Source organism: Sinohyriopsis cumingii, chromosome 9 (assembly GCF_028554795.1).
Source record: "Sinohyriopsis cumingii isolate HCF-2022 chromosome 9, ASM2855479v2, whole genome shotgun sequence".
NCBI classification, from domain to species: domain Eukaryota; kingdom Metazoa; phylum Mollusca; class Bivalvia; order Unionida; family Unionidae; genus Sinohyriopsis; species Sinohyriopsis cumingii.
In genome coordinates this window covers 46989012-47061100 of record NC_142969.1, presented here as the reverse complement: position 1 = coordinate 47061100, position 72089 = coordinate 46989012, and the positions used below count along the sequence as shown (strand labels likewise).

General features: G+C 36.0%; 1 protein-coding gene and 1 long non-coding RNA gene across 4 annotated transcripts; one reads left to right on the top strand and one right to left on the bottom strand.

Moving 5' to 3' along the window:
• The first annotated feature begins 22644 nt into the window (after nt 1–22644).
• Nucleotides 22645–23250, top strand: LOC149791748 (uncharacterized). The gene has a single exon (XM_089969469.1). The coding sequence runs from the start codon at nt 22645–22647 to the stop codon at nt 23248–23250; it is 606 nt and encodes a 201-aa protein (XP_089825595.1).
• Nucleotides 23251–37130: 13880 nt separating this feature from the next.
• On the bottom strand, nt 37131–49159 carry LOC149791747 (uncharacterized). 3 transcript variants are annotated; one of them, XR_016423203.1, is made up of 3 exons: nt 47749–49159; nt 45435–45537; nt 37131–37416 (listed from the first exon to the last, which is right to left on the bottom strand). It is a non-coding gene; the product is annotated as an uncharacterized LOC149791747 (long non-coding RNA). The 3 variants fall into 3 exon arrangements; XR_016423201.1 differs by lacking the exon at nt 47749–49159 and adding an exon at nt 45850–46146; XR_016423200.1 differs by lacking the exon at nt 37131–37416 and adding an exon at nt 44011–44234.
• Between the last annotated feature and the right edge of the window lie 22930 nt (nt 49160–72089).

The following is a 72089-nucleotide window of genomic DNA, read 5'->3' as shown; positions in this document are numbered from 1 at the left end:
GCCGCCATTGTCTGGTGTTTTGTGAAGTAGAAAAGGAATAGCACTTGCAGCGAAACAAATGTGTCCTACCACAGTAAAACATTTTATTGCAATTTTGATATCGCCTGTCTCACCTTCACAAAAATATAAGAAGTATGGCTTCATCCAATTATATTTCATAGGAAAGAAGACTAATGTCTTAGTTATTTAATTGGTGCGTGACTCATAAACTGTATTCGTGCCAGGAGTTGACGGTGATTTTCCATTTCCTCCGAAGCTGTCTCGAAATTGGCCACGCTAATTATTTTATCCTCCATAGTACAGTTTACTAATGGTACTAAACTAATATGTGCCTATGCAAGCTGTTTGTATTGAAATTAACTAGGTGTCAAACGTTGCATTTAATAATTTGTTTAAATAACGACATATATTTGGAGTCGTGCTTTTCATACTTTCGGCCACTATTCCATCCAGACCACCAGAATTTCATGATTGTATGGATCGGATACGTTTGCAAACTTCCGTTTCGGGGATTATAGTTTCAAAAATATCACCAGAGGCTTCAGTTTTTAAATTAAAATTTAAATTAAAACAGTGGTCAATTTCGGAGTCACTACGGTACAGTAACGATCTGAAAGACACACGGTACTAATTATATGGAAGAACTGTGAACCAGTCTAGAAATTTGTGAGCAAATAATAGAGTGTTTACGGGTTTGGTGGTCCATAATTGGTTAATAACGAAAATTAAAATTTTAGTAAAAAATTCTTTTGAGAGCTTATCCTATATGTAATTTTTTAAAAATATAGACAAATTTATACTGGTGCAATTTTAGTATTTTTACGGCTTGACTCAGGACTACTCAATAATGAAAGTAGCACCTGATTCGTTTGGTGCAGAATTAATAACGTGTTTCATGCACATGTAGATAAACAAGCTTAAATAAGCTTGCACCAAGGTTAGATGTTCATGAAGAATTATAGGTCTCATCATCAGCACCCAGAAAGTTTAAGTTATTGAATTTTGAATATGATAGTGTTTCCATATGTTTACTATTGGAGTCGAATTAGTACCGTGAGTCCTGAAGTACTCATATCATTGATGACGTGACTGAATACGTTGTGCGCACGTGTTTGTTTGATCAGCTTCCAAAACTTTGAGACATCTGACCCTAATATTTTGACATTTGACTATATATATATATATATATATATATATATATATATATATATATATATATATATATATATATATATATATATATATATATAGTCAAATATATATATATATATATATATATATATATATATATATATATATATATATATATATATATATATATATATATATATATATATAAACTCAGATTTGTTTATTTAACTTGTAGATATAATCTCCGATTCATTTCTCGCGAATTCGCCTGCTGAGAATGATACAGCTGTCATCATGCTCAATAATACGGACTGTTTGTTAGATACGCCTCGCTAAGACAGAAGCGTGTTAATAGAAATATTATTGCTACATAAATACTTGTGTATTTGTGTGTGTCTTAGGTAAGCCTTCTTTTCAAAAGTCAAGCGAAGAACTAATGGCTAAGGAAAAGTTGTTATCAAATAACTTTAAAAAGAAAACTGTTTGACTAAAATTGTATGTATGTATGTATGTATGCATGCATGCATGCATGTATGTATGTATGTATGTATGTATGTATGTATGTATGTATGTATGTATGTATGTATGTATGTATGTATGTATGTATGTTTCTTACTTAATGGCTGGGTTACTAATCGTACAGAGGCCCCGAGTGGCCGAGTGGTCTAAAACACTCACCGTTGCAGATCACTGGCATCTCACTTCTGTCTGCGTGGGTTCGAATCTCAGACTCGGCCATTGTGGGTACGTGAGAAAGCTTGCCAGTAGCTTCTCGTGGGTCGGTGGTTCTTTCCTGGGTTCTTCCTCCACCATTAATACTGGCCGCCATGTATAGCCTATCGTATGCTGAGAAATGGCGTTAAACCCTACAACAACAACAACAGTAACAACAACAATAACAACTAATCGTGCACTTAAGACATATGCTTGAGGGCCTGGTCAAGACTGCAGTAGTCACTTGTCTGTTTGTACGTGTGTATTGAAAATCGCCTCAAATGATGCACAAAAACTTTAAATGAAACATTTATGCTTTGTTTTAAGATTTATAGAATAAAATCAAGAGAATGTATCAATTAATTAAAAACAATTATAGAACAACACCAAGAAGCGCTGCTTCACTAGCTATATCCAGGATAAACAAATAGCAAAAATCATCTAATGCACATTTATATTAAATCTTAAATATTATAATGACATTCATTAAGATATCAAAGTATATGTGTGTTTGAGAATTCAAGACCGTAAAATTAATGGGTTACCCTAGTTATATGAACTTTTAATATTATTTATATCTGTATCAGTTTATATATGTATCCATACATTATTCCATAATATACTGTACTTCATGTCCTTTCCTTATTTTAATTTTCAGAGATGGAAATGAGATTGTTGATATAAACGTTCAAATGAGTATAGCTCAACAAAATAGACCGTTGATAAAAAAGACCTTAAGCTTCAGTTACATGTAGAACTGATTCTTTGGTACGAAAGAGATATAATCTTGCGCAATACGCAAGAGCCCGTTGGAACTACTTGTTAAATAAAAGTGGTAAGTTACTCAGACCAGACTTATTCTAACCTTAAATGCAGTCACTAAACAAGATACACAAGAAAGGTGCAACGCAGCCAAAACTCACCAAGCTTTTTAAACAGTATTTCCTCAGTATATGTGATGATTCATAATGTCAGAACAGAAGTTAAGAATAACGTTATCATAACAAGCAAGACGAAATATGTCATCATTTAAAGTCTTATTGATTCTTTATAAAATTCGAGACTGTGGATTCTGCTTGCGAACCTTTTAGTGCGTGTTTAAAAATGAATTTGTTGAGGGTAATTCTTACGTGATTGATGTAAATATTAACTCTGTATTTTCAGGAGTGGCAACACGAGGTTTCACGTACGAGATTCAATATATGTTATCGATGTGGTCAAACGTGTCGCCAACCTTTGATTTGTAGCGCATTAGTGAAGCAGACTAGTACCGGTATGTCAGATATTTACTGTAAAGATTGTGCTGTGCTATGTGTATCTGAACCCAAAGTTAGTTCTACAAGTGATTGCTATAAATGAACCGATCAATACCGTAATCATCACATACAATTTGGATAGTAGAGTTTATTAATGACAAAAGCACATAAAGTAATCTATCCATTTTAAATTATTTTCTTATTAGTGCGTAAGAAAATATCAAAGTCTTCAACCGAAGCAAAATTGTCAAGATTAAATATGAACATGTAAGAAACTTCTTAACGTGTATACAAGGTCCAGTGTAGATCTTAGTGTATTTTAGTCACTCATGGTGTCACTGGAAATAATACGCGTCTATCTATTCTTTGGTGAAGACACACTCCTGCTGAGTTGGCTGAGAGAGCAACTAAGTTTATCCTCTTTGTGGACGATGGTAGCTGCGAATGATCACTATTGTGACAAAACTAGACAGAATTCATAGCCAGGAATTGATTGCCATTCTTTTGGAGGATAGATGAACGTTGAGGAGCGCTGAACAAACGTTTTGAAATATTTACATTTTGCTCAAGTTTGATGTGAAACAGTGATTTAATAAGTTTGATTGTTTATGTCCTGATATTTGATTTTGGAGATTTCGCCATTTAACTTCTGGATGAGGCGTTTCCGATCACTATAAACATACATGGTAAATATTAGATACTCATATATATCAGTGATATGTACATGCAGATGTATATAGCTTACAGTACAGTAGTTTCCATTTTCTTTACTTTGCAGGTATTATGTATGGTGAGTTATTACGGGATTTCTTTTTAACTTATTGAAAATATATAATGTGTTAGTTTTCTGAGTAGAAATTCAGCTTAGGAGCAATTACCTAAACTTGAATTCAGATTATAACACTGATATTGCTTCTATTATAAATGCTATGAAATTTACACTTGACGAATAAGTAATTAGAGTTATACCCTTATCATTGGATGACCATCGTTTCATTCATAATGCCATAAAACGTATTAGTCCCTAAGGGTGTATTTTGTTATAGAACTGTCCATGATTGGGATTTGCCACTTTTATTGAGAGGAACTAGTCTTTCATCTAAGCAGGGCATGTATCTTTGTAAGGTCAGCTTCATGTTTTAGTGAAGATCTACAGTTGTCAAACTGAATGTCATTTATTATTGAAACACCATATCTTGTGCGTAGATAGCGATCGATTGCTACAACGATACTTCATAGTTATGATGGTTCAAATTCATCGTTCCTAACATATAAGATGAAATGGGCAATGCGTTTGTTTAACTCTGATCGAGAAACGAACTATGGGAATCTTGGTTCCCTTCACTCTGGAATACGTCCTGAACGTCTTCAAGTCGCTTTCATTTATTTCTTCTTGCAAGTAGTTGATATTTCATTAAGACATCAACAACATCATCATTCACTCTCTTACAATTTCACTTTGGCAAAAATGTGTTATCTAGATATTATGAAAATTTGTTTGTGTACACTTGCACCATTAATTGTTACATCTGACTGTAGTGGTTCTACTGAAATTTCGTCAATGCTCAAAGGGATGTATATTCTGAACAAAAAAGCAGTTCCAGTGAATTAATACATTATTTTATTAGAAAATTCAGTAATTCATTGCCTAGTGTATCTATCTATCTAATATATATATAGTCAGTCTGATGTTTGGTAATTATAACATATTAGCGTTTCGTGATATGTGGTGATTTGGTGATTAGAAGATAATTACTGTTATCTTTGCGTGTTTAACATATATGCATACCTAGAAATAGAAGCTTTCATGGTCCGTCAAATCACGCGCTCGCAGTGTTTTATTTTCTCTGCATGAGTCCTTTTATGTGCAACATTATGTAACGATCATGAATCAGTCAGGAAGGAATAAATACGTATGTACATATTCAGAAGATTCAGAGGACAATTTTTATTCTTTTGCGAAAAATACTGTCTGTGTATTGTCACAGCTGATTCACAAACTGAAAGCAAGACAATTATTTATATTCAGAAGAAATAAACAAACATAATTATGTCAACTCTTTTTTGGCACTCACTTCTCTATAAGCTGGTACCACTGATAATTGTTGCTCACTAGGGCAGTAGGGAATACGGCGTAGGCTCATCAGCATCTAAAAAATATTTCTTTATATTAGAATATCTCACTTCAGCGAATGTGCTTGTCTTAGAATTGTGATGGTATCAGCGCATGTCTACTCTTCTTGTCATAAATATAGTTACAGTTTAAATAAAACTAATCCAAATATTTAAATATACTAGCATCGGAAATGTTCTTGTGTGTATTACTCTTGTATAATGTCATAGTATATAAAATTAGTTGAGCAGTTAGATCTGTTAAATCTAAATTATCACTATTTCAGCAGTTACAACGATGGGAAGTTCGATGCATCTTTGAATATTATGAGATATGGTGATTAACAAATACAAGCAGTCGTGTACCTTGTCTTTGTTTACTTAAATATTTGAGGTTCTCTGAATAGATGGATACGGTCATATTTACGACTTATCATATGGATAGATATTTAGAAGAGAACGACCCAGATGTGATAGTGGTCTGTAATAAGAAGGCCTGTAGATTAGATAAGACTCAATAAGGTTATTGCGTATCAGCAATACTGTCATACTATGTGGGTGTTATATATATATATATATATATATATATATATATATATATATATATATATATATATATATATATATATATATATATATATATATATATATATACATGCAAGGAGGTTTCAATCTATGTAATATATCTTATCATAAGACCTTCAATCCATGTCATACATCTGGGAATAAGGCCTCCACGCCCTGTGATGCATCTGGTTATAAAGCCTTCAAGTCTTGTAATACATCTGATCATAAGGCTTTCAAGCCATGTCATACATCTATTTATAAACCTTTCAAGCCCAGACATACATCTGGTTATTAGGCATTCAAGCTCTGCAATACATCTGATCATTAGGCCTTCAAGTAATGTAATATATATGGTTATGAGGCCTTCAAGCTCTATAATACATCTTGTTTTAAAGCCCTAAAACCATGGAATACATTTGATAATAAAGCATTCAAGCCTAGTAATGAATAATGGTTTAAGGCCTTCAATCCCTTCCATACATCTTGTATAAGGTCTTCAAGCTCTGTAATACGTCTGATCATAAGGCCTTCAAGCTGTGTCATACATCTTGTTCTAAGGTCTTCAAGCCATGTAATATTTCTGATCATAAGGCCTTGAAGTCATGTCATACATCTGATTATAAGGTCTTCAAGCTATGTAATACATCTAATCATATGGCCTTCAAGGTCTGCATGCATTTGGTTATAAAGCATTCAATACATGTAATACATCTGATCATATTGCCTTCAATACATGTCATAGTCTGAAAATAAGGCCTTTGCGCCCTGCGACATATTTGGTTACATCCGATCATAGGGCCTTCAATCAATGAAATACATGTGGATCATATTGCCTTCAATACATGTCATGGTCTGAAAATAAGGCCTTCGCGCCCTGTCACATATCTGGTTACATCTGATCATAGGGCCTTCAATCAATGAAATACATCTGGTTATGAGGCCTTCAAGCCCTATTATACATCTTATAATAAAGCCTTCAAACCCTGTAATAATCTGATCATAAGGCGGTCAATCCTAGTAATGAATAATGGTCAGGATCTAACATCATCTGGATACTCCATCAAATATTTCCCTCATCACTTCCGTGGAGGTCGAATTGTTAGTTTTATCGCTAAGAACTCCATAATTCACCATCGTAATTACACTACAAGTTTCAGTTTTTCCGAACAAAAATCCGGTGCAAACTCACAATGTAACAAAGACCTGTCCATTTTTATGCTCTATCACCCTCCTCCTACTCGGAAAAACAAGATGACTGAATCTCTTTTTGGGAGAGTTGCATAACCTCCTGAATTTGGAAAGTTGATAAGTGGCAAATTTATTATTCTTGGAGATTTCAACTTCCACTTTGACTGCCCTGGAAACGATTAGAATTTCAACCCCACACTGTCAGGTAACCATCCCACTTTAGACTAGATTCTGCATAGAAATAATCATATTCTACAGGCTTCACTGGTGTCCCCTGAACTCGCATCAGATCATCTCTCTGTTATATGCCATCTCAACTTATCCGTCCCAAACCCTTAATTTACTGTATGCTACTTAGGGAATTGTCCGCATGATAAATATAACCCACCCAATGCATGAACGCAAAGAAAGACGATATGTTAACAATTGGAAACATATATCACTCCTAAATAATTATTATATGAGCTATTGCAAATACGATAATAAAAGTTTTTCCGTCACTAATGAGTGATATGCAAAAAGGATTTATGAAAGGTAATGGCACTAAAAAATACCAGGATATTATATGAACTCATGGATACAATAGAGAATGAACACATATATTAGTAACTATAATTATATTGCGCCTTGGTATTCATGACCGGTTTTTGACGTTTTAGCAATACATTTCAAGACAAATATAGATGCACGGGAACTCATCATGTCATTGAGTATAAATTGGGTCAGTATGCCGAAGACGCTTTTATTCGATCTCATCATTCCCTTAAAGTAACTATGAATGTCTTGCAAGGATTTTATGCATGCTGAAATGTAGCATAACATAAACAATGACTATTTCGATTAGAAATAATAAATGTGTCAATGAACGAAAATGGAACGATATTGTTTTTTGTCTAACTTTACACTCACTGTCATCAACACTTCTGCAGGCTTAAAACAAATGGTGGAAATTGATTATAGGGAGAGTCTAACGAATGCAAAAGGAATATTGGCAAACTAGACTCAAAGACATATTTCAAGTTGTAGGAAAAATAATTGTTGTAAAACTCTTTTTCTACCCATATTCATTCATCTTTTTCTGCACTTAGAAATCCATATTCAAACATTCAAACAGATCTAAATCGTAACTTATTTACATAGACATTATTAAACGTGATATACTAATGCTCCAGGTGAATTACGGACGATAAACTCTGATACACATTTTTTCATTTACTAGGCACAATAATGAACTTGCAAAAGCGAAACTCACTGACGATTGTTGATAGATTTGTGGAAAAGGCAAGGGCAACGCACTGCTAAGCACGAAACGTGGAAACAATTTTAATAGCGATATAAGCAGTGAGGAGTGGTCTGAGATTATAACAGGGTGAAATTATGTATTAAGGATACAACGTTGATCTTAGGTCATTTTAAATTAATTCACAGAGTAATTGTCACTAACAATGTTGTGAAAACAATACAACATATAAGACGACGTTAATTTCACTTTCTGTAAGAATGAGAATAAAAGTGGTAAAACATCTGTTCCATTCTTGCAATATTACTTCAATGTCTTTTTACCGTTTTGCTAAACTTTGTGTACCTTGTTGCCCTCAGTATTGTAAATCTGTCCATACAAGAAACATATTTTTGAAGTGAACAACATGACATTTTGTTCAAATATCCTGCTTATTTAGGGCTAAATGTTATATTTACACGTGCAGATCCAACAGGCAAGATCATTACAAATAGTTGGAGCGCATAGGAACATTGAAATATATACTGCTAAGTTAAATAAAAAGAGGAACAAGTTCTTCATAAATATACCTCAGTCATATGGATATGCAATTTAGTAAACTGGATCAAACACTGTAACATCGTGATGTATATGCCAAATATACTTGTCAAGTCTATCTAATTTGGGTGTCTTTTCACTTTTAGTGCATTTTAATTTTTTCTATACCTTATCTGATAAACATAAATGCTTATTTGTAAGGTTACCCTAGGGTGGAGTTACTCGATCAAGTGGCCAACTGTTTACGGTGATAATTAAAAGGAAAGAACTTCAAACCTTTTAAAGAAAGTAATTCGGAACAACTATTGTGAAATAACAATGTCTGTCACCTGGACGATGTATATATTTGTCAGTTTAATTTGTGTGTGTTTGCATTTCTGTGCATTTCTGTGCATTATATTTATTGTTCTTTGCTGATCTGATAACACGAAATGATTATTTGTAAGGTGGCCTTAGGATGGTGTTTTCCGACCCAGTGACCAACCGATCAAGTGCACAACACCTAAAAGATAAAGAAATTGAAAAACAAACCAAAAAGAAACTAATGCAAGATATCTTAGCAAAATAAACAACTGCGTCACCTCCTACAGCAGTACAAGTAGACATTGCTTGCCTTTACATCACTGCTTCTTAAGTGCTTAAATTTCATATTGCCTCACTCATCTATGACATCAATAAATCTTTCTCATCCGGGGAATCGACATCATGTTTCAAAACGGCCACTGTAAAGACTCATGAAAATAAATAACTCTTGATCATAAAGATTTGAAGAACTACAGCGGCCCTGTTTCTAACTTCCAATAGATGTTAAAAACCCTATTAAAAGTTGTTCTATCGTACCTCAGTCTCATCTCAAAACAGTCATTTTAGAAATATACAGGCTGCATATCACCCTCGCCAATTAACGAAACTGCAATTCTAAGAGTATGTACCTACCACTATGCTTTGGATAGTGGAAAGGTTACAGCCCCACCCTTCTTGACTTGAATGCGGTATTTGACACAACATACCATGATATCATACTTCAACGTCGCCAGCATTTATTTGGTTTTCGTCATACAGACTTGCTATGGTTAATGCATTACGTAGTCAACGGACACATACTGTGTACGTAAGTGGAAAATATTCCAGGCAAGTTGATCTATGCTTTGGTGTTACACAAGGCTCCGTTAGTGGTTCCTTTCCTTTCACTAGATACACTCAGCCACCCTCAAGTGTCATTGATCGACACCCTGTTGTACGCTGCCTTCAAAGGCGTGGGGATCTGCATTTCATATTTAAAGTCATGGATGACATTAACAAGCTACAGATGAATGATGATAAAAGTGAAGCCATCCAGATCACTTTCTCATTCACATCCTTAACCACAAACAATAAGTATCAGCAATAGCAACATTGAATTCAGACAGTTAGGGTGAAACCTAGGTGTCACTCTCGACAGCGCTTTTCTTTTACATCAACATGCCATGTACATATGCAAGACTGAATATCGGGAGCTGAGATCCACTAGCTCCATTCGCAATTCTCTTTCGGTTGATGGCACTACAGCACCTGCGTATTTCTTAGTACTTTCATGAAGAATGTAATCCACTACTATTTGGTTGGTCTCAGTATCTACTATACAAACTTCACAAAGTTCAAGACACGATTACACGGATCATCCTTAGAGTATGAATGAACTGGGCACATCTCATGGTCTGCAACATTCACATAGTACCTGTTGGATCCAGAACCATGCACAAATCTGTTCACCATGCTATATTTTGTTGACTGTCTCCAGTCCAATATACCTCTCTAACCTCAACCAGATGTACACCCCATCTTGAAACGTCCCATTCCGGCACACGTATTCTCAATATCCCCACTGTTAAACCTTAGTAATACGGACAACGTTTGTTTCCGTACTAGGTACCAGCTCCTGGAACGAATTGCCCATTAATCTTAGACCCAAGGACATTGTCAACTCATCCAAGAGTGCTCTTTAAACGCATCTATTTCGACTACAATAAGAGACATAAAGACTTAAGCATGTGTATTTCTTTATTATTGTCAGCATGTTTTTATTTCATAATTTCATGGTGTTTACTTTTATAATCTAGTCGTAGTGTATGTTTAATGTATTATCTAATATTGTAATGAGCTTAGAGTTTCTAAAGATTAGGCGATGTAAGAAGTCCACATTATCATTATTTTAAGATATACTCAAGAATATGCACAAAATGTGCATTTTCAGAGAAATCTTCTCTGAGCGCTGCCCAGAAGAAAATATAATTATAAAATGCACATCAGGGCAAAAATGCCGCCTGAAGTCAACGACTGACACAAACATTCTAATGGTGTTGTACACGCACCATTGTATGAAAGTGCTTTATTTACCGATATTTATCTAGCTAACCAACTTACTTTCGACCAAATTTTTCTCACAAAGTAGGTCATTCGAATAAAAATAGTAAACAATTTCACAAATATTATCATGGAAGTAAAACAGTTAGATAAGGGCTTACGCTTGATTAGACGGTCAGAATTGGGGCCTAAGGTGCAGGAAGGTTTGGGAACTAGTTAGAGACAGTTCGCTCTTGCAGTTTTCTCTGAGTTGACTTCCATTTCTGTGTGAAAATTAAATGGAAGTTTGTGAATTCTCGAAAACGAAACGATATGTTAGACTTGTACCAAAGCATATATTAGGTTTGAAACATGTAAACGAAAGAGAAGCACGAAGTGAACAGATTACAGGATTGGTAAATGTTAAGGTTTGCATTAATTTAAACTGCAAAACGTTTCTAAAATTCATTTAAAGGCAAAGCAGGCGATCAACCTTCTTATCTGTTTGTGTTCACTGCTAATGGTACCGCTCCAGTGGCCTAGTGGTCAGAGCGTTCGCCTCGAATGCCGGAGGTCGCGGGTTGGAACCCCGGCCTAGTCATTCAAAATACTTATAAAAACGGTACTAGCAGCTGCCTAACTTGGCGCCCATCATTAGGAGGTTAGCGTTAAGACCGGTCGACCTAGTGTCAGGATAATGTAACTGGGTTGGACATGATGCTACATGTCTGCGACATGATGCCCTAGTGCTAGACATCAGTATAATGTGCCATACTGCAGACATTTTAGTGATATGACTTAAAATTGTGAAAGCTACGTTTAAAATAAAATGGACTGCTAGTGTTCCATCATACTAATAATATATGGTCATGGGAGGCAAGGCACATTTATGTTCATGTTTGTGGGGATGATTATGTTTAAGTCGGTTTTGTATTTATGTCTTTTTCCATTTCTCATTATCAAAAAATAAATCCATAAGTATATAGACACAAATGGATATTGTCATCATTGCTAATTTCACATTAAGCCACTTTGAAATCGACATTTCGTGTTTGTCCATAAGAACCGAATACATACATTAGATAGATAGATAGATAGATAGATAGATAGATAGATACATAGATACATACATACATACATAGATACATACATACATAATACATACATACATACATACATACATACATACATACATACATACATACATACATACATACATACATACATACATACATACATGGGGCCCCGAGTGGCCGAGTGGTCTAAAGCGCTGTCCGTTACGGATCACTGCCATCTCACCTCTGTCTGCGTAGGTTCGAGTCTCGGATTCGGCCAATGTGGGTATGTGAGAAAGCTTGCCAGTAGCTTCTCGAGGGTCGGTGGTTCTTTCCGTGGATTTCTCGGGTTCTTCCTCCACCGTTAATACTGGCCGCCATGTATAGCCTATCGTGTGCTGAAAAATGGCGTTAAACCCTACAACCCTACAACAACATACATACATACATACATACATACATACATACATACAAACATACATATATACAGAAATGAATACATACATAGTTTATAATTTTGACAATGTCACTAAATACTGGTTATTTAAAGAATACAACAAGACATAGAACCAACATTAATAACAACATAAATAGACACGGAAACAATGTATGTTTTATTGTGATGAATCAAAACCTTACACAAAGAGCACAGATGTTATTTTGTCAAGAAGACTGACTGTCTTCCCAGAGAAAAATCCCTGTAATAGAAATTTGTGAACATATATATTCTGCAGACTTAACTTTTGCCCAAACCATATCACCTGAATGACAAAGAAAAATGGCGCTACCGATTCCTATGCTATCATGGAGACTATTATCGTCATTTCTCACGCCAGCGTAGATCAAAATCTTCCACAGTCCATTCAAGACAAGGAACGCATGGATCCAGTTCCAAGTGAAAGAAGAAATAGTAACGGTGAAGAATATAACCCAGATACAGGACACTGATACATTCCTGATGACATGTCAAAACCTCCATCATCGTTGAAACGGACCTTATCAAATCTAATTACCTGACCTGATTGTACTCTCACTCCGTGTTGATTCTGGACAGCGCTAATTAAATAAATAAATAAATAAATAATAAACAAAGAAATTGATAGATGACTAACTGACTAAGTAACTACTATTACTACTAATAATAAAAATAACAATGAAAATAATTAATCATGGAACTATCAGCAGAATAACACTATGGTTCCTTTACAGTATCTGCAAAATAAATGAAAATTATCGTGTATATAATATGTTTTAGGACATAGAGAAAAGGTTAAATAGTGCGGTAAATGACTCATGTAGCACTTGAGAACAATATATATATATATATATATATATATATATATATATATATATATATATATATATATATATATATATATATATATATATATATAAAATATATAATCGTCCATGTGTGATAAAAGTTCTTCGATGCAAAACATTTAAATTGCATGAGACGAGCATGCTCTGATTTGTGTAGCCTTTCCTCTAAGATTTTAATACGGTAAGAATGTTTATTTGTTACTTCCTTCGCAACTAACAACGTTTCCTCCAGTAGTTTTATGCGCATGCAGTCTTTATCATATGACTTTAATTTGTTTTCCAGCATCCCGATGCGTTTCATTGATTCTTCCAATTTCTTGAATATCGACTCTCGATGAGAAAACATCCCTTCATGAATTTCCTCTAGTGCTTCAAAATATTTTTTTTTTTGCATTGGTATATTCGTTTATATTTGCTGAACTCCGGTCATTCTCATTTACTATTTCTTATAAAATTCCAAAATTCTGTGCATTGGTTGCAAAGCAGAAACTAAAATATACATGTATAAAATGAAAGCAATACATCCTACATACAAACGCAAATTGATTGGAAGCCAAAGTAAGTGTATTATAAATGTAAGGATAAACTTTATGACCTAATGTGTGGATATAATCTCTGATGAAGTCCTCGATACCACGACCGTTGTGATGACAGTCCAGATGTGATCACGATCGACAACACGTCGGGCACATTATATAGGCTTCGTTAGGGCAGAATCGTGTCAACAATCCTGTCATACTAAACAAATACTTGTGTGGGTGGTAGATAAGACCACATTCCTAAGCCAAGTGGAGAACAAATGTCTAAAGTTAATTAGAAATCATAAAACGTGAAAAAAGAGAAGAAATAGTCTGATTAAAAGTGCGCGTGTATGTATGTATGTATGCTGTTGTTGTTGTTGTTGTTATTATTGTTGTAGGGTTTAAGGCCATTTTTCAGCACACGATAGGCTATACATGGCGGCCAGTATTAATGGTGGAGGAAGAACCCGGGAAAACTCCAGAAAGAACCACCGACCCACGAGAAGCCTCTGGCAAGCTTTCTCACATACCCACATTGGCTGAATCCGTAACGGGGAACGCTTTAGACCACTCGGCATGTATGTATGTATGCATGTATGTATGTTGTTGTTGTTGTAGGGTTTAACGCCATTTTTCAGCACACGATAGGCTATGCGTGGCGGCCAGTATTAATGGTGGAGGAAGAACCCGGGAAAACCCCGGGAAGAACAACCGACCCACGAGAAGCTACTGGCATGCTTTCTCACATATCCACATTTGCCGAATCCTGGACTCGAACCCACGCAAACAGAGGTGAGATGGCAGTGGTCCGTAACGGAGAGCGCTTTAGACCACTCGGCCACTCGGGGTCCCATGTATGTATGTATGTGTGTATGTATGTGTGTGTGTGTGTGTGTGTGTGTGTGTGTGTGTGTGTGTGTGTGTGTGTGTATATATGTATGTATGTATGTTTTTATGTATGTATATATGTACGTATATATGTAGGTAGGGAGGTATATAGGTAGGTAGGTAGGAAGGTAGGTAGGCAGGTATGTGCGTATATATGTGTTTGTAGGTATGTATGTATGTAATAAGTCATGTATGTGTATGAGTGTACGCATGTAGGTAGGTAAGGAAAGACGTATGTATGTATGTATGTATGTATAACAATTATATCAGTATTATCAGACTTGCTCCTGTAGATTCCATGGATAAGACTTCCTGTTTCGTTTCGTGTAGATTTTTTGTTCTCTCTCTAGACCCATCTCCTTCCTCTCTCCCTCCCTCTGTCTGTACGTCTGTCTGTCTCTGTCTGTCTCTCTCTATATATATTTGCTGTGCGTAAGAAAGTTGTTATAATGTGATCTATAGATATGCTTACACTCATATCACTGGCAACTGGCATCATTGCCTGCTTAGGCCTTCAAGACCCCAGTTTATGTTTCAGTTGGTGCGTTTAGATTACGGCCTCAAGCAGAGGGACCCAGTTTGACCCAGTTTCGTGCAAATAGCAACTGAACCACTAAATTTATGAGACTTACTGACAAACAAGAATTTGTTAGTCAATAATAAGATTGATCTTTAGCTGTTGAAACAGCACAGCTGATAGTATAACAACCACAGTTAGAACCGAATACGACGTATAATTTGGAGTTGCTAACCGAGTACGCAAAACTTTTCATGAACTCAATAAGGCCGCCGATGAATTTTGTAGAAAACCGTGATTGTCAGTGTCAAACGTGTTGACATGTACAAGGATCATTGTGATATTGTCTGTGTCAAAGCGTCAGTTACAACCGTGGTTGCAGTTCGCGTTGGAATTGTCACTAGTACACTGTAGATCATATCATGGTCGGTAAGTGCTGCTGGAAAACTTAATATTAACGCGACTTTACATCAGAATAACCAAACGCGCAGTAGTGTCATTGGCGGAGTAAAGCAGTCTAACAAGAATCCAAAAATATATTCATCCAGACTTGATGATTCCCCACTAACAGCAGATAAATTTGGTATTTTAATGGCCTACACGACAATTTCGATCAAGTCAGAAAGCAAATTAAAACCAAAGCAGTATACATGTAGCAACTATGTCAAATTGAACAGAATGTGCTACAATAATGACTAGAAAAATCACTTAAGATATGCTTGCCAAACTTGATCGTGTAATTGACAATGCAACCCAAATGACAACCACGATGGTGTTTGCGAGTACAACACCGCCCTAGTTTTAATTAGTGTTTCTTAATACAAGTATAGCTGGACCAGCGCGTACGTTAGAATTGGCACTTGGTTAATGACGTGTTTTGTACAGTTGGCCAAACATTCTTTCCTTTTTCGATGTCTTCGTGAGCAGAATTTACTGAAATTTTCATGCAAAAACGGACGAAACTCCCCCTTATTATGTTGTCGGAATATCCGATGCCACATGTGAAATCACTGCGATCAAGCACGAATTGCTGAGCCGGATTAAAACTATAATCGGAAGTGAATCTGGCATAGTCATTACCGTTCTTAATACAACATTGTGATAGAATAGCAAATGCAGATTATCTCTTCAACATGGGCCCATTGTCTATCAAGTCTGTGATGGATTGACCTGAGCTGGTTAACATCGTACCTGAAAATCTGCCTTAATTTAAAACACGTATCAAGTACCGGATATAAGGTAAGGAGAGAAATGAAGCGACGAGACTTGCTTATCTATTTGAACATCTGATGAGTGACCTGTTAGACGCATTATTTTTTCATGCAGGTACATATATCGCAGACATATAAATGTATCATAAACGCATTTATCTGCGGTTATTCAAATATATGAAATCTGTCCTATATAATTCTCAATCAGAAAATTGTTTTATTATATTCATCATTTTAATAGAAACTGAGTGTACATTCATTCTTACAAATTATTTTAAATGAGGATTAAACAACGGTACAACAATTTAGGAAAATGTATTTAATACACTGTCTGTCATTCTTTCTCTCTCTCTCTGAGGATGTGTATGTAAACATTCTTTGCATTGTGATAATTCATTCGTCTCTTCAGTCACTTATGTATCAATGTATATACGAGCATTATGTATTGCACTTACTGCGTTATCTTAAATATATAAAAAAAATCCTACATTCTGTTCTGTTCTTTCATCCGTTCTGTTCGGTATACATTTGCGTATACTGACTCTCGCAATAACTGTATGTTTGAATAATTTATTGAAACGTTTCGAAGGATGAGTTTACTTTGTTTATGCAGTACTGGACCAGAAACTGACAATAAATACTTGATTGAAAACTGAAACTTAAGGACGATGTCATGTTAAAGATACAAGGCGGAACAGCGGACGGATAACAAAATACGCTACGATTTGAAGGAAGAACGCTGTACAAATTATTCAAAGAATCGAAGGCATGGTCTCTCTCTATCTTTGTTGTTGTCACCATCTTTCCTATTATTTCCCTAGTAATATGTTTATCTCTCTCTCTCTCTCTGGAATTTTTGTTTTCCCCAAGTTGTATTATCTACTACGAGTAATTGAGTATTGTAAATGACAGCTGAATCTGCAGCGAATCCATTCTGCATTTACACATATTTTTGTTGAAAAGTTCCAGCACAACGTCAAAGACGAAATCATTTTGATCGTAATATGCCATATATGGTTTAAGCAAATGTTACAAATGTATAATCCGTTTCTACTCAGACGGCATCAGCGTAGTTAAGAAAATCTCAAATCAAATACCGTGTTTCAAAATTTCAATACAGGGTACTTTCAAAATGCACCATCAGTATATAGCGCAAGTTTCAATTGCACCTCCATTAGAACATAACGCGTCGAAATGGCTTTTGCAAGAAAGCGTTCTCGTACCGAAATGTGATTATATCCATTTATATGGTTGAATTTCATACTTAAATGTGCCCTTCAATTTAATAAAAAGGAAATTAATTCAATAATTTTAAAATGTTCGTTAATGGGCTTTGGTTCACAATGGAGATCGTTCTTGATGTCCAAAAAAGGGAAACTTAGTTGCTTTTAACTGCTATCCAATATGATAGATGAGAGTATGACTTTCTTAATAGCTTGAATGTTACAGACAGATATGAGTGCAATAGGAATTTACGACTATGAAGTGAATGTTACAATTATCATTTATTTGCTATACGTTTAGCCAACATCCCCAATCACTGTCAGAGGACTGTTAGCATATTTCGAAGACTTTGTTGTATTTAAGTTATGATCGCTCTTCCTTCTATCCAGACTCAGTTTCTATGTGGTTTTATTATAGAAGAGATGTTTGCTTGTTATTCAAATGTATCATTAGTTTAGTTATAAACATTTTTGGCACGATCAAGGGAGTTTTTAATTTTTTATATTTGTTTGCTTTCTCTTGCGGCAATGCTTTAGACCTCATAAATTGTTACGTACATTTATTTTCCTCTTTCAGGTAAAGCATTCACTCATAAGGTCGTAATTAATAATGAACAGACAGTCACATTTGATGATTGTATTGATTATAATGGCAACATGGAAATATGCAGCAACGAGAGGAGGCTCAGTCCGATGATAACTTACAATAAACATTCAGAATTAGTACTAAGTTCATATACCTCTGATGAGAAGTTAAGGATTAATTTTGTATTAACATGCATGCCCGTTCACTGTCATTTTAGTCTTTTTGATCAGCTCAGAAAATATTGTAGTGTATATACGATTTGAAAGGCTATAAACTAAGTCTTGTATTGTCACAATATATACCAGATTATATTTATTATTTCATATAAAGCATTGAATTGTGCAATAATTGACTGTAAGCTACTTTCTATTTACTTGCCAAGTTAGCTGAATGCTAAATTCTAAAACCAATGCTTATATTTATGTAACCTTGGTCCAGGTGCATACATAACACTGACGTATTAGTCAGACATAAAACTTAATCACTCTCTCAATAAACCAGCTTTATGTTGTGTCTAAAATGATTTAAATAAAGATGACAGGAGGCCATGTAATGCATGGCCTGGATTGCTGTTGCCATTAAACAATGTGGCTCTTTTGCAGAAAAGATGCCAAAAACACTACACGAGTCATACGTGCAGAAAAGAAACCATTATGTCTATCTTTAGTCAGTGGTTTCTGTGATACAAAGAACATAGCTCATGTTAAATTTCTCAAATTCAAGCAATGCATAGAAGTATACTTTAAACGGGAAACAGCAGCAAGTGAAAACAAGAAACTCGTATATGCATATAGCTAATCTGTTTTATCGTTTCTAGTTTTGTCTATATCTTGGAGGTCAGTTGTATACGGTTATATCTGCTGCTTAATGGGAGGAAAATAACCAGTGAATGTTTTGCCGAAATTTCAAGTTTCCATTGTGTCAGCATCTAAAAAGTTCACGTGTTTAGATTATGAAGTGTTGCAAGTTTGAAATGCAAGTGAATTCTGAATAATATGTAACAACTATATATATCTTTGATTCAGCAAGTAGTGGATGCTGAATACGTTTCCTACCAGGCTGCATTGACTGTCGGAGTGGCCAATTTCTCTTGATGTATTGGGAATCTCTCGCACGACTATCCCATTCACTGAGAAAACAGCAGTACTTTGTGTATTTAGTCTGCAGGCAAAGCAAGAGAGCGAGAACCTTCAAATCTGATTCAGCTTATGAGTCTGATGCATCAGGAACCACAGTCCTTCTGTGTGAGATAATGGGCGTATTGCTGATTACATTTTTGGATAATGCACATTCCAGTGTTTCTTTTTTCACACCATTCCCATCTGGAGGCACCATGTAGCAGTAATAAATGTTGATATGATACGTTGGCTCTCACCAAATCATTGGCACTGCAAAAGGCATCTAATTCATATTTACTGTTCAACCACTGGCGACGATTTGTTGCACAAGTGTTGCATCATATGTGGGACACACCTCTTGTCCTGTTCTCCAATTTTTCAGCCAGATAGAGGTGATAGGCTTTTGTAGCCATAGTGGTTATACTGCACTTTTGTAATGCAAAAGTCACTTCACCACAAACATGGCAAACATAACTTGCATTGTTCACAGAAATACCAGCCATCTCTGCTCACTTTGGCTAAGCAGAAATGTATACCTTTGCAAAATCAAACATTGACAAATAAGAGAGCAATACACTGTATGATTTCTAGAGATGATATAGGGCAATGTGTTCAACAGAGTGGTGTGAGATTAGTTATGATTGCATAATCCATGACTTCTATGAATACCATGATGCTATTCATATCATGTATCATACAATACCAGCTTCTGATTACATCATTCATTGTTTTGCCTAAAAAGCAAGTACTGTCCAAACCCAGTCATAAATTGATTCATAGATCCAGCAAAGTTGTATTTTAGTCATTTCTGGTTTAAACTGAGATGCCTTCACTTTATAACTCACTTATCCTCACTTATCCTCCGCCATTCCCATGTCAAGAGTCGTATATACTGACCCAATATATCTTTACAACTCGAGCCAATTAACAATTTTAAGCATCATTTTCAATCTCAGTGACCCAGAATAAGTAAAGCTTGACAGCATTTTTTCGGAAGAAATTTGGCTTTAGAACAGTGTTATCAATCATAATAGAAAATAACTTCGTTGAACAAGCCTAGGAGATAATTAATTGATTATGAAATGCCATATTTGATTGTGCACGAAGGGAGAATACTCGGAAGCACTTCGTGCAGACTAGCTCCCTCCACTTGCTGTTTTGGAGAAGAAAACCAAGGATTCTCTATTTTATTTAATAAAATACTGTTAGATTGGATATACATACATGGCATGGATCAAGATATGAAACCGCAATATACCCATATACTGGTGGAAAAGTTCATTCTCGCATTTGGACTGACTTTGCTTTCTACAAAGCAAAGATGAGACCAATGATGAAAAAATATTATATACTGTATGTCTAAGGTCATATTAAAACTCTGCAGATTGAAGTATGCAAACTTATGCACCTATTTTGATTGAAATCAACGACAGTATACATTTTATTGTTTAACATTTTCGGTAAAAACGCACTTCAGTATGTAATGTCAAATCATTATTTTACTTCTTCTCTTAAATTGCAAGCAAAACGTGAAGGTTAGTATAAACCCTGTGTAAACGGTAAGCTATAGGACTTCCTATCCTCTATAGTCCATCTCAATTAATTATTCATCTCATTACTTACAAGTTTAAAACCCTACAATACTCCACAGGCGCAAACTTTTATAGTTTTCAAAAATATATCACGATTACATGATTTTGCTGTTAAATTGCTGAGATAATACATTTAAACAATGTTTTGTGATTTGTTTTAGTTTAAACTAATATCCTTTGATTATAGTGTTAGTAAATAAGGAGAAACAAGAAAAGCCTATCCTTCTGTACTGTAAATGGGAATTGCAAAAGTTTTTCAGTTAGACATAACTGATCAGCCATAGAAAAATGATTTCTTGTAACAATAAAAAAATAATGTTTTAGCAGGTTGAAGTAAAAATATATTAAAAGAGATTCATCCTGTAAGATATAAAAAATAAAAATAATGGAACCTGGACCAGAAAGTGAGGCGGACGCAGCGCAACTCTTCCTCACTGTAATCCAACTCACGCGCATGACAATTATGTCATCACTTGTGCCCAAGTCCTGCGGCGATGGGCGAGCTGCGATGCGGCGGCTCGGGCCATATGGTAGTCTTCCATTGACCTGAAGCAGAAATGGATGTCGGCGACTAAGCAGACCTCTTCAGGATGGTGCTGCTTACCTCTATAGCCTGGCTAGTGGCTCGAAAAGGTGCCCTAAAAATGACATGATTCACCTACCCAAACCAGCTAACCGGAGCTGGAGGGAATCCCATTCTTGCGGTAGAAACTCAAAGAAAACTCTAAAGGTTCCACTCACTCTTAATGCATGGAACATATGCATTCTACTGGATCGTGCAGAGGCTGACAGACCGGAAAGAAGAATCGCCCTGATTGCAATAGAGCTTGCTCGCTACAAGAGAGAAATAGCAGCCCTGAGTTAAACTCGCATCTGCTCTTGAGGATGTGCTCAGCATATGATCTCCTGGTCGCCAAACACCGTCTTCCGTCTGCCTAACCGTAATAAAACAACTTGGATGCACCCAAGATCTCAGCATTGGTACCAGATCTACTACATCTTAGTCCGTAGGAATGACAGGCAGGATGTCCGTGTGACCAAGACCATGTGTGGTGCTGATTGCTGGACAGAACACAGGCTACTGATTTCCAAGATGAATCTTAGAATTCAACCTACCAGAGGTCCACAGGGAATTCAAGTCCCAAAACGACTCAACGTAACCAGGCTTCAAGTTTGCAAAACTGAGCAAACTCTGTCGAAAGCTCTGACAAGCCAGCTAGAAACCACTGACTCTAATACTAATAACGTAGGAAAATGCTGTGTGGCCTTCAAACATCTAGTGTACTCAACGTCGTCTGAAACTCTTGGCGTCACTGCGCGAAAGCACCAAGACTGGTTGGACGAGAACTGTGAAGAAATACAGTCCCTGCTAGATGAGAAGCATCGTCTCCATCGTGCATATAACATCGACCCCAAGTCGTCTACAAAGAAAGATGAAGTCAGCAGAGTCCGCCAAGCTGTGCAGAAGAAACTGAGGGTAATGTAGGACACATCGCTGAGCCGAAAGGCTGGTGATGTTCAGTCCTTTGCCGACAAACACGACATGAAGAATTTCTATAGTACTCCTCGTGATGTTTATGGCCCAGTAACATCAAGCACAGCTCCACTTATGAGCTCCGCTGTCAGCACTCTCATAACCGAGAAGGAGAAGATACCGGATAGCTGGGTGGAACACTTTGACGGTATCCTCAAAAGACGCTTTTCCATCAACGATGGAGCGATCATCCGTAGACCCCAGGTGAAGATCAACGATAGATTGGCTGACCCTCCAAAGCTGCTGAAAACCCATAGGGTCATTGAGCTCCTGTCTAGTGGGAAAGCTCCAAGAGCGGACTCCATCCCAGCCGAGATCTACAAGTCTGGCGGGCCTAAGCTAGTGGAAACACTAACGGAGATGTTCCCTGGGATGTGGAAGATGAAACGCATTTACAAACGCAAAGGCAATCGCCAATGTTACGACAGCCATAGAGGAATCTCTCTACTCTGCATCGCGGGCAAAGTCCTCACCAGGCTACTGCTGAACAGACTCACAGAACACCTTGATCATGGCTGCTGCCAGAAAGTCAACGTGGCTTCAGAAAGTGCACCCCTAGTGGATGCATACATGTTTCAGGTGTTGTTTCAAAAGTCAAAATTTTTGACTGCATAGTTATACGAAACATTCAGGAAAAAAAGGAAAAAGAAAATTAAGTGAGTGTTTATCAAGCATTTGTACTAAGTTACAGTTAAAAGACTTTAATAGTAATCCTGTTATTCCTATCAGTTAATATAAATTACAATGTAAAATTTCTACTGTGCTCTTTTAAAGCCCTATGGTAAATACACTCATATATCTCAATCTAAACGTAAATATATGAATACAAGTATGAATACGATGGGTAAGAACATATAATAGGTTCATACAAGTACAAAATGTGTTTCTAATTAACATATAACACCGATTATTCACTTTTAAAATAAAGTATTGATTAAAACTAATGTCAAATACATACCAAGAAAGAAAGGACATAAATAAAATTAAAATAAGATAGCATATATATATATATATATATATATATATATATATATATATATATATATATATATATATATATATATATAGTTTATTGCTTTGTTCCCACTTGTCTCCATGGTATAGCAGTGTTAGTGACCAACTTTGCACTGCTAAAAGAGACCGCCGTAAAGCTGAAAGGCTTTGGCTATCCACCAGACTCAAGTCATGTGAACTTGATCCAATTCCAGCATCACTACTGCTTGAGTGCTTAGATCCAGCATTACCTTCACTAACTGATGTTATTAATACCTCTCTCTCATCAGGGGAATTCTCATCATTTTTCAAAACTGTCATTGTAAAGCCTCTGCTAAAGAAGCCAACACTAGACCATAACGATTTAAAGAATTACCGCCCAGTTTCTAATCTCCCATTCATATCAAAAATCGTAGAAAAGGTTGTTCTATCCAACTTATATCGCATCTGAATTCCACGGTACTGAAACTACTCTTCTAAAAGTAATTAATGACATTCTCTCTGCTTTGGATAGCGGAAAGATTACAGTCCTCATTCTCCTTGATTTGTCTGCAGCATTTGACACAATAGACCATGATGTATTACTTCACCGTCTCCAGTATGTAATTGGCATTCATGTTACACCCTTACTGTGGTTCAAGTCCTACTTGGTCAACAGTACACAAATTGTGTCCGCAAATGGAATACACTCCAGCCTAGTTCATCTATGTTGTGGTGTTCCACAGGGGTCTGTTCTTGGACCTGTTCTCTTTATTATGTACATTCAGCCGCTCCCAAGTGTCATAGATCATCATCCAGTGTCTCACCAATTGTACGCTGATGACACCCAAATACACAAATCTAGCCACGCAACTGAAGTTAATGATACCATTAATAGGTGTAGAGAGGTGTATTTCTGATGTGAAATCATGGATGACATGTAACAAGCTGCAGATGAATGATAATAAAACTGAGGCCATTATGATTACAACACAAATACATTCTCATTCACATCATTTGCCCCAAACAACAAATAGCAGCAATACCAACATTACATTCACACAATCAGTACGAAACCTAGGTGTTACTCTGGACAGTACTCTCACATTGCACCAACATGTCATGAACATATGCACGGCGGCATATCTTGAGTTGAGACGCATCAGCTCCATTCGTAAATATCTTTCAGCTGATGCCACTAAGACACTTGTGTGTTCATTAGTACTTTCAAGACTGGACTAATGTACTAAATTCTGTCTGGTTCATCTCAATATCTACTCGAAAAACTTCAAAAAGTTCAAAACACAGCTGCTCGGCTCATACTTAGAGTACTACAATCAGAGCACACCTCCCCGCTGCTCTGTACCCTATACAGGCTGTCCATTCGATCCAGAATCAAATACAAAATTTGTTCTCTGTTTTACGTTTCACTGACGGACTTCTTTCCAACATACCTATCCGACCTCACCCATGTGTACACACCAGCAAGATACTTACGATCCTCTTTGAAAACAAAGTCATATGGACAGCGTTCTTTTGCATACCAGGGCCCAACAACGTAGAATGAATTGCCCACTGAACCTAGACACAAAACGCACTTATTTTCGACTGCAAGAACAAACTTAAAGACCTAATAATGTTTCCTACCTTAAATATTCTCAGCATGTTTGTCTTTTCTTTTTCCTCTATGTTTTCTAATTTCATGGTATTTGTGTTTGTAATCATCTCATTATATATGTTTTTAATCTTATAGGTGTTGTCTAATGTTGTAAAGCGCCTAGCGCTTCTAAAGATTAGGCGCTATACAAAGTCTTCATTATTATTATTATTATTATTATTAAAAGAAGAAGTCACTTCTCCCTAAAATTCAAATCAAGCAGTATGTGTCCTCATATGAATCATTAAATATCCACTCTGACAAAACTTGTTATTAAATGCTTCACACATAAACGGTTCATCTCCCGATTCCGGTTTCTACTTTTACTAACCTTTCCATCATGTACTTAACACTGAAATGATTTTTCTCCAGCACGTGTCTTCATGTGCTGCTCCAGAGCTGCAGTGTTGATAATCGTTTTATCACACACTTCACACTTTAATAGTTTTTTCTAGTAGGTCTCATCATGTGCTCAGTGAATGTTACACTGAGACTAAACCTTTGATGACATAATTTGCACTTACATGAGTTTGTATCAGGACGTATCCTCAAATATTCCACTCAAGCTAAATATTTTATTAAATTCATATTTAAATGGTTTTTCACAGTATATATCTCATGTGCTGATTCAGACTTCCACTATGAACATGTTGACATACGTCACAGTTAAATAATTATGTCCCCCCCAAAACTGCCTACCCTTCTTCACATGATATTCACACGTGAGATCTCACTCAGGTTAGTGTCATGTGCATTTTAACATGCAAATTAGGTAGAAAGTGCGCGAGAAATAGATTTAAAAATATGAAAATCACGTGAGCAGGAGTTGTTAATATAAACTCACGTGAGCACGATCTTGCTCACGTGAGCTTTCCTCCTCATGTGAGCAAGCCTGCAGATGTAAATGGCCATGTCTGAAAATGAACCCTCGAATTATGAGTCGAATGCACTACCAATTGAGCTACCATAGATTTCACCCCTGTGGCAGAATGCTGCGAAAGAAAAGCGGGTGGGAAATAGTAATCCAACAGTGCCTTCATAGTCTTACTGTCACCTTTTTGCATTTGTTTCCTGATGAGTGCCAACTTTGTTGCATTTATAAAATAAATTGCGGCGCTCAGCAAGTTTAATCTGTAAAAAAGAACATCAGAGTTTAGTATAACCACTCATTTTTATCCGTGTAGAATGCATTTGATGGGTGCCATTTTGACTGATGAAAGAGTGCCTAAAACACTTATTAAGAAAAGTACAAATTTCAGAAGCAGCAGCAACAGCAGCAGCAACAAAAACAACAGCCACAGGAGCCAGAAAGATGCTTTGTGGACTGTAGAGTGGACACCAAAGAGTTTCCTGTCTGAAAAAATCTAGAAAAGACATACTACTATTTTGATAAAATGGTGTATTTGTGTGTTGGTCTGTGAGTATGATTGTAAGTCAAAAGTGTGCCTATAAACATTTCGTAAATGAGATAACATGATCAGTGAAATGTGTTCCAGTATGTTGTTTTTACCGTAAGCTCGATTCTTTGAAAAAAAACCAATGGTTTATGAAATCTGTAACATGCCCGTAACAGCCTTTGTGGCAACTGGCAAGTGTGTAATGGTAACCATCTTGCAGGTTTTATAAATGAATCCTGATAAATCTGACTTGTGTCTTTTAAAGAAAATGAATAGAACAATGAGAATAATTATTGCAGACTGATGTTAAATACTGAATGTGATTTAGCAGCTGTATCATATGAATGTGCTTTTGCAATTGTAGGAATACAATTATATACCAATGGTCTTTTATGTTAATACGTAAACTACTCCTTTATTACTTAAACCACAAATTCATTGAAATATACGTTTCCCTCTCCTTCTTGAAAGAAATGTGAGAAATCACATTCTTCCATATCCATTCTCTTGGCTACATTTTTACCCATGTTGGTGGCATTTAGTGGAGACAAGGAGTGGGACAATGACATTGGGTGACTCAAGTTTTGAGAATGAACTGGAATCATTAAGCACTGGGATGCCTGCATAGAAGACAGTTACAGTATGCCTGCACTAAAGGCAGCAACTGCTGGGATGAATACACAGAAGAACGTAATGACTGCTGGCAAGCCTGCATCGGGGACCATGAATACTGGGACGTCTGCTGCACACGTTAATCTTGACTGGCCAGAAATGTGTCTGGAATTGGGCATGAACTATTATTTGCAGATGGATACTGGTCTACGGCCTGATGTTCCCTCTATCATGTATCTATTAAAGTTATCAACTGGCCGACCAGCAATGGTGCCTGATCTGAAAATGAAACCGTATATAATGATCGTTTACCTACTGGGCATAAGAAAAACAAAAGTTGATCATCAATGTTTTGTAAAATAGGGTCTGATTCAGTAATATTTCAATTAAAGTGTTTTTGTTTTTGTAATGATAGGCATGTTTATTTGCATACCGGGTATATAAGTTACCATGGCTGGAATTACTTGCTAGCTAAAGTGATGGTGGAAAATGACTTTAGTTGACACAGATTTTGAATGAATGGAATCAAAGAGAACGCACAACAAATCAAATTAGATAAGTATGTTTTGAGGTATAATATGTACAGGTCCAACAATAGAAAGAACACACATACTTGCATGAGTGTTGTGGAATACTGAAAAGAATACATCCATTTCATTATATGGTCATGGACATCTTAATGCCATATGGTGTTTCAATTACCTTTACCCTTCAAAGCATTACTGGTTTTCTATAGCCGTTCATTTTGTTTTACAAGGTGTTTTATTGTCTCTACACAGAAATGTTATTGCAGCCATAATAAACTGAGCTCAAAATAAATTTTTGAAAGCAGTGAAGTAAAACTGAAATGTAAAATTCAGTATATATACATACATACACTTAATATGTTATAATTTGGGTTATCCTAACTACCATAACATTAAATGGCTCTGGAAATAAATGGCAAGAAATATCCATTATAATTAATTATGTAGTCCTTAGATTATGGAAGTTATAAAGTAAATATATCAAACATGGTTAAAAGATATATACAGTAAAACATGTAGGTGAAAAACAAAACATATAATCTTCAAAATATGGGTAATTATTTTAACAATCAACAGACGAGTCTATTTGAAAAAAGCCAACATTTTCTCTGCCAACACATTATTCAAAATGAATTTCATCAAAGTTTCATTATCTAAACAAACATGTACACAAGTACATATGAGATAATACCCACATGCATTGAAACATTCGGCATCTCCAAGCTTATACCATCATTGGAAGAAAAACTGCTTAATTGTGATGGATATATATTAAAGGCAACTTCCAGTGATTTTCTGGTTGATCTTTTCTGTGTCAGACCAGTTTGCATAGATGTTGCAGACTTGGATAAATGTCTTGGAGATGTCCGCCTCTGCCGCATCTGTAATGGTGACGGTTTTTCACGTAATGATAAGGATATGGGGGATTTTATTCTTGGTGTTCTTGGTGCTCTGGGATTGTGAAGACTCTTGGAATGGTGGTGAGTAGTGAACCTAGTGTTTCTGCAGTACTTGCAATTGTCCCCTTGTTCTCTGCCTATAGAAATTGATTGTTTTATGTGAACTATTGTTTCATCTTAACATTAAATATGATCCTTTAATAGACAACATACAAATGCAAAATAGGAAAATGGAACATTTACGTGATCCAATACAAATTGCTTTTGCAGAGTAATTAAAGAGTAGCAAAGTAGATCTAGTTCTATATGTACTAACTTAGTTACCTGAGGATACAACTCTGCGAAACAGTTAGATGAATCTTGATTGCAAAGTTCTGTGCTAATGGCAGCTTTGCTAATTAACTTTAATAACTTGCTGGAAATTGTGTTATCACTTTTTCTTTAAATTAAACTTCGCAGGTTAGTTCTAAAAATGATGGCTTTTGTGCCATATGCAGATGGGAATTGCTAATACTAGTATATGTTCCGTAGGTAAAATATAATTGTTAAAATGATATGAATTACTGACCATTCTTATATCAAAGTAATGGACATGATAATATTATCTGCACTTTAACAAAGTTAGGCCAAAAGAAAAATATGATTCCCATAAGCCAACCCACCATGTTTTTCGTTGCTGACCCTGCACTTCACCATCCACCACATAAATAAAATGATTTGAAACAAAAAGTAGCCGCAATTGCACGTTGTTTATATATATATATATATATATATATATATATATATATATATATATATATATATATATATAGTGATACAATTATGTCTCATACATTCGCATTAATATATATATGCCGACTATGTTAAGAGCTATCATGTTCAAGGCCGATTTGGGTTTTCCGAGTTTGTTATGGGCAGAGAACTTTAATTTCTGATATGGTCTCATTTATTGTTCAATCGTTTAAAACACTTGCTTAAGAAAGTAGCTGATAAACATGCATACACACATACAAAAATAAAATTGAAATGGCAGGGTGTAATGAAATTAATATTGCTAAACATAAAGAATATATTAATTATTAACATGTTGAAAAATATATTAACTAGGAAATCAGTTCACAAGGATTTAATTGCTTGCTTCAACTATATTTAATTTGATAACTACGTACATCCATCGTCAAAGGATCAGAAAAACGATGAAACATACAGCTTGTTATATATATATATATATATATATATATATATATATATATATATATATATATATATATATATATATATACACACACACAAATACCTTAAAGTTTGTTTAAATGCACCAATAACATAATATACGTATGCTTTTAATATTTCAAATGATGTATTCGAGTATTTTTGAATGTGAGTAAAAAGACGCACTCATCGAGTGGCGTAATTATCACTGTTAATAATAAAAGGTTAAATTATATCTTGCAACCTAACTGGAGCAAAACCTTGCACCATTTTAATACAACTGAATGAAGTTATGCTTATAAAATCATTTATTCTGGCTATCCACATTGAGTATTCCATATGCGAAAATAGTAAAAAGAAACGAGTAAACTTAATTTACCTCTTTTAAGACAGAGAACCAGTCCATCGTAATCCTTGAGTCTTCTGATATCCCTCCCACTTTCATCAATATCTTATGTTTCATACTCGACATGAACAGCAGCATCCACGTGGACATGACTGGAGGTTGATCTTATTTTACTTTTGCTCACAATGTCCACAATCTTGTCGTCATAGAAGTATACAACAGCGAACATGTTGCATAAGTATATTAAATGACTTTCTAAGCAGCTTATTATAGTCGTTGCTAAACGTGGATCGCGCTCGAATCTCTGTGTATTGGGTTTGAATGTACTCTTCTACATGTACACTGTAGGTCAGCGTGCAGCATCCCTGGAATTTAATTGAGGCGCCATAGAGGGTGTACTTTTCGCAATACGCGCCTTTGTACATATTTACTCAGATATGACTTATTATTATACATCAAATAAACTGCATTTTAACTATAGATGTTTCGTAAAAACTGATATATGTAAGTTAACTAATATCATGGATAAGTTAATTAATATTGCCGTATTTAATTTGTATGTTTATGAATGACCCACAGGACATTAGTGTTTTGAAGAAGCCCATTCTTCCATCATGTAATCTGATAAACTGGGTCACACATTGTCCATGTTGGATTATAGGTTAACGGTAGAGGAACAATATAAAAATTTTGCTCACCACTATCAACAATTATGGTAACCAGCTTGACTGGTTAGCAAAATTAATATTTTTATATTGACTGTACTGAGTGTTGGCATGGTATATTAAGAGTTGCTATTGCTATACGATGTCAATCGTACGTTTAGTCTAGAATGGGATAACATCTTCAACAGGGAAAATGTTACTAGCAGTAGAAAGTTTAAAGGTTGATATATTATTATTATTATTATTGTCCTAAAACATCTCAATGTTGTATGGTTGGTGGAAATTTGTGATACCCAAATCGTAGTTGCATGATACATACAAGCTGAGGGCCAGATTGGGGGAAGGGGTCTGGGGATCTAGACCCACATAGGCAATACACCCCCCCGAAAACAACCAACCTGCACACACAAACGTTCAGTACTTATCACTTGAAAAATGTTTTGGTGGGTATTATGCACATTTGAGTAAAAAAAGACTTTTGCTTCGGGTCCTTTCGAAAAAAGTCAGGGTCCCTTTACAATTGTGGACTTCCCAACACTTGATCGGATCCGACCCTGCAAACAAACTTGCCCTCTCCATTTTTTTTGTTTCATCCAACTATAAATAAATTTAATATTTCCAGGGTGCATCATACTGTTGTTGTAAAAGTAGCGACATTTTTCACAAACACTCTTCAAGCATTCACACTATTTAAAATTCGCGGCAGAATTATTTTTAAGTTTTGTTGGTTCAAACACATACTGTTGGTTTCGTGTTAAGATAGTATATATTAATATGATGGCATATTTTCGAAACGTGTTCAATGTTTCATTTTAGGCACTTTTTATACCATAAACAAAAGTTACGTCTCAACAATATGTTCAAAATAATTTCCATTCCAAAATTCCCCCCATTAGAAAATATTGGTATAAAGCTCTTCAAGATAATGTTATGTTCAGTCATTACAGACATAATTTAAACTGTTCCTCCAAATCGAGTAGCTAACATTAGTCATTATCTTACAGAATCTCCATCTCAAGTCTAATCTACGATGCATATATGCGTGTGTGTGTGTGTGTGTGTGTGTGTGTGTGTGTGTGAACCTCGATAATTGCTTCTTTTACAAGGGTACAATATGATACATGGGTTAAAGGTATATGCCATAATATCACCAGTTTCAACTATTTACACTTTGATTTGAACACTGCTGTACAGTGAAGCTATCCATAAACATCAATATGAGCATCAGTGTAAACCATGTCAACTATCTAGACGAAAATAGTAGTTAAATGGCCACGTTTACGACAAAATGGTTGATGGGCTCTTCCAACACGTAAGTAAGTTCATGTCTTCCAAAAGTTAAAATGAAAGGGAAACGGCGACGATTAAAAAATTATTTACCGCATGTGTATAATTATGGGTATCATTATGTTTATAGGTATACAGTGGATGTACATTTTAATTACCATAGCGCCGAACTATTTAGCTATGATTGTTTACTAATGTTATTAAATGCATTCTCACTAAGAGGAGGGAAAATGTATTTAAAATGATGATAATAATAATAATAATAATAATAATAGTAGTAGTAATAGTATCATCTTACAAATAGCGTTTAGTAAACAAGCCTTTGGAAGAAAAATCTACGCTGCTGGTTAATTAAACAGCTTAAGAAATAAAGATTTTCATTTAAACCACATTGACCATTATTAATTTTGTTCAGTCTTCTTCAACCGGTTCATTAACACTTCTCATTATCACTCCATTGTTTGATCTGACACCAAATAGAAGCAGTTGTGTGGCTGTTGTTAATCCATATTTAAATATTACAGATTCGTTTTTGTTTCTTCTTTCTGAAAATGATTAATTTTCTCGTTTGTACGGATCAATCCTTTCTGGTACACAATAGGAGAGAGACATATAATGGACAAAGAAGAGACGAAAAACATAAGCTGAAATAAATTGCAAATAAATAATATATATGACATTGATTTTGCATACCATTGCAAGAGTACTTTATAATAACCGAGTTTACAATTAGTAAGAAACCAACAATTCATCAACATAACAGCTTGATGCAGAAGTTAGTATTTATGATGAGTAGCGTAATAGGTTAAGGGAGACAAATCGTTAAGCGATATCCTCACTGCAATAAATAAGTTATATTTCTTAAATCAAAAGTGATGTTGTAGCGGCACAATTAGAAAACTATTCGTTTGATAATACAAGGAATATACAATTTAAAAAAGTAATTATTTTATGTAGTGAACATTTCAATTATTCCTTTGCTCTTGGTGGTCGTGGGGGAGGAGGTAGTGGGAGATAAACTATGTGTTAGCCCAATGCCTCTTTTATTCATCGCATTTTTGCTATCTTGCAGCAAAACATATCTTCTGTACAGGCTGAGTAATCTGGGAACTATTTCCCGTTCTGATTCATATCGAGGTGGAAGTCTGTCCAACGTTCAAAAAAACCTTTTGTTTAGCACCACCTGTTATTTGGAATTCCCATTTCAAACATTTCTCACTACCCTATTTCCTCTATTGTATCTTTGATGTTTGTATTATTTCCAAAAGATCTGGTTACACCCTAGTACTTAGTAGTCTTGTTGTTTTGTATCATATCACTGTGCTGTTTCACAATAAATGTATATCATACTAATGTAAAACAAACTTTAAATAAGCTACACAAGTTGCTAGCTTAGTCCTTGCACCATTATTTGCATAGAGAAAGAAAGTTATAGCTGTTTTCGATCTATATACAATTAAAACCAGCCACGTCAATATAAGTTCTGCTTAAAAATGAAATAATAATATCCTTATATATACAAAATGAAACAGAGAACAATGACAATTTTTCTCACAAGCTGAATGATCATAGCATGTCACTCTGATTCAAAAACCATATTGGCGTCATATCTGGACGACTTATCAGCTGATTATTTAAAAAAACATTAATGTTATAAAAACATATATATCAAAAGGAGTTTCAAGGTAAGATCATGTGAAATATAACTTCTACCTTGGTGACACCTTACCGATCCTTTTTTGTAGAGAATGCATAACTCTGATATTCTGCATCTATATAATTCATAATTCATCCAACAGCCTCGTATGTAACAAATCTCTTATTCTATAAATACAGTTTTCAGTGTATTGGTAATCCTTATCCAATGATTACACACAATATTTAATACTTAATTCACTGTTTCATTTACCACCACTAACTAACACACACACACACACACACACACACACACACACACACACACACATATATATATATATATATATATATATATATATATATATATATATATATATATATATATATATATATATATATATATATATATATAATGTACAAGTTGTTCCGATGAAATTCAGTTAAAATAGAATTAATCATAGCATGGATGGTCCAAACTTTCCATATAAAATACCAAACAGCTCTAAATAAAGCCAGGAGTATAATTTACCATTCATCGAAAAATGCAGAGAATGGAGAACTGTACTCATGGCATATTTTACAGAAAGTCTCCGACAGCCCAAATTGCAGTCTAGCATTTGCCTTGGATGGACAACAGAATGCATAGAGAGCTGCAGGTATAGGATTTACATACACTAGGTAAATCTAATGCAAAGTGATAGCATTACATACAAAATATTTGACCTTCGTAATAAGGACACGAGTATAATTTATCTTCCATTGCTATCTGCAGTGTACATAAAGTTGCATGTATGCCGCATTAAATGGAAAACGTTTCAGAGCCCTCGCAAAAAACAAGAGTACAGTTTACATTTTATGGACACTGCAGTGTATAATTTACTGCCTATTCAACCTTTGCATCCAAAATGCCAGGCAGCCCAAATCAGTGACAAGATTACAAGTTACCTTGTACTTACACCGCCATGTATAATATATCAAGCATTTATATACCAAACGCCTGACAGACTAAACTACAGACAAGGGACAAGTTACCTTGCAATAACATTGAAATGTATAATGAACTGCATATCTAACATTTATAAATAAAATGCTTGACAGCCTAAACTACAGACTGGGGTACAATTTAGCTTTCACTGACATTGCAATTTATACAAAGCTTCATGTCCACTACACTGTATGTGGAAAGCTTTATGGCCAGAGTTGCAGACCAGGTTAATTTTGATGCCATTGTCAATACAGTTCATAACGAATTTCCGTCACATGACCTACAAAATACTCAACATCTCTAACGGAAGACTGGAGTACACTATATAGTCAACTACACTGCATTTTTTTAGAAAACTCAATGTTCTTAATATCACAAACAAAACACTTTACATCCCTAATATCAGACATGAACATAATTTAGCTTTAGCTGACACTGCAGTGTTTAAAACGAATGGATGTCGATCATATTACATACAGAACTCTTGACAGCCCAAACTGTGGACCGGAGCACACTTCCACTGAACCATGATTACAGATTCTTCGATGCAAAGGTATGAAGCAGAAAGTGACTGATATGAGTACAGTCTATGAAACAGAAGGAGGGGTGTTTTCGCTTTTATTATCTTAAATCGATTATCAAACCCTTGCAATCTATCATAGCCTCATCCATTTCCGGTACAGAGACAAATGTTATCGGTAAAAACTGTCATATAATGGTGAAACGGAAGCGACTAATTTTCATGCATAAGATTGGTCAGCTACATTTCGCTACTAGTCACAAGACAACACTAACAAAAGAACATGAGGAAAATTATGTCTTGTGGAGACTACGAAAGAGATCAGGTATTCACAGGGAAAAACAACTTTAAACCATTGACATTGTTATGCAACTTAAATGTTGTAAAATTGTGTCACTTGTTACTTAATATCATTTAAAAGACTTCCAGTCTTCTTTTGTCTGCAACCTGGTATGACTGAATTATTATTTTTATTGTGCATTATACATGACATTTATTCGTAGAAACAAAACTCATAATGTTTGATACTTTAAATGCATATTCATTGTTTAGCCGTAGATTTGTCAACTAAACCATGATGTCTTGGGACCCGGTTACGTCGAAAATTTTGCTACACCCCCGATGAAATCGAGATAACCATGTTTGATTTTAAACCAGATGTTCCCTTTATCAAATTAAATGTGTTTTCATCGAAATATTAAGCGTACGATTAATATTTTTTCCTGATATTTCCTGTCATTATAATCATGTAGAAAGTGTTTGTAAATGTGTGCAGCACGATGGCTCTTTCCTCATCTATTTTAAGAAGGGTGATCAATGTCTGACCCTAAATATCCTAATCAGTTGATCAATGCTTGAGCTGTTTGAGTATATATATGCACAATGAAAACGTAAATTCAATAAAATAAATAACACAAAACAATTTTGAATATGAATAGTTTTTATAAAAGAGATTCTATTATATTTTTTCCATTATTCCTAGGAAGTTTGCATAAGGAGACTGTACAGTATTCCTTTCCATCATCCCTGCAAGTTTGGATAAATGAGACTGTACTGTATTTCTTTCCTTATCTCTAGCAAGTTTGGATAGAGGAGACTGTATTGTATTCCTTTCCATCATCCCTAGCAAGTTTGGATAAAGGAGGCTGTACTGAACATTTCGGTAAAGAAAATAGTACAGTATTTCTTCCCGTCATCCCTAGCACCGTAGCACGTTTGGATAACATAGACTGTAGTGTATTTCTTTCCATCATTCATCATTACATGGACATAAATAATGAGCTCCAAACTCCCATTCAATCCATTCAATGGTTTGGAGTTTTCATTTTCAGTTAACTCAGGCATTTCCTCAAGAATGATCGGTGAAATTGTCATTCATGTTCCAAAGGTAGAGAAGACGATACTGTATATCTAAGACTATTAACTGGAATGATAAAGAACAACACATCATATTATTACACTTATCACATAAGATCCACAAAATGCATCCTCCCTGGATGATACGGTGCGTGTAGGCTGTGTGGGCTATTGAATAAATATGAGCTCTCAATATAAAAATATAAAAGTTACTGGAGAGCGAAAGTAGATCACTATCATCAATACAACAGACGATACGTGACACTTTTGAAAATAAAATAATGCGTGTGGAATCGTATGATCTGCATGTTCAAAACTTTGTAGAGTGCAGAGGCATAAAAACATTAACACTAACAATGCCAATGCGTATCTCTGTAACAATGATAATGGTGAAACACAGTTTTATCTGCCTAATTATTAATAGAAGTATAAGAAAACAATTGTAGTTTTCTGGGCTCTGTTGAAGTTGACAGAAACTAATAATGGTCATATCTGCAGCATACAACGCTGTACAAAATGTCAACTCGAGACTTGGATAAACCAGTTGCATTGGAAAAGATCATTTGATTGGTCCTTTACAATCCACACGAGAGGTCATGACCTTTGGATTGTGGTCTTCAATCTGGATTGTGGTACGCAAAAACATGTAGTGAGTATGTAGAACATCTGTGACCATAACTAAAATTGTCATGTGAGTCAGTTCTGGATCTAAAACAAATGAGAAAATAAAGTTTTAAATTATAGAAATATTCCATTATATTCTTAGTCTACAGCACAACATTTTAAAATAAACATATTTAATTATGAAAATATTGATAAATTATTTTCAGTCTACACACATGCACAATTCGACAATATGCTATTAGTTTCCAAATATGCACATGAATGCAGACGTTATCAGGACACATATTATCCAAAACTGTATCTGTTTGTATCATTTCGTTATATGTGGCGGATGTGACGGTCCCATTAATCAAGTTCATGTAACAAGTTACACAAAATGTGGTGCAATATTTTGTATTTAAAATGAGAATTAAGCACTGAAATATGATCATCTCCTTGACTGAAAAATATACATTTATCAAATGCTATAATTGCAAACTCTTTAATCTTTCATAAGCCTAACTGGACTGTGTGTTAAAAACTGGACGGTAAAAAGTAAGTTGGATAAATTTATAATCTGCTTAGCAAACTCTTTAGTCTTTTATAAATGGACTATGTGTTAAAAACTGGACGGTAAAAAGTAAGTTGGATAAATGTATAATTTTCCTTAAACATTAACAATCCCTAAGTCGTTTACTGCAATGACTTATCTTGTATCACCTAATCTCTTCCTTACACCTTCTCTCATAATTGCTGATTATGGTATACAATTAGGACTTGAACCATAGTAAGGCTATATTGTGAATACCGAATGTATACTGGCGACGGTGAAGTAATGTATTATAGTCTGTTGCGCTGCAGATGAGTCAAGGAGGATGAGGACTCGCAGTAATCTTTTCACTATTCAGAGCAGAGAGAAGGTCATTAACTACTCTCAGAGGTGAAATTTGAGTACTATGGTGAGGGCAATATGCAGACTGTACATTGCTAAAAAGACTGTTTTCATTCGGATGAGATACAAGTTGGGATAGAACATATAAAATATTGACCTGTCAAGAATAAATTTAAAAAAAAACATTTTGCGAAATTTTTAATGGCTTGATATAAAATTCCTAAAAATGACAAAAAATGCATTGATCTCAAGTATTGTCCGAGTCAATCTGGTATAAAGATAATATCATAATTATGATAATTCAAATGAGATACATGCTGGGATATAACAACTATCTCTGAGATTCATTAAATGAATGAGAGGTAGAAACAAGGTCGTTCCTTAAACCATTCGGGTTAAGTGTCAGTTCTTCAACAGAGGTTTTGGAATGGGAGTTTAAAAAAATTATGAGAATATCCTGGATGAGATAGAAGTATTGATATCGACAGTTAATGAAGGCAAGTTTGAATCTAAGGCGTCAGAGATGTCAGGGCATGTTTGAGGTCACATGACTTTGGGATACACTTCATCACAAGGCTTTAGGATGCTCTTTATCGCCAGGCCAATAAATATAAATATGTGTTTCCGGTGGAGTGATTGTCCCTGTTTTTCAGTGATGATACTAACAATTACCCCCTCCCCTCCACTAGGGTAAAAATAAAATTTCCCGAAATGGATTTGTGCATCTAATTAAGTTGGTTTGTCCCAGTATTTGAAGTGCTTTGTACATTAGATATACAAAACATAATGTTTATAAATTTGTCCCCCAAAACTCAAAAGAATCATTCCTGCATCTAATTCAGCTGGTTTAGCCCATTACATGAAGTGCTTAGAATATTATATATACTAATCATTATATTAGTATAATGTTTAAAAGCAAAAAATTAATTTTAAAACAAATTCATAATATATATACGTTTTGTTTGGAGCATGTAAGTTTTTTTCTCTAGTCACTGTGTTAGAGAATGTCATGGTCTCTGTCATATATTTACAGGTTTTGCATATTTTTTCGCCACATGGGGCCAGATTGGCTAGTGCGGTCTTGATTAGTGACTGGCGTCTGCTTTGCCCTGATTGGGATGTCCTTGAGATTTTATGTCTCATGCTATACTACAGGTTTGTTCAGGAGTATTAACTTTAATACGTCCAACGATTCCACGATGGACCAGTGTTTCCTGATGATTTTGCCTACTTTTGGGTTGTCTGGATGGTAGGTCAGGATAAATGGTCTCATATCAGCCTTTTCCTTCTTTCCATATTTTAGTAGGTCATCGCGGTTTGTTTGTTTAGCCCTTTGGGTTGCCATCGCAATCAGGTCTTTTGTCGTAGCCTTGATAAATTAAATGTTTAAATAGCTCTTCAGAACATTTTAGGAATGTTATATCGTCAGAGCAAATTCTGCGTATCATTAGTGCCTCGCTATGTGAGATGTCCCTAATGCATTGATTTGGATGACAGCTGGCTGTGAGTAGATACTAGCGTGTGTCGGTTGGTTTTTTGAATTTGTTTGAAGAATGGAAGTTGTTTGCCTTTGGTATGAATTCATCCAGACTTTCTCTTCTGTGTTGCCACTTTACTTCTATATCATCGACAAAGCGTAGCCACTGGTATGGTGTAAGTTAAACCGATGCTAAATGTTGACCCTCCAGTTTTCCCATGAACATATTAGCATACGAAGGGGCCATTTTTATACTCATTGCGGTTCCATTGATTTGGAGGTAGTTTTCTTCACTAAATTCAAAGAGATTGAGTTTTAGGACAAGTTTCAAGATTTGGACTAGGAATTGTGTGGGTGGATTGTCTACGGCTATTGTTTCCCATGCTTTTCTATATGTCCGTATCCCTTCGTTGTGCGGTATGTAAGTATACAAAGATGTGACGTCTAAGAATCCAATTAATGTATCTGGGAGTAATGATTCGCATGGTTTGCTTTTTATGAGGTAATCTGTTGTCTCTTATATATATGATGGTAATTTGTGGATATGTGGTCTCATAGAATGATCCATGATTATGATATATTTTCTGTATGATGCCTGTTACCGGAAATTATAGGTCTTCCCGAGTTTCCACGTTTGTGAATTTTAGGTAGAAGATAAAATATACCTGCCCTTGCGTTTTCTGGGTTTAAATAGTTTCTCATTTGCTGGTCAATATACCAAATTTAGTACCCCTCGTCAATAATATTAGTGATGGTTCTTGCTTATTCCAGTGTTGAATCATGGTCTAGTTTTTGGTAGAACCTAGCGTCATTTAGTTGTTTATTATCTTCACTGATGTAGTCTTCCCTGTTCATAACGACCACGAGGAACCCTTATCTGCAGGCTTAATTGTCTGTTCTGCTTTTCAGTGAGCGTAGGGCATGTGTTTTTTTGTGATGTCAAATTAGAGTATTTGTTAGTAAGGTTGATATGTCTGAAAGTGCCGTTTTCAACAGACTTGATAAAGGCTTCAAAATAATGTAACAGGAAACACATCAAGATAAAACCCTTTATAACATGATGATCGGGTCCAACGAATAACATCGCGATATAAGCGCGATCGCATTAACAATTTTTTCGAAAGACTTTCCAGTAGAAATGTGCATTGAAATTTCAGTGTCATCAGTTTAACAACCTCTATATCAAATATTGATTGTTTTATTAGCCGGGTTTCATCAAATATCATATATACTTCAATTTCGAATTATATTCGAATTATTAAATAGTTAATAATAAGTTTTAATAATTTGGTGTGCCACGATTTGTTGGTGGGTGAAAAGAGATGTTCATTGTTTCAGTGCCATATCAGGTGATAAATCAAATTTTAATTTCTTATATTTTTCCTTCGAAACAGTGAATTATTAAAAAAGTATCTTGATATTAAGAATGTATAAATGCTACATTAATGATTGATATTATGACACAGCAGTAAAGTTTAGACTTGTATTAATACATGTAGTACGAACTAATGGTTTTGAAGATCAAAACAATAGTACTGAACTGTTACTTTGGCAATAGGGTAATATTGTTGCAAATGTTTGATCTTAACAAAGTAGTAAAACATCATCAGCAATAAATATCACTGTATGATGGGTTTCAGGAGAATCAATGCCGTCATGTTACTATATCAACAAAAGTAATTTAATGCGTATCATTAAACTTCATTCATGTAGCACTGCTTGCTACCGTATAGTTCTATTATAGCGTGAATGATGCAGAACTTGATTTACAGAACAGAGCAACTGAATGCATGTAGTGTACACATGGCTGAAAGTGGACTAGTAAATAAAAGCTATCCAATTGAAACAATGTCGACACTCTGTATCATCAGTACATGCAGGAATAGGAAAGATCGAAAATAAAAATATAGCAAAAATTGACAGTAACATGTAACTAAAAACAAAAGGAGAAATGAAGTCGATGGACTATACATGATTGTACATAAATCCCAATAGCAGTTAGAAAGTGAAGATGGAACAGAAAATAGAATAAGTATATATTGTATGAACAACCTGACAAAGCAAGTCATATGAACCGGAGGTAAATATTGTTTTCTACTGGGACTTAGCAGTTAATATTGTGATCAATTCTAGGTATAAAATGTTTGTTCTTGTTTTTTTCTAAACTTAATCTAAGCTGCATTTCCTGGATGTTTTGATGCCATATTCCATAAGAGAGAAAAGTGGCAATCGATTTAATACTACGAATAAATAAATACCTATACTGTGGTTTAAAATATCATCATAAAAAATCTAAGCTAACAAATGTTTCCAAGAAAGATTTAAACTACAATCAAAGCAAAATAAATGAGACAAATTATATAACAAACAGAGCAGATATCGTATGCAGCTGCATATTCATTCTTTAAAAATATTGTGTGCATCATTGTGTACATTATTTTACACACATTTTACAAGCAAATACATTTAACAAGAGCCGTTTGTAATTTACAAATGAACAGACAAGAGCATTATATAAAACAATTATTATGTTTAATACATGATCACACTTTATTTCTCACTAGAATCAATTCCTTTAGGTATGCCATGCAGTTCATGTTGATTAGTACTGAGGTAAAGTTAATATATTGTCCTACTGTGCTAAGGTGCGAGTTGACATTACTTTATATTAATGAGCATGTAATACCACGGTCCACTTTAAATCTCCCAAGATATTTTATATTAATGGGTATGTGAAACACGGTCTACATCAAATCTCCGAAGAGGTCTCGCCATATCTAAAGTTAGAATTAACTTTTTAGCCTCTCAAAACATTTAACCGCTCCAATGTAGGTCAAACTATACGTAAAGTGATTTAGCGACGTACTGCCTTATTGCATAGGATTCCTGCGGTGACAAACATTCAAATCCACTGTAGAAATGAACTATGACGTTTTTACAGATAACCTTTTGAAAGTCTAAGTATAAATGCGGTTCCTGTTTCTTCTTCCTACCAAATATTTGTCTTTAATTTCTCCAACTCTCTCCATACATTATAATATACAGTAAGGTGATTCTCTTTGCATATTTAAACTGAAAGCGTAATTTAGATAATTTCCTATAATATTTTATTTTTCAGCTTATGTGTCTTTTCAAGAAGGATAAGTCCACAAGAATATTAATGGTTGCTTGTCAGCAACGAATGCCTGTCTCTGGCTATCATTTCCTTACTGATTTTGTGTGGTATGATTGCTCGGTTATACATTTGTTTTAATTTTGCGTATTCTATATTTTTCCGGTTCTAATTGTTTGTTGTTTGCACTTTTGTTTTTCCTGCTCCCATAATGAATGTGTAATTGAGTAAGCAAATATACTTTCAGAATCGCAACACATACATTAAATATTGTTTGTATGACAGTCGTATAAAACGGCCTGAAAGTAAACAAATATATTTGCTTAATAAAGATACTCATAATCTTGTATACCATTAAGACACTCCTGATTAAAGATATACAAATATGTATTTATTTAACAGGCAGGTGGATATTGGATAATATAATTTATATGCATTATTACCGGATATATTTCATTTCGTGGTATCAAAGACACGATTTCTAACTAGCTATATTATATCGCGTTTGGTAGTACAATATAAAACATATGTGGTATTAAGATAGGAAAAGAAATTTTTACTTTTATTATATACCAATCTTAGTCCAGAATCTAAGTATAGGATAATAAATCCACCCTTCGGCCCCCTTCGGCACCATATACTCATCCCCATTCCATTCGTAAATTTACTTCACTTTCATTGCTTGATTATATAAGCAAACATGACTTAAGAAAGCGATAGGAAAGGGTTGACCTAATCTGTCGTTGTAAGTTACATTTTCGTCAGTTTGTAAACAAGTTGGTCCTATCTGACAAATTAAAGCTCGGATTCATAAATGCATATAAAAGCGGGTTTGTCGTTGAGGTCTAGTAAGTAAAGGGAAATAACAAGATAGACACGTGACTAGCGTTTGAGCAAATTTATTCATCAAAGGTTAAGGTCCATGTCTTAGGTCTGTGCATATTTATTTGTTTAGCTATCTAACAAAATACTCGTTATTATTGAAGGTGCAGATTTTGTAGGCTCGCACAAGCAAGCGTCACATCGCATGATGGGATATCTCATATTTTTATATGCGAAAATAAGGATATATTTTTTCACGTGAATATATGGGAATGAAAAATATGAAAAATGTATCTACAATGCGTCTCTCTATTTCAAACATATGTATATAATAAGTTAGAATAGTAATGATGGATCCATTATATACAAACACATTACATAAAGGCAGATCTGCTTCAATGCTTCCCACAGCTGGGCAAATTTTTATCAACGATAGTAAATACATTTTATTCGCTTTGATTGCAAAGGTACTATGCATTAAACGATATTTGTTTGGATTAGTTTTGTGTTATAGTGCCTTCCCCAGGGACAAACTAAGGTAGGTGATCCATCATTGTTTAATGGTAGAATTGGAATCCATACACTTTCATTCAAGAGTCGGGGACGCTAAGCACTCGGTTCTGAAAGGAAACGTTTAGTACAATGATGTATGATTCTTATCTGAAAAAGTGATGAGACGTTTTCGGTTGATAAGAATTGAAATTATATATCATCGTTATATAACAAGATTTGATGTCAACCTCCTCACCACACGGTCAATATATTGAACTTTAACTTACTTGCATAGATGATATGTGAGCTGCAATTTAAGATGTTTATTAGAGATTGAAGTTTCGAGTCAAAATCACGCGGCTTTTGACAGAACACCGAAAACAACAAGCACACATTGCTTAAAACAACGACTCGACTGAACTAGAATGGGGAAAAAATGTTAACTGTGAATATATTATATTCTGCTAGATTTGTTGTACTATTGACAGCTTTTGTATCAATATTTATGACAACAAACTATAGGTGTGTGATTGATTTTCTTTTCTTTCTCTTGTTTCCCTTCTGCTGTTTTGTTTTCTTATCACTGGAAAGGTGACATTATTATTGTATTTTGTTCCCTGTGTCTAACGTTCCTTCTGACACTTTTTTCTTCATGTGTTTACTATTTAACAATAACACTCATCGTTTTTCTATGCAATGCTGTTGGAGGCTTTTATCATTGTATTGCGTCATCATTTTCATCTACATAATGAATGATAAACTTCTGATTGAAAAGAGCCGTGATTGAATATCAACATGATTATACTAAGAACTCGTCCACCACCCCGATACATGCAGCCTTGCCATATTTTAAATGACGTAATGTGATCCTGAATTAAATGTATGTATTGCTGATTGAAATATCCAGTCCAAATCTCAGTGCTTCTTAGTAGTAGTTTAACATATGAACTGCAGCAAAAACAGCATAAAATCATCAATCATTTTTCAATGAGAACATGATTAATTTTACGGTTCACAAGTACAGACTTAACAATAACTGCTTTGGATAGATTCGATAATCAGAGAGGATGGTAAATATAAATCATGAACTCTCTAATGGACGTTCTCCCCCTCTCTAAAAGTAAAATAAATAAAATAAAACTAAAGACAAACAAAACAAAAAACAAAATGAAACCTATGAACCCACATTTTCGTGAATAGTGATAAGGAAGCTTTAAATGGAATAGTATGTTTATCAGAATATAAAATATATATTATATTAACAATTAACCTGCCCACTCCCACCCAGTGCATAGGATTAACAGATGATTATACTCTAGCTATTATACCTTGATTTTGTCAGATATGTTCATAGCAGCTCCCAGTAACGCCATTCTTCTCCCTGTATGTCTCTTTCTCTGTCTGTCTCTTTGTCTGTCTGTCTGTCTCTCGCTGAAAGAGTAAGAACATGAGTAAGACAACTGTGTGTCAAATATGGATCACAACATCGGAAGTCCTAAACACAATGTGTGTACAATATGGTGACCTGATCACAAAGCATACGCATATTTACATACTGAAGTCGATGCAAGTGCATATAGTCTCAATATTTGAAACTTATCGTATTTCATACTGTCTACCAATTCCTGAGAAAAAAATAAACAAATATGTTCTTGCACGACGGACAGGACAATAAGTTAATACAGAGCTAGCATGCACACTTTGTTTTCATCGCAATATACGTCTGATATACGGGTACGTTACCTAAAGATCGATCTGCTTCCATTTTGTTCACACTCAGGAGAGTATTGTCGAAGATGTTAAATGTATGGTTCGCTTTCGCTATGTAAACTGCTATAATATCACGTGATATTAGATTGATGTAGTCTTGGTGTGTACGGCGCAGCAGCACACATGTGTTATTTAATACTGAGGCTGCTGTAGTAAAATCCCTGGACCATGTATAAATCATGGTAGGTGATCCATCCTTATTGTATGGTATAATTTGAACCCGTACTATTTCAGTGGATATTATATCAGGCTATACACACTCTGCCACCGTGGTTCGTACGGAAAAAACAAAGTATAATCAAGTATGATCTTTGATTAAATATTAATAACTAGTGTTCAGTTGAGCAGAGCTCTGATTATATATTGCCGTGTTTATATTGAGATCTGATCCAAAGCTACCTGACAATCAAAATATTACGGCATCTTACCGGCAGCTCAGGCGATCCTATAACAAACAACAATACAATGTTTGAAGTATAACACATACCCACGGAGTCAAAATATGCCTCTCCCTTTCTACCCGTGGTGCAATCATTTTCGTCTTGACATATACAAACAGAAACTCATCCATGTAATACACCTAATTCATCCTTCTAATTCTCTCACATACTCGAAAATTGTTTGAAATTCTGACCATGATCATAAAAACATAAACTGTAACAATTATATCATCATTGTCTCAACTCATATCAATGCAGTTCTCTCAGCTACTATGTAACTGGATTGTAAATATATTTAGTGCCGCAGTTTAACTTGTGTCACCAACCAGTTTGCTTTAAAACTAAGAGAGAGAGAGAGAGAGAGAGAGAGAGAGAGAGAGAGAGAGAGAGAAGGGGAGATGGCTACTGGAATTTTGATGTATGTTTTCTTAAGAAAACCTTAGAATTGTGAAACAATTAACAGGCAAGCTTCATGAAAAATATATATTTATATTTTGTTTTCTAGTTCTGATGCTAAATTATCTGCTTTTATTGATATAATACTAGTGAACCTCTTTTTGCAGCGGTGTGTTTCCATTGAACATATACAAAGGATCCATTTATAAACTATGTTAGCTCTGGCATTACATAAGTTTCAGATCTTGTTTTCCTATAAATGAGGTGCTATCGGTGAGCAGCAAACGTGCTGTAACCTGTTGTGCAACTCCCGGAAGAATGCCCCCAGTAGCCAACCTCCGGGGAACCTAGTGCAGCTACCAATCTTCCTGCAGTAAAGGGCTTGGGTGGCCATACGTAAATGTCAATTAACGTATACGACCTCCGTTTTTTTCCTGAATACCCATTATTCGGCAATGCAGCCGTAAGGAGATTATTTTTTCCATCAGCGAAATCCACACTAGCTGCTATCGATATCCCTCCGACAGTGCATCCTAAAGGCATACTTATGAAATGTTACCCTAGCTGCAATTACATCCATACGCCATCTATGAAAACACAATCGAACGTATATTTCGCCAGTACAGCAGTTTTCCTGTCGATTGTATCTCACGGTTGTCTTTGAGTGTCAATGTGTGGGTCCACGACATTTCCTAATTTAATAACTTCATTAAGAATTATCTTAGCTAGCCACGCAGACCGTATGCCTACTAAATGCGACCTTGCACACCATTCTCACACATTTACAGGCACTTATCTTTCTTCACTGGTATATCCGTCACGAAATTGCTACAAATACGTTCACATAGAAAACTTATTTATCAGGCAATTGCTTGCCAGTTTCTTCGGTACAAGCTTCCAGTTTCAAAGGAAACAATAGCGAATCCATATATTTGATACATATAATATTAAAACGTTTACTTCCATAACCGACTTAATATAGTTTGATTGCAATATATGCTACCATCCATAACCTTGGTATAATTTAATTGCTCACCTGCTCACTTTGAATCCGTTCGATTTGGTTTTCATGTATGACAAGGGCTAGGCTCAATTTATCGTCGTTCCTTCTAACCTTTGATCTCGGGTGCATATCGATGTTGTTTTACTGACGGCAATCGACACAGAGTCCCTGAGTCCATGGATTTAGGTAATATAAGATAGTATTGTCATAACTTCTCCTTTTGGCTTCAAAAAACATCTTTAGATGCTTGTGGTTTATAAGCACGATCTAAAAAAGTAGATAGGCTTGTTTAGGTAGATGCTAGCAACAATCCGTATGCTAGTCTCAGTCAAAAAAGATTTGGTGGTAAGACTAGTCACATCCGGATTGATATAGCCATATCGAGTCACCGCTCGCGCACGAGTGTCTCTTCAAAATCCGGATATGTTTGTGAGTATTATGTAGACATCACAAATTAAATTAACCTGAACCATATTGATGATCCTTAAAATATGCGCGGTCCATCGTATCTGGACCCTACCAGTCGTTCACTCTCGAGAATCTCAGAAATATCTTTGTATCAACCAAGAAATGTTCTCAATGACCACTGTGTGATACCATCAGAACAATAAAGACATTCTGAGTGAAGTTTTTTTATATAAGACGTTTGGAATCTTTGTCTGTCCACTGAATTTTGACAAGAGTTCTAATTTGTACAACTGTATGAGAAAGACATAATATTATGGCAAATTCAATATGCGTGCAACAAGGCTACTACGATGATAAGTGTGTGCACCCTCCCCGCGCAGCCACTGATGTCGGAAAATCGTATTGAATATTTGCATCGTTCACGTCATCATTGGGTAGATACTAGGTGACGTATTTACGACACGCTGCATCATTGTAAATGTTTCACGTAAGAAGTGAAGGTTCTCGATATGAAGTGTTTTCTGTTCACAACGTATCATCAATGAACGAAGTTTGCTCATAAAAAGCATCATTGACGTTTTCAAAGAGTGCATTTATTAGCACGCGAAACGTCCCCATGTCATTCCTGTTTTACACGAATAACGCAAGCAGGTTCAGTTGCAATAACCGATATTACGACGGTTTTTTCATTCTGAAACAGACGTAATAATTTAAGCATGTAAGCTTTCATTGTGTCTCTTTGTATTTGTGTGTTACGATCACTTGCAATTTGTTCCAGTTGTGGTACCGGTACATCGGTTACGGATTATCCAGCACAAATATAGGTCATAATATCGCAAGCATGCAAGCTTTCCGCTTACGGCTAGGTATTCGTATTCCGCTTTGTTGCACTAGTTGCCTTAGTCGAATCACAATCTTCATGTTTATGCGTAGGTGTGAAAGAGTTATCTAATAGCAATGTTTTTCTCAATAACTAGATTTAATTATTTTCCTTTCTTGTGATCAGAAACGTCAATCGTTTCAATTCTAGTTACTGTGTAATTTGTTTCTGTGTTCTTCAACATCCTTGGGTGTTTATGATAATTCTTGTAACTGTAACGCATATATTCGATAATTTATCCAATACTGAGTAGTACTGTATTGCAAGCAAACATCACGTGATCTGACTTCAGGACATAAGTTTTTGAGAGGCCAAGATAACACAGTTGTTGACTGGTTAGTGTAAAACACCGCCCTTGTCAAATCATTCTGAAATGAATTTTTCACTTCCGAGTACATTACGTCAGACTTTTCTATATATGTTTATTTAACAATTTTATATACATAGTATTAATATCAGTCTTGAAAGATATTGAAATGTGTTTGCATGAGGGGATTAATTTATTTAATTCAATCATTCATTTGAATTACGATGTGTTGACTACCTGGAAGTATGAAGCTGTCTCAAAACTTTGCATTTATTTAAATATTTTTTTTTATTATCGACGTGATTGACTAGCATTAGTGGTAGATCAGAAGAATAGTTAACATTATTCGGACTACCACTGGAACTCATTTGGACTACTCGAAACCTTTCATAAAATCCATCCTTTATTGACAAAATGTATCCGTACTATAACTTTAATTTAGTGTGGAGTTGTTACCCAAACCTTTCATTTCGATAACAGATCCTACTAAAATCATTCGCCCATTATCTTCAAAATTCTCATGAAAAATTATTTTATCCTCTATAATTTCATTTGTTGAACATATTCTATACTATGAAATTAAAACATATTCCTGTTTATTCATGTTCACTTTTGATTCAGTTAGCTTTTCAACACTGGTTGTAGTAAAATCTAATTTTATGCTAAAGGCTTTGACTCAGGAAACATGAAATAAGTAACAGAAAACCGGGATTCATGAAATAACATAACTTTGTTCATGTTTAAAAATTTGATGTTTATTCTATTTTCAGTCATAATAGATACATGGCTGCATAGATATGGCAATAACTGTCTATCAACTGACTCCGGCTTCCTGGACACTTCCCCCAGCACTGCCTTGAATTCTTCAACGTAGTCAGAAGAAAACTATTATTACTCCAGTAATTCAAGAAACTGAAAAATGTCATCCACTGCCTATATCCATACTGACAACTTACCAATGAGAATTGATAGAATTGGAAACAAGACTTGACTAGTATTCATTTTAACATACGTATAAATCTTAGCGTAAGGACTGAATAAATAATATTTTTTGTTGCGATATATGATTTGGAATATTTTGTACAAATAATAATTTGTATTAGTTTTATTTTGATAAAAATCTTTCAAGTTCGAGTTGCATTACTTTAGTCAGTTTCTCAGTTTTATGTGTGCTTGTACTGGGCTGGGGAGGAGGGGCCATAACTATGAATGGGGGCTAACTACATTCCTAGTGATATGTTCACTGTCCAACTTTAATATAACCTTAAACATAGAACTGTTCTTTTACTACATGTACTTTGTATACGAGTTTTATCACATGATACCATTCAGTGTAGTAAAAATTGCGATATCTACATGCCCATGGATACATGTCACACATCAAAATAGTGTGTGGCTCCCATATTCTCACTGATCCATTTCTGTATCTGAACATGCCTGTCTGTAATAATAATATCCACCTCCACGCTGTGGTTCTGCATGTTTTGTATGGCTCTAGAAAGACCCTCTTTCTTCGTGTCATAACGCCTCTTTACTTCATTTCTTGAAATGTTATATCATCTAGTCATAGCTTAAATGTCTTTACCATCATTTTAAAAATGGACTTATGCATCAGTAATATTGAAAAGTAATCTCATTGTCTTGCATTTGTGTCATGTATGTATGAATGTTGACAAGTACATGAACGTTTGCAATGCCTTTCCTCCTTCTCTTTACTTGCTGGACATTTAATACACAACCTGTGTAGTAGGTGAAATTTTAGACATGTATACTGGTCATCGTGGTTTTCTCTCAGATGAGGATTTCTCATGAACATGTGTATCATTTAAAGTGTATACTTGCTAAATAATAAGTTCACAAGTGTTTGTTCTATCGAGTCAAAAGCTTACATAATCATACTGAGCTTAGTTAATACAATGTTATATGTTTGGATTCCTCGTTTGCATTTAAGTTTCCTTTCAGTCTGACACTGTACAGCAATACTGCGTAATGGTGTATCTTGTCCCTGTAATAGAAGTATGAACATATGTTTCATGCCTTAGCAGTAACTATGGTAGTCACACATTAAGTCTTTTGCATGTCTGAACAATAGGTGACTAATGCACCAAACCTTTTTGCTTACTTCTGCGACTAAAGGTCGATCATATCTGACATATTACCAATACATTCTAGTTTCTCCGCAAGACAAAATTCAATAACTTAATTATTGACTCATATGCTGATACAATTTGTAAGGCATTGGGAATCCATGGCAACTACGAAGCTATAAAACCATGTAAACAGGGAATTAATGGAATGTTCACTGTGACACCAAAATGCAACACCAGATACGTCACACCACCATTTACTGTCTTCAGTTCTCTTTAGTGGATTATCTTGCAGGTGCTGGTTCCCAAATTTTTCATTCAGTACCTAAACAAAATTATATATATATATATATATATATATATATATATATATATATATATATATATATATATATATATATATATATATATATATATATATATATATATATATATATATATATATATATTATGTACATAACCATAGATAAAAGGGATTTTTTCATATTTTAATGCTGTCGGTGTCAAGATTTTACTTTGTATTGCTTCTCTGATTATATATATATGTATGTATATATATATATATATATATATATATATATATATATATATATATATATATATATATATATATATATATATATATATATATATATATATATATATATATATATAATTCCTTTTAACTATGGTTATGTACATAATAATACTAACCTCTCCAAATGGAATGGACATTGCTATTCACACTCTCGATCAATGGGTTGCGGTTTGATTCTGACCTAGACCGTCATCCCTTGCCAAAGATGTGTATAGTCTTGAAACAAGGTAATTGACTTCCAGTACCTCAAAAGAAAAGGCTAATTAACCAATACAATTAAGCACAATCAATATTTCAATTATTCACAACATTTTGGATTTAGCTAAAACTTATTATTATTGTTGCACACGCATGAGATAAGCATGGGGATGCATCTGATTTTTTTCGGGAGGTGTACTACTAATGGGGAGTGGGCAAAATTAAAATCCAAAGGTCATTCACGCACACACACACACACACACACACACACACACACACACACACAATCTCGTCATGGTAAAACAGGATTAATTTTGGGGGTAGGTAGGTATATTTGTGGTGATTGGTAGGGGCTGACAACCAATAATATACCAAGCTAAAGATGTATGGATATTGTACCCTCGCTAGCTCTCGCTTCTGTACAGGCGTATCTTGGTCTATATGTTGTTAACCCTGCCATAACCTTTGATTTCGTTAATCTGGTATTCATGGACTCGGTTATCTGGCAAGAAAACACTTGGTACTGATGTGGAAGGAGTCGTCTGATGTTCGTAATACTAAGTGGCTCTTTAATTGTATAGGCGGTGTCGAAATTGTCGTCTCTCAAATGGTCACTGCAGACTATCTCGCCTGTCACTAGTCGGATAATGCACAGTACCAGCCACTGAATGCAACTAATAACGAAGTTAGAAATGGAGTTCCCTACAGCATGTCAATGCCACTAAGAACGTTCTTTCTCGTGCGGTAAAAAATCGATGTTTTGTGGTCATTATTGTCTTTAATGATGAGGTATTTGACGTAGTACCAAACGGCATATTATAAGGTCCAGACGTTATTGAAGCCCATATTGCCTCTAAGATATAAGGGTTCCACTTATTTTTAATTGATATCAACCTTAAATCATATGAATTTTCATGTTTCAATAATCAACTATGTCATATATCGATGGTTCCTCAATTATTACTAAAACCTATAATATTCCGTAAGGTGGACTTATACAGGTATTATTATAATCGCTGTATCTATCAAGTGTAATTGCTATGCTTAACAGGCAAATAAATTAAAAATACGTATTTGAAGGTAAGGTGCTCCTGGATCAATATGCATGCACCCGCCATGTAAAATGTCGGTATAGAGTCCACGCCATTTATAATTACTATTTCATGACTTCATGGATGCGCATCCATGCATGGTGGCGTGTAATGGTACACATAAATGGTCATTAAATTACTATGTCAGGTCTCTCAAATATTTGCGAGCGCTTTCAACAGAACAATAATTTAATATATATTGGGAAATATATAGTGGGCTGGTTCATGTATATAGGCAAACAATGAACAAATACAGCTTTGAAATAATAATGTATTGGGTACCACTTGATTAATAAAGTAAATACCTCATTTCTCTTTGAGATCAGTGCGCAGAATAATATATTTTATTCGCTGCACACATCTCTGTTGAACTGATCACTAATGATATTTAAAATCTTCATAATGTGCACAATTACATTTCGTGATATCGTATGTAATTTCGCTGAGTATGACTGGATGTGATGGAAATCATGTTGTCATGTAAGGGTAGAGTTGTGTTCATAATTAGTTGCAATATCTCGTAATTTAAAATTTAGGTCTATTCTAGGTTTATCTAAAAACACGAAATTCTGGCACAATATCCAGTCAGTGGACAATTATTAACTGTACTTAAAAATATGAATCGTATAATAATTTGAACGAGTGTCTTCCAGTACTGCAAGATTTCACTAATCTAATTGTAATAAATATTTCGTTTATCAAATAGAATGTTTCAAAATTAAGAACAAGTTTTCTGTACAAGAAAAGAGAAGAATATTGCTTTGGTATTTTGTTTGTCTCTTACAAAGTGTAACGGGGCATTTGACATTTTGTCAGTTTCTATCATCCTTTATGTTTGTAATAAATCACTTAATATGCACTTTACTTTCCTAAAACAAAGAATTATCAGTGTCCCGATTTGTTTAGAGAGCCAGTGTTTGTGTAATCATTCCGTCAGTCAACTCCAATAGTTATATGACATTACCTGTGGCAGTTACGCATCATTACGATCGTGGTGTATAAGTTGAGAAGATATAGCAACATCACTTTTGACGATAAATATCTCTGATGTCCTTAATTTTCCTTACTATTGTATGTTCATTGTTGAGCCTTTTCTGGATATAAATTGGACTCTGTGGTGTTTGTGACCTTATATTTAAAGGGCTGACAAATATCGCAGAGATAGAACTTCTGGATTACCTGATGTGAGTATTAAGTACAGTACTCTTCATGGAACTAAACTATATGGTAAGGAACTATATTAATAACACTAATAACGTTACTGCTATAATGGCTGTTAATACTAATAGTAGTGTCTCATATTTGCTGTCTCTTCTTGCTGATAAGTTATTACATTTGATGCAGTGGTTCTCATGACCTGTAGTATTATCTTGTTCACTGTATAAACTAGAGATTTCCCACTGTGCGACCAATAATGCGCATGATCATCTGAATCTTATATACAGCAAAAGCAGACACAGCATACTTTCCGCCTTATAACATGCTAGATATAGCTTTTATTACATTGCATAATTCTGTAGTAAGAAGTAAAGAAAACAATAGCATTTGTCTGGTATTAAAATGAAAAATAAACTCAGATTACAACGGAATAGGTTTCAGAAGGAATGGGAGTGAATTATAATTATCCAATATAATAGGACTCCACTGGTCTAAGGTTGACATTGCCCGGGGTGGGTTTGGGAGACAAGAGCCCCAATCCTCCAAAAATGCCTTTTACGGATTGCGTCTCTGATTGCCTCTGTCAACTAAAATCCAGCTCCTGGTCTTCGCGAGTGGCTTAGATTTGAAGTCTGGCAGACCACTTTTTCCACTAACAGGAGAAGAAGTGAAGGCGGGCTGGCGCCTTAAAACCAGTTGCTTCGGGTAGATGGGACTCGTAAACCTTGGATGGTAGCTCATCTAGGAGACGAAAAACTCCGCTTCCAAGCCTCTGCTGCCTTGTGGCTATACCCACTCATGGGAAAGGCTAAGGGAGTAAACCCCGACAGAAAATCCGGAGACGGAGTCCCTAAGGCGGTCTGACATTGACTTCAACGTCATTTCGGCATCTCCTGCGACGCCTTTGGCACCAAGCTGTATCGGCATTTATCGTTCCCTTGGGCCAACCAGCTGCGTGGAGGGGGGATCTGCTGCATGGACAACAGCTGATTCTCCATACCACCCTGCCCAGGCTTCATATCTCCAATGGAGAGGACACTCCAGCTTCGTCTTACGGCGTCGGCACAACACGAGAAGTAGCAGTTTACCGGTTCTAAGTCAAAGCTCGATTGGCGTAGAGCTTGGCGCCAGGGGTTACTTCTGACAGTGAGAGAGATCACCAGGTCTCACTGGACAGCTACCGCCCACCTCAAGCTGGGCAGCCCCCAGTCAAATACGTGCTGCCCGCCATGACCTGCCTGCTTCACTGGGTACGTGGAACTTAGAGAATCATCTCGACAAGTGGGCCACAAATTCCGCACCAGGAAAGACTAAACAAGGAAATAAGAAGACTAAAACTCTTCCTTCTGCTACCTGCAACATCAGGACCATGTGTCCTGGATTGACCGCTGACCTAAACCAGATCGACGATGCACGAAAGACTGCCGTCATTGACAGAGAACTCTCCCGACAGAACATCAACATTGCCTGCCTCCAGGAATCCCGACTGGCTGACAAGGGCACCATCAGAGAAGCTAATTACACGTTCTTTTGGCAAGGGAAGCCCTCAGATGAACCTAGGCAGCATGGTGTAGGCTTTGCCGTAAAGAACAACCAGGTACTGAGAGAATCCTTGCCCTCCGGCTGTCAACATCCTTAGGCCCGGTCAAATCTTTAGCATGTACGCCCCAACCCTCTGCTCCAAGCACGTGGAGAAAGACAAATTTTATGAGGTTCTGGATCAGGCAATATCCAGTATCCCCAACAACGAAAGCCTTTACTTACTAGGAGACTTCAATGCTAGAGTGGGAGCTGACCATGAGGCCTGGTCCACCTGTCTCAGCTTTTACGGAAGCGGCAAGATCAACGAGAATGGTCAGCGACTGCTGGATATGTGTGACCAACACTTTTTTCAAATGCAAGGAGATCCACCAGGTGTCATGGAGACACCCGCGTTTACAGCACTGGCACCAGCTAGACCTCATCATCACCAGGCGTGCAGAACTGGCCAGTGTCCTCCTCACCCAGAGCTACCACAGTGCCGATTGCGACACTGACCTCGTGGCCAGCAAGGTGCGACTATTACCCAAGAAGCTGCACCACGACAAGAAGGGTCACCCGCGCATCAACACCTGCTGTGCAAGCAACCCAGAGAAAACACAGCAGTTCATCAGCAAACTGAAGGAAACCCTCACCAAAGTGACATGTGATGACACCATTGACTTCAAGTTGTCCCATATCCGTGACTTTGTGTACAATTCAGCCATCACAGCTTACGGGAAGAGGGTGCGAAATAATGTTGACTGGTATAAGAAAAACTGGGAGGAGATGGAACCTGTAACTGAGGCAAAGAGGAAAGCCCTTCTGGCATACAGGGCTGCACCTAGCCCCAGAACACTACAAGCCCTCAGGATTGCAAGGAACAACGCCTAAAAGACCGCCCGCCGCTGTGCCAACACCTACTGGCTGAACCTTTGCAACAGTATACAGAAGGCTGCCGACACCGGGGATGCAAGAGGAATGTACGAGGGTATCAAAAAGACTACAGGCCTCCCCAACTACAAGACCGCCCCCCCCCCCTCAAGTCCAAGACGGGCGAAGTCATCACAGACCAGGGGAAACAACTGCAGCGATGGGTTGAGCATTATCTCGAGCTATATGCAACCCAAAACAATGTCACCGGAACTGCCCTGGACGACATTCCAGACCAGCCTGTCATGGAGGAGCTAGACACACAGCCCACCCTGAAGAGCTCGGAAAAGCCATCGATTGCCTTGCTTATGGGAAGGCTCCTGGAAGCGATGTCATTCTGTCTGAAGTCTTCAAGAGCGGAAAACCAGCACTGCTCCAGCCCCTATACATACTCTTCTGCCTTTGATGGGAATAGGGATACATCCCACAGGACATGCGTGACGCCAACATCGTCACTTTGTACAAAAACAAAGGAGACCGTTGCTACTGCAACAACTACCGGGGCATCTCCGTCCTCAGCATCGTCGGAAAGGCTTTCGCCCGTGTTGCCTTGGCGCGCTTGCAGATCCTAGCCTCCCCCGTCTACCCAGAGTCCCAGTGTGGATTTCGAGCCGGCCGGTCAACTGTAGACATGATCTTCTCACTACGTCAGCTGCAGGAAAAGTGACGCGAGCAGCAGATGCCCCTCTACATTGCCTTCATAGACCTGACGAAGGCGTTTGACCTAGTTAGTCGGAGTGGACTCTTCAGAATCCTGCATAAGACTGGCTGCCCCCCACGTCTGCGTGCTGTCATCATGTCGTTCCATGAGAACATGCACAGCACAGTGTGCTTCAATGGCACAACATCTGAAGCATTCCCAGTCATCAGCGGAGTCAAATAAGGCTGTGTCCTTGCGCCGACGCTCTTTGCCATCTTCTTCTCCATGCTTCTCCAGTACGCATTCAAGGACTGCATCGAGGGAGTGTACATCCATACTAAGGCTGACGGCAAGCTGTTCTACATCGCCCGTCTTCGTGCTAAGACTAAAGTCACAGAGGTACTCATCTGTGAATTGCTCTTCGCCGACGATGCAGCCTTGACATCACACACGGAAGATGGACTTCAGCCGCTTGTATGCCGCTTCTCTCATGCTTGTAAGGAATTTGGACTGACCATCAGTTTGAAGAAAACGAACGCCATGACACAGGATGCACGCTCCCCTCCCTCTGTCACCATCGATGGGTACAACTTGGAAGTTGTCGAGAACTTCGCATACCTCTGGTCTGACATCTCCAGCTCACTCTCCATTGATTCTGAGGTGAACGGCAGGATTGCCAAGGGAGCAGCAGTGATTGCCAGATTTAACCAGAGAGTCTGGAACAATCCCAACCTCACCGAGAAGACGAAACTGCGTGTCTACCAAGCTTGCGAGCTCAACTCACTTCTCTACAGCAGCGAAACCTGAGCCACCTATGCAAGACACGAGAGGAAACTCAGCAGCTTCCACCTGAGTTGTCTGCGGCGCATTCTGCGCATCCAGTTGCAGGACAAAGTACCCAACACAGAGGTTCTAGAACGCGCCAACATGAAAAGCATGTTGGACATTCTCAGCGAGAGGCGCCTTCGCTGGCTTGGCCATGTCAAGAGAATGGACCCAGGGCGCATTCCCAAGGACCTGTTATATGGGGAGTTAGCAGAAGGTGCACGACCAACTGGACGACCACATATGCGCTACAAAGATGTTTGCAAGAAGGATATGAAGACAGCAAACATCAATGTGAACGACTGGGAGAGCTGTGCAAACAACCGTTCCAGCTGGCGTCTAGCTGTCAGGCAGGGAGTTCAAAACGCAGAGGAAGAGAGAAAATAAAACAAGCTAAAAAGAGAGGTAGAACGAAGGATAAACAAAAGCTTATTTTGGAGCTACGCCATCGTATCCCGTAGACTCTCGGATGCCAAGAGAGACTGACAAATTATGACACTTGAGTTGGTATCATTGAAAGGTTAAACAAAATAATCTTGAGTAAAGTCATAATACTTTTAAGAATTTTAATGTATTACACTGCCGATGTTGCCTTTCTGTACCAGTTTGGGTCAACCCTTCCTCGCATCTACCAGCATAACGTAGTTACGAAACCGATACATGTTTTATAAATTTTACATTTGTCCACAGGGGTGTAAACACACACGTGAAGTAGCTGCATATTCTCGTACGGATGTCAGCGATCCTAAATGATTTCAGAAAAAGGGTAAAACGCAAGCTTCTTTTGCAAATCTGTGAATAATAAAACAGATCTACTCTGCTGTGATTGTTGAAGCAAAATCCCACAGTGTGTATAACTATTCAGTCAAGAATATATTAGCGATCAACACACACACACACACAGACACACACACACACGCACAATATGTTTTTGTGTGTAAGTAATAATTAAATATGTTCCAGGTATGGGTTCGAAAAGCATATACCAGTTTGGGATCCCTTTTGATAAATCTATATAATGCATTCAAAAGAAACAATGATTTTATAATTTCCTTAACAATAGTGATACACCACCCATCGGGTAGAATGTTGCAACTATTGGATAACTGCATACACTCTTTCTAAGTAGTTTACACATAGATCTGTGAATTTGTTGCCATTATATATGACGGTAATTGTTTAGAGTGAAATAAGATATCCGTGCGCGGGTTGTGCTGGTGAATTTTTATCAATGATATTATTGGCAGTTATTATGACGATGCCAGTGTATACAGCAGTTCCAATAGCACAGCATATGAACAACTAGCGTGCCAAAAGACAAATTAGAAAGGACAGGAACGAATTCGTCTCAATAATTCATTCGTGCTCTATATTGTAATTGATATCAACATTACATCATACAAATATATTTTGTTTTTCCATATACAACCACCTTAAGCTATTACGCCTACCCCATTATAAAGACATATTACGCCACACTTTACATACAAGCCAGTACTATTCTGATTTTTATGTGACGCTATATCTCTCTCGTCAACTGATTATGCTTAACAAATACATGAAAACTAGTATTTGAAAAAAAGATATATGCTCATCCACCCTGTTTAGTGCCGATATAGAAAAGACACCATTTTATTTTGCTCTTCTTATTATATACGTGATCATAAAAAATGATACCTTGTGATGATACACATACATAATCATGAAAAAATCATTTTTGGCCTCTTGGATATTTGCAAACACTTTCACCCGCCATATAATTACATTAGCTTCTGTAATGGCAAATCGATTCGGCTGGCTCCTGTATAAATAAAACCACGAAATGCCAGTATACTACTTTGAGATATTACGTTATTGTACACTACTTGACCACTCAAGGGTGTAACTTATTTCACACTGAAATCAGCATGATAAATACGCTTGTTTATGGACTAAATATATTTACATACAGGAACCAACTACTTGGTGTTACGACCCTATGTTCTTCAACTAAGTAGCAGAAAGAAGAAAGCCATAATGTGTTGCAAAAACACAACAAATTATTGAATTATCTATGGTATTAAACTAACATTGAAGAGAACCAAACATTATTTCGAATTAAATCCGATCTAATCTTAAAAGTATCAGCACTAGTCTAAAAGAATAGAGTATTTAAAATGAACTTCAGGTTTAAATGTCCTGATGTATCTATAACATTAAATATGCTTAAGTTCCAGCATTCTTGATGTATCGCAGTGGCATTGCCCAGAACGTATTTAAATGAAATCACAATAATCGCAACATGTTTAATCCAAATATTGATATGAACACGTTGTAATTCAAACAAATAATTTTTAAAAAATTCCTCTCAAATTAAATCTAAAATGAACACTGAATACGTCTCCAAACTGAAAATAAAAAAACAACAGTGATAAAGTATGAATATAAATATTTGTCACTTTTCTCCGTATCTACATCTTCACGACTTTATTACGACTCTGTATCATAATTGTCCCCACGTAAAATGTTTTGCAATATATTGTTAGGAATTAAAAATTACACTGCACTGTATACAGATTCATTATTAAGGGTGAGTGCAAACTATTTATAGCATCACTATCTAAAACTAGAGCATATGACCATCTATAATAATTACATATGTACTAATTTGCTTTTAAATGATCAATACAATCTACATTAATGGATGAAAGTTAAAGCCACCATATAGATACCCAAAACACTGGCTTATCACACAAATGAGATAGTATTTGTAAGGATATATACCAATCGATCTTGCACTTTTCAACCACTATGTTGAAACTTGCTTTCTGTTATCATGTATAATTGAATCAGTTTTTACTGTGTCCATTATCAAAGACGTTTACCATAATAGTATGGTAAATGTGGTTTTATTGGCTACTGATCTGGTTCGACAGCCTCTATCACTCATAACGGCTCTCTTTTAGGCTCGCATATTGCTCACTTTCACTGATTATAATCTGAAGTGGTGCGCATGCAAAGTGAACCTTTACCGGCATAGACAATCAATTGGGGATAGAGGATGTGCTCCAGATCAGAAAGACAATCTAAATTCGCTCTTATCGCACAAGTTTGTGTATTTCCCTAGCTTCTAATTGGATATGATACATGCAACATCGAGGTAGATAATACACTCTTAATGCAAAGGTCTTATGACTAAAGTTTTTTTTTTAAATATATGCGCTTGTTTAGCGTAGTGTGACCGTTCCGGTGGTCTAGTGGCCTCGGAAGCGGATTTTCGTGGGTTCGAACTCAGGCCGAGCCGTGCCAAACAGTTACAAAAATGGTACTAACAGCTTCATCGCTAGGCGCTTAGCATTAAGAGGTTAGTGTTAGGACTGGTCTGTCTGGTGCAGACATCGTAGCGATAAGACTGGAAACTGGTTAAAGCTACGTTAAAAATCCTATTAAAAAACTAGTGTAGTGTGTATCCATTAATACCATTTTATTGTTCCAAGCACCAGTGTGCGACAATGCAACTACGTGCAAGTAATCTATTTTGAGGAGGAATCAGATAACGTCAGTCATCCATCCATCTGTCCATCCACCCACCCATACATACATACATACATACATACATACATACATACATACATACATACATACATACATATATACATAACTATACAACTACATACATACATAACTACATACATAACTGCATACAATAGCGTACTTTGGGAAAAGAATATAGAGCTGACGGCTGTTTATTCTACATGAACTGTGCGATGAAACCATTGGAATCAACATGTTTCACTGTCAGAATTCCTCACCTGCTACTACCTATTCTACGCACAGCTATGTCGGAACAACACAAACCCTCGGTCACAGTATCAGCTTACTGTATAAAATGTAACATTAATATTATAACTGTGGAATTAGCGACATTCTATTTGCGATATTAACTGCGTAGGCAATATGACAATGAAAGTTACGAGAAAACAAGTCAACCGGCATAAGGAACTGGACTTTTTTCTGGTAGGATTTTTCTGAGCACATAGAACCACAATCACACATATATGCACATACTGTATAGAAACTTTTATAACTTTGTACTGAGTTTGCAAAGTTGCTGAGCAACTGACTATAATGTTATTTAATAGTGCCGTGTAACGTCAGTGTGAGATGTTTAAGTGTTCTGCAAGATAATCATTATCGTCATTTGGACATCTTGGTCAGCATATTTATCATTAGTATGCTATGCCGAATAATGATACTATAATCATTACAATAAGACTACACTTACAAATAACAATAGATCGTTAAACCTTTGTTTTAATTTCAAATAAAGAGAAAATGTAATAGCCGAAAACTAACACCATATCATGACAGGTAATACTAAACAAAGAAATATAGGTCAACTGGTTGTAAATAATTATCTCCTTGTCTCCCTTGTTCAACGTCTTCAGCCAGTCCCATCCATTGAGTAGGGGAAAGATTGTAGGTTTGTATTCACGTACTTGAATGGGTTGATGCATGAAAGAGTAAGTCCATGCATTTATATGGCGATGTACTTTGAACATGAACCGATAACTTGTTTAGCATGACACACATGTACTTCAGACCAGCTCGGAACGAAACGAAAAAAAAAAACATTATGATAAGAGACGACATTTCAAGAGGATAAACCTTGTATATTCGCATCAAGGGCTTTGCACTGTCGTCTTAAAATTGAATAAGCCCTGTGTGGTAGAACCTGGAAAGGCTAAACAAATATGACACGAATTAGCGACTCAGTTTGCGAATGTATTTTCGGATTGTCTTATTATGGATTTACAATAGATTCCACTATCTCGCGACACGCTGTAACACCTTGTATATAACATCGAACCACAAATGCCTTAATCGCTACGATTATTATGTTAAAAACACATAACAGAAGAAATAGTACTAAAATAATCCTAACATCAATAGCGAATAAGATTTGTCAACCATCTTGCACGCCACCCATGATATATCAATGTTTACAAAGAAACATTGCAAAATAAATGTTGAAACATACCTATACAATGACGAATTTTGAAAATATTTCCCAATGACAGTAATATATGAATTTTGTAAACAACACCCTACTATGCTACTAAAATATAAGATAGCATGCACGCAAATAATATAGGATTGAGTAGAAACGGACAGTAGTATTGTGTCATAAAATTGATTTGGTAATGCGACACTACCTAACACGTAAGTAAATGCCCAATAAAAGCGGATCACAAACCACAAGTTATGCATACAAGAAAGGAAGGAGCTTAGTAGATCCACTACAATGATCACTGTGAAGTGTACTAATTGAAGGTGAAAGCCAGCACTGTTATGCTATTTAGCGCCATACAAAACGTTATATGTATGATCATTTAAAAATGATAAAGGGTGTAATATCGACCAGCGATATTAAAACTAGTTGAAAGCAAAACGATGAGATGGTATGGGTTATATATAAAGCTTCCCGATCGACGGGGAATGTAAATGGTATATGTTAACGAAGACAGTTGAACAAGTGTCGGTATATACATTAAATAAAAATCTTTAGCTTAGAAAAATGTTAATTTCTTTCTGGATTACTATAATGCAAATGACGTTTATTGCATCAGAAAGTTTTTTCATGCCATGCACATAGTAGTAGGTTGTAGGTCGAAACATTCTGTCATAAAGTGTCGAACAGTGAATGTTTCATTGCACGAAACGCACTCTGGTGGGTCTTCGCCTTTTAGCATGTGACATGGGGTTATATAAATATGACCAATTCGAATTCTTACAATGACTACCTCCTCTTCACCCACAGTTCTGTAGGAAGAAGTCCATTTTCCTAGAGTTGGCTTGGTCGCATGAAGTGTGTTCTTCATTTTTTCATTCCATGATGTCTGCCACTCATGACGTAAAGACTCTTTGATATTATGTTTTTAAAATCAGATGGTTCTTGGAATATGGCAATATTATCAGAGCAATCTACTTTTTCATTACCTTTAATACTAATATGGCTGGGCAACCAATAGTATATTATATTGTGGGATGAATTTTAGAAAAGTCAATAATTATACCGTCAAGTCCTAATGCCAATGGAAGATATGGCGTTTGGGTTTTGTCGTATATGATTTTGTATTTGGGCTCACAAAGCGAGTCTAATTCCTTGACGATGAATTGGGTCAAATATCTTCGAGTAGGATTTTCTAGCTGAAGCATAAACAACGCAACCGTGGTCCAGTTCTATATAAATTGGAGATGACATTTGTTATGAGCACCCCAGTCAGTATGCTTTACTACTTGATGCATATCTAGAGATTTTGAGCATTCATCTTCAAGTTCAATAAGTGTGGAATAAAAGTCAGTGTTCTGTCGAAGATAATACCTACAACTTTGTTTCCTCAACAACTAACATAGTTGTTTTTTTCCAGCGTGAGTCTCGGTTCATCACGATGTCTTTATAACCGACAGCAATGCATGCATACAGTTTCTGATTTCAAGAATTTGAAACGTTAGTACCGGCCCAATTTTGAATCTTGTTGATATTTTGCTGTAGTTGTCTTCAGTTGTACGCATGTGCTTTGATCAATAGCATATTAGAAAATCATCAACGTATAAGGAGCAATCCACACCATGAGCCTAACAATTCTTGATGCTATCTTAAGTTCTCTGTCTGAGACAAAGTTTCACGTAAAAAAGGGTATACGTCCTTTTACACCCATATGGTACAGGTCATTTAGTATCCGGTACTTCCATGTCGTGTTATAAACGTTTTCTAAATCAAGGAAAACAGCTACTACATGTTCCTTCTTGATAAATGCATCGTAAATAAATGCTTCCAGTCTAACCACTAGGCCATACCGAAAGCAACTTTGGAAAGGAGATATTAAATTGTTAGTTTCTAAGTACCATGCAAGTCGAGAATTGTTCATTCGTTCCTTTGTTTTGCACACACAGCTCATCAGTGCAATTGGTTGATAGTTGGTAGGATATGTGTTTTATTTTCCTGGTTTGGGAACTTGCATTACGGTTGCTTCTTTCCAAATTGTTGGTACATTACCAGTAATCCATAAATCATTAAAGATTTCCAGAAAAAAACTGTTAAAGATGATTCTGGAAGGTGTTTCAAAAACTGGTAATGTATTTCGTCAGGCGCAGCAGATGTATAATGTGCCCTATGCAAAGATTCCATAAGTTCCAACGACGACAATGGCTGATTATGACACTCTGAGTTATTCGATGTGAATATCAGCCGTGTCGTTTCATTTTGAGCTTCTAATCTTCTGAGGGCTTCTGAATAATTGGATGATTAGGAATTGTTTGAGAAAATATCAGCAAATGTATTAAATATGTCATTTTTGGAACTGAAATTCTTGTTGTTTAGTTTCAGATGTCGGAGAAAGATCTGATTCCCTTTACATTTATTTTATGGATCGTGTCCAAACTTTCTTTGAAGAGGAGCCATAACTTAAAGTTGAAACATTTTTTCGATGGTGCTCTTAATTTCCTTAATCGTGCGACGAGCTTTGGTCCAAACAATACGGTACTTAGTTAAATTATCAATTTTTTTTAGTGCTCTCGGCGTTGTCTAGTGCCTTTTTTACATTCTGTGGTGAACAACTGTTTAGGGGTTCTTTTACAGTTCATTGACGACTTAGGAATGCATTCTTCTGCAATCTCGATTAAGAGAGAAATAAAATACTGAGAAGGGTCACTGTCGTTTAAAACGGTATCCCTGTGCAGCCTTACTGTAGAAAGTGTTTCAAACTTTGACCAGTCGGCATTCTTTAAATTCCATTGTTGAATTTCTTCATCGATTGTAACGTTGGTGTTCTGTAGAGAGACTGGAAGGTGGTCACTGCTGTAAAGGTCATCAGCGACATTCCAGTTGTAATCCAAAAGTAGAGAAGGAGAATAAATTATCAAATCGATACACGAATATATACCCATGCCTTTGTGTAAATATGTCAGTGATTTGGTGTTATATAGACATAAGACCTGTCTAGAAATGAATTCTGCTACCTTTTTGCCCCTATCGCTCATGTAGTTTGATCCCCATACCATGTTATGAGTATTAAAATCTCCAAGTAGAACAAATGGCTCAGGCAGTTGTTGAAGAATGTTGTCTAATTTATTTGGTAGTAGGTTGGCGTTTTAGATGGCATGTAAATAGAACAAAAGGTAATCACTCGATCTAGAGTGACACTTACAGCAATGGTTTGCAAATTCGTGTTTAAAGCGATTACGCTATCAAGGTCTCTTTTGTTTAGAACAAAAGAAACTCATCCTAAGGTCCTGTCAACATTTCGAAAGTCAGTTTAAACAGGGAGTCGTTTTTAAGTGCAATATCCGATCTTTCAAGAATATTTCCTGAAGGCATAATACTGCAGGGTCATGCTCGTTTAAAATAAGTAGAATATTATTGTATTTGGCTTTAAGTTCTATTATATGAGTGTTCTTCATTATAAGTTTAAAGTGGAGATTATGTAGCCATGTTAGACCTTTCTCGAGTGCACTCTGTGTGGTTATTTCTCTGGAGGAAGTACGGGGATGAAATTTTTGGATGCAGGTCTGGAGCCACCTTGAGCACATGTAGCAGTTTCTTCTGCATCCATGTTCTCGATGTCTCCAAACCTATTATAGAGTTTATTAGTGTCATATGACCCCTTTTGCTGCCTATGTATCTCATATATGTTTTTCGGTGGTGGGGTATTATTGAAAGTTGTTTGAGTAGATGCCGTGTTGTTGTGTGCTTGGTAATGGGGAGCTGTTAGAGCGTGATGGTGAATTGGGTGGATCTGTCTAAGTTTGAGTGTCCTTCGTTGATTTGGGATTGTTTGTCACTACAGTGGTTACGTCTATGCCAGGAAGGGATACTTTTGCCTGTACAAGCTTTCTGGATCCTGGATAGTAAATGTTAGAAGTGTATTTTACTCTCTATATTTCCTTTTCCTCTTTCCAGGTATCACAATTCCTGAAACCGGCGTGGTGCTCATTTGCACAGTTGACGCAATGCGACGATGCTTTACACTCAGATTCCTAATGAGAATGGTCTCTGCATGGGCCACATATTTGGCTTTTCGAGAATCGGTCTTCATTGTGGTCAAATTTTTGACACATATATTATCGAAGGGGATTCGGTATGTAAATCTCAACCTTCTTTTGTAAAAAGCCAACTTTGACCGCTCTTGGTACTGTTAGTTTGTTAAAGGTGAGTACAATGGTGTTGATGTTCTGCAGATTGTTGGTATGTTTAATACGTCTTCTACGGACCACAGTGACATCTTCGTTTTCAGTGCTTTCGTAATATCTGTGTCGCTGACCACAGCCAAGTCATGAGAGCAAGTCACGCCTTTAAACGTATTGTTTGTTGTGTAAGCGAATGCGGTTATTGGAATATCGAAGAAAGTTTTTATTTTGTGGATATTTTCTGTTTGTCCTCGTCTCTTACACTCAACAAGAAGGCAGACAATTTCAACATTTTTACGCTTTTTGGTGTGCCGATAGATCCCGTAATTGCTTTCTTCAAATACTACCCTAGAAAGTACGGCAAGCAGTCTTGAAGGATCTTTTGATTTTATAACCATGAAGCGTGGAAATTACTCCACGTTACACAGTGCGTCATCCGAGTCAGATACAGTTTTCGTTCCTTGTTTTGATTTTGTTTGGAAATTATCCATATTGGTTTGTTTAAAATTCAGCACCCGTGCTCCCCGCCCACCATGGATCCCCATAAAGGGACACTATTTAAGTGACAGGGATATACAGATATTATACTCAGTCGGTAAAATTGACCCGTTAAGCCACCGAATTCTAGTAAGTCTTATAAGAGTTGGGAAATGGGAAGCTAAATTGATAGAATGTAGGGGCAATTGTGGTATCAAGAGAGATACAAGGAGACAGATAAAGAAAGTGAACGATTAAATAAAGACTTCCTAGGACTCGGCGTGACCAATCAATTTGTTCAGATCGGACCCTCCCGACCACCCATCTAGAAGAAGTTGTTTCCAAAAAGGTGTATTGCATCAGAAGGCCTCTGCTCAACTACAATTATCATTTCCTTCTCCGTGTCTGGATGGAACCCACGGCAAACAGGTTGTCTCTACTTAGTCGTCTTTTACGACAGGTAATGAGAACACGTCGGGCCAATTATATAACCCCGGACCCACTGGGGGCTGCCACAAACATAAATGAGCTCAAATCAGATTACTTTTATTACACTCATTGCTGCTTAATTGCTTCAAACTATTTATGTTATTTTCAGAAAATATGTATTTATCCAGACGACAGAAGACTTTAAATTAGGATAATCAAATATAAAACAGATCTGTGATCGATATGTGAGAATATAATTGTTATTGGTCTTGCAGATTTACGTCGGATTCCGGTTTTCGTATCCACTTAATGATTCGAGAATATATAATAAGTCTCAGAAACAAGAATACATTCACCATATATTCCTTCCTGTATGTCGTAAGAGGAGACAAGAATACAGTATTCAGTTGGTAGCGTTCAAGACTTGCTACTGAAAGAGTATCCTAAGGCCAGACCAGCATCGGCCGTTTACGGTTGTTTGTTCCTGGGAAGACAATAAAACAGACTCATGGGCAAAGGATATTTAGTTTACTTGAACTATGCACCAAGCCCAAAAGCAATATGTACCCTGTATCTCTGTATGTGCTTAAAAACAGCTGCTGTCACTTGTACTATGACGTTTATTATCATAAAATGACCTTATTGAACAAACATATTCTTGTAAGTTTTACACTAATACTGGCGGTTCTGTCTAATATCACAACTTTCAACGGTAAAAAATAGCTGTTTTAAATGAATTATCCGGTCGAATTCGTCTAGCCATCTTTATGGTCTTTTTTATTTAACTGAGAGTTGGTACTAATCTGACGTGTCTTTTGATATTTTAACCTATTACGTTTACCAAATGGCAAGTTTTGGGCGATGCTTCAATGTCGCACAACAACTAAAATTAATATTTTCCCTCTAAAGTAACAAAACAGGTACTTAATACACAGCAGATTTGGATTTGTTCAATAAAATGTATGTGTTGTAATACGAACGTTTCACATACATTATTACGGATTTCTGAGAGATAGAGATTAATGCAACAACGAAGGACACGGGAGATAAGAAGATCTTTAATTTTTTTTTTATAGTTTTGAAATTCATATCTAACATATTTGTGTCAGCAATTAGGTCCTCTTCGTCGATATTTGCGTTCTTTGCACAAGGATCACATTAATAAGTTTCCTCTTGGTCTGCATTGATTTAGAGTGAGCATAATTGAGCATCAAATGACTCAGTCTCCATTACGATTTAAATATAATTCAAAGCTCTCACTGCTAGGCGACACAACTGGTCATCATATATATGATCTCATGTTCAGTCAGTTTGACTATTATGCCAAAATACGTTTGCCACTTTTATCGTTTTGCAATAGTTTTATGTCTCAAATGAATTGGGACAAATCAGAAACAGGTACAACCATCGATATGAATGTTTCAAGACACTAGTTGAATACTGTATATCATATAGATTTAATATATTTCATGCCAAAACCCAAACAGCTGTACTGACATGCTATATTAAAATGGTTTTAATTACAATACATTACACATACGCACATACAATCCAACACCCACGTTTGATTACCATGCAACGACACCATAAACATTTTCCAGCAGCCACCTTTTGATTACAGTCGACAGTTGATCTTCTATTGAGAATAGGCGACATCAAATGATAATGCACTTACATTGTGTGTATAGAACCTGATTAAAATATTCCACCAATAAAAATGCGCGTTAAACATCCAGTCAAATCGTGTTGCTTTTCTTCAAGTCAGAAGCAGCACGAAAAGTGCCAATACATTTAATATATAGGCGAATCAGCTCTCATACAGTTTACGATAGCGGCAGACTCAGAGTACCATACCTATTGCTGAAAGAATGGAGACAAAAGATCGGGAGCTCCTGATGTGTTTCTATCGCATCCACAGAGCAATTATGCAATGGCTAAGACTATTACTGTAGCTGTAACAGATTTTCTTCTTTCAGAAGCGGATGACTTGAGTTCAACTTCGGTTGTCTTCCTGTTGACCGCGAGATAAAATGTGCATGCGTCGGTAGTACTACATTTATCTTCTTTTGCTTCATTAATGTTTGTGGATGATACCAGAAAGGGGACCACATTATACATAGGCGAGGTCCTTTTACATCATCAGAGGAAACAGTAATTCGAGCACAGAAGATGGTGGATAATAAGAACGAAAGTAGAAGAAGAAACGAACATAAAATGGACCACCTTGTTTACAAACTGACGAAATTTTAACTTTCAACGACAGATTAGGTCAACCCATTCCTACCGCTTTCTTACTTCATGTATCCTTATATAATGAAGCAATGAAAGTGAAGCAAATTTGCGAATGGCATGGAGATGAGTATATGGTGCTGAAGAGTGAATTTAATCTCCTATACTTCGATTCTGGAGTAAGTTTGGTATATAATAAAAGTAAAGTTTTATTTTCCTACCTTAAAACCGGATATGTTTTATCTTGTACTACCAAACGCGATATAATATAACTCGTTAAAAATCCTGTCTTTGATACCATGAAATGAAATATATCCGGTAATAATGCATATTAATTATATTATCCAATATCCACCTGCCTGTAAAATAAATACATATTTATATATCTGTAATCAGGGGTGTCATAATGGTATGCAAGACTATGATTATCTTTATCAAGCAAATATATATGTTTACTTTCAGGCCGTTTTATACGACTGTCATACAAACAATATTTAATGTATGTGTTACCATTCTGAAAGTCTATTCGCTTACTCGATTACACATTAAATATGGAAGCAACAAAGCAAAAGTGCAAACAACAAACAATTAGAACCGGTAAAATATAGAAAGCGCAATATTGAAACAAATGTCTAATCGAGCAATCATACCACACAAAATCAGTAAGGAAAAGGTAGTCAGAGACAGGCATGCATTGCTGACAAGCAATTATTACTATTCTTGTGGACTTATCATTCTTGAAAAGACACATAAGCTGAAGAAAAAATAACATTATAGGAAATTATCTAAATTACGCTTTCAGTTTAAATATTCAAAGAGAATCACCGTAATGTATATTATGATGTATGGAGAGAGTTGGAGAAATTAAAGACAAACATTTTGGTAGGAAGAAAAAACAGGAGCCGCATTTCTACCTAGACTTACTAAAGGTTATTTGTAAAAACGTCATAGTTCATTTCTACAGTGGATTTGAATGTTTGTCACCGCAGGAATCGTATGCAATAAGACAGGACGTCGCTAAATCACATTAAGTAAAGTAATCTAAATTGGAGCGGTTAAGTATTTTAAATACTTTAGATATGGTGAGACCTCTTCGGAGATTTGAAATAGACCGTGGTTTCACATACCCATTAATAGAAAATATCTTCGGTGATTTAAAGTGGACAGTGGTATTACATGCTCATTAATATAAAGTAATGACAATTCTTACCTTAGCACAGTAGGACAATATACTAACATTGCCTCAGTATTATTCAACATAAACTGCATGGCATACCTCAAGGAATGGATTCTAGTGAGAAATAAAGTGTGATCATGTATTAAACATGATAATTGTTTGATAATGTTCTTGTCTGTTTATTTTTAAATTACAAATGGCTCTTGTTAAATGTATTTGTTTGTAAAATGTGTGTAAAATAATGTACACAATGATATTTTTAAAGAACGAAT

Coding starts and splice junctions, on each gene's coding strand:
- LOC149791748 (XM_089969469.1), top strand. CDS start 22,645: ATGAAGAATTTCTATAGTACTCCTCGTGATGTTTATGGCCCAGTAACA.